Source organism: Fukomys damarensis, unplaced genomic scaffold, assembly GCF_012274545.1.
Source record: "Fukomys damarensis isolate Sample0158 unplaced genomic scaffold, DMR_v1.0_HiC HiC_scaffold_5, whole genome shotgun sequence".
In the NCBI taxonomy this organism is placed as follows: domain Eukaryota; kingdom Metazoa; phylum Chordata; class Mammalia; order Rodentia; family Bathyergidae; genus Fukomys; species Fukomys damarensis.
The window spans coordinates 34,012,062-34,076,816 of record NW_022900917.1 but is presented as its reverse complement, the minus strand read 5'-3'; the positions used below and the strand labels follow the sequence as shown (position 1 = coordinate 34,076,816).

General features: G+C 34.6%; 1 non-coding gene and 1 pseudogene across 1 annotated transcript; both read left to right on the top strand.

The window, feature by feature from the left end:
* The first annotated feature begins 8,806 nt into the window (after positions 1-8,806).
* Positions 8,807-62,008, top strand: LOC104853361 (annotated as a pseudogene).
* Positions 41,556-41,680, top strand: LOC117285067. Its single transcript, XR_004516076.1, has one exon. It is a non-coding gene; the product is annotated as a U6atac minor spliceosomal RNA (small nuclear RNA).
* Positions 62,009-64,755: the final 2,747 nt, after the last annotated feature.

The window sequence follows — 64,755 nt, the reverse complement described above, 5'->3', positions numbered from 1 at the left end:
AAAAAATTATGCAATATAATAATACCTGCCAACTTACCTCCTAGAACTATGAAAACTAAATGAAGCACTTTTTATTAAAATGCTTTAGAATCCACAATGCATCAAAAATATTGCTTGTAATTGCCCACATTAGGCATAAATTATTTTAATTCAATGTTATTGTCCATAACTACTATTTTCAAAATTTGCCCAACTACTACTTCCCAAGAATTTTAGATATAGGGCAAAATCTTTCCTTGGTAGCTAAATGAAGTAAGAAAAAGCACTGTTGTAAATAGATATCAGGTTATCATTTTATAGTATTTCTTATTATTTCCTTCATGGTAATGATTATCAGTATTTATCCTAAAATAGGATAGACAATAAGAATATCTTCCAAATATATGGAAAAAATCTTGACCTAGAACTGTGGAACACGAACAAGTTTGGACACAATTCAAGTTTCATGTCTTCAGAGGATCCCGGATAAAAGCAGGCAATGAGAAATAGGCTACACGGTCCTGATCCTGCTAACTTTGCAAGCATGAACTCTGAGACAGAGTTGCAAGGAGACTATTTTACCAAATATTCTTAAAAAATAGTAGCAAAAATTCTTTCAGGTCACTGAAATTATACACTAATAATGTGCATGAGTAGGCATGAAAATCACACTTTAAAACTGACCTGAGTTGTTTGTTCTAGTTTTCAATAAAGAATTTCCTCCTTTACCTTATTGCAACAAATTTATCTTCCAAGGGTATCACTGGAAAAGAATAGGCAACTTTTCCAACAAGATAAATGAAAACTTTGTAATGAAACCCCTGTATCTCAGGCTTGTAACAATACCTGCTCATTTGTACATGTGACACAAAAACTCATGAAGAAGGACTGCCTGAAGAAAGAACATATTCTCTTGGATAATAAACAAGAAATAGGCCAGTACTCAGGCCGGGGGAAGTCTTCTTGATCAGGAAATAATTTCTTCTGAACTAGCTCCATAAATAATGATAGAATGTAAGTGATTTAGTTATTAGGGAGAACTACATGGTTTTTGATCTAGAATTAGAGTCACATCAAGCATGTGAGAAAAAGTCAGAATAAAAGTGGATAAAGTGAGTAAAGTATTTTTTTTCACTTTTTCATGTGCAAAAGGTTAAGGAATATGTAGCTTCATATTATTATGTGACCCATGCTTAAAAAGAATCTGAAGTTTTTATGTTAACAACTCATATAGTATCAGCTGGATGCTCAGTTTCCAGTAATCCAAGTTCACACTAACTGAATTAAGTTTGAAGGATGTGGAAAGCACCATGGCACTGGAAGAAATCCTTTGCTCCTGACACAAGGTGATCTCCAAATACGTGTTTAAAGAGCAAAAGATTTTTTTTTCTTCTTCCATGCATCATTTCAGGCTGGTAGCTGGCTGCTCTGCACTTAGGTGGTTAATAAGGAGCAGATTCTTTCCTTTCCATCATTTCTAGGGTGTGGGTTTTGTCTGTGTGACTGGACCAGAGACACGGACACGGCTATCTTGCAGCTCTTGTGAATAGAAAGGTGTGAGAGAACACAAACACAGCGGTGTCAGTCCTGGGCCTGAAAATGACACTCATCAATCACTTTGACTAATTTTGTATTGGCAAGAATGCCTTAGGGTGTCTATATTCAAGAGTGATTGTGCCTGGGAAATGCAAAGTTTGGATGGGCATTTATGTCCCAGCTACAAATTTATTATTATGGAAAAATTAGTTTATATTTAGTAGTTTCCTCCATGAAGGGACTATTCATTTGCTTTCAAGACATGCATGGCAGAAATACTCAGCACATCCATTTGTTGGAACATAATCATATGGCCCTAGCTACTTACAAAAGAGACTGGGAAATGCATATTTTATTCCGGGAAGCTGCGTGCCCAGTTAAGGAAAAATACATAATAAAAAAAGAAAAACTGAGTATCTTACATCACATAGTCATGGTAAGTGTACTGAGCAAAAGACAATATAACTCTATCTTAAAGTACAATATGAGAAGAAAATGTTAATAGTATCAAGAGCAAAATGTTTGGAACAAAACAACAAAAGCATTCTTGGAACAAATGAAAATTTCCAAACTCAACCAGTTTAGATACATTTAATAACTGATATAAATTACTTTTATTAACAGTTAATGAATTTCCAATAGTTCAATTTTTTGTTTATCTAAGTTAGTGGGTTTCTCTAGAATATTCATGGATTAACTGGTTCATTTCCATAGGAATAATGACTAGTAGATTTGAGATAATTCTCAAAGCAAGCTTCAATATCAATTAATTTATTCATGTAACATTTATTAAAGAACATAAGAGTTATTTCTCTCATATTTATATTTGAAGTCCATTGTTTTATATTACTTTGTCTTATTGAAAGATTATTCTCATTAATGGAGAAAGAAAAAAGAAATAAATTGAAAATTAGATATAGATAGGTAGATATTTAGATTTTTGTTTCATTACCACCATACTTTATCATCTTTTGACATTTGTAAATATTTGAAAATATAGCTTATGGGAAAGAAGAATGTCATTATTTTTCAAAAATTTAAAAATGGTTTATTTCTATTGGAAGTTAAGTGTGTGCGTTAAGTTGTACTCTCTAAAAATTAATTTTCACAACACTGGGAGTTGTGCTTTAGAAGTGACAGCCATGAAGTCCACACTATGTTCTATTTTCCTGTCAAAACACATAGGTGTCTGATCATGGTACATTGGAAGATCTAGAGACCAAAATAGAACAGACCAGAATCAACTAAATAACCAAGGCAAGTTGGAAAACGTCATTTTCCTTTGGAAAGGCAAGAATTCAATTTAATTTACTAAGAGGGGTAATTTAGAAATAATACTACAGCTCCTATATTCATGTGGATATAAGCAAACAAACAAACATATGCATGTTTAACATATTTCTAAAAGAAAAATTAGGACAGTAGAAGGCATTATCAAACACAGTAAAATTAGACCAACAATACTTAATAGCCAAGAGGAAGTTGTGATAGATAAAAGATAAGGGCAAATATAAATATGATGCTGTAGACCAAGAACTTTTTTTTCTCTAATGTACAGCAATAGTCCAGAGGTTAGAGAATTATTCAAACCCCTGACCTAAGGTGACAGCAGTTCCAGAGCAAACTAAAGCCAGCTAGCTGGATTTAAGTGTACAGTACACACCAAATGCCACTGAATCTTTGAATGCACACACACACACACACACACACACACACTGCTTCTGCTTCTGCTCAACTGCTCTCATTAGGTAGGATAAAGAGGTTTGGGCGCATTTAATGTAATTGCTAGTAAATATGGTAACTATTTTCTTCCACTAAGGTTACAAAAATTCTTTGAATTTTATATCAGGGACTAAACTTGTAATGGAAAATGATGTTTGATGGTGCTTAAATGCAGGGTATGTCACTTTATTAAGCATAGGTCTCTTTTAAGTTATTTTTTTTAACTTCTTGACATGTGTCACAATTTGGAATTCTACTCTCATGGGATAAATGCCAGATTACATGGTGTAGCATTTTTATCCTCTGTACTTTTGCTGTAGAAGCATACAACATCAAAGGAGAGAGAGATCACTCACATCAGCAGAAAATGGAATAGGACTATAATATGCTGGCTTTGATCTCGCCTTCTAGTAATTATCTGGGCTACATGCATGCATTGAGAGTAAGATTTGAATTAATAAGGCCAAGAAATCCTAGAAAATGTAAGAGGTATTCCTGAATATAAACTTCACCTACCCTCAACATAATAGTTTGCAATTGTGTTTACAGTGTTGTGAGTTGTTTATTCAAAGCTATAATCCTGAAATGTTATTTTCTCTTTAACTTGTCACTGTATTTAGGACTATACTCTTGGCAATTAAGACATTATCACTCTAATATCCATCTCACCTCTAGCTCAGAGCAGTTCGCTAACATTTGTCTGATTTCATGTGGGTTTTACAATAAGAGAATCTAAGGTAAATATCATTACATTTCTTTTTTAAAAAATTCATCATCATGCCTCAGTCCACTATCAGTATAAACTAATGTAACATCTAGTGCTCCTTAGGAAAGATTTTTTTTTGATATGGAAAGTAAATCACATTGTCCACGTCTACATAGGATTTATATAAAAGTATGAGAATATTACATTCCAACTCAAGCCTTTCATTGTTCCATTTTTTTTTTACCAGTATTTACTGTTATGTTGGTTTAAGAGGATCCTATTTTTCCCCCATGTAAGTACCCTTAGGAAAGATTTTTTTTTGATATGGAAAGTAAATCACATTGTCCACGTCTACATAGAATTTATATAAAAGTATGAGAATATTACATTCCAACTCAAGCCTTTCATTGTTCCATTTTTTTTACCAGTATTTACTGTTATGTTGGTTTAAGAGGATCCTATTTTTCCCCCATGTAAGTAAAATTTACCATATCTATTGAAAGTAATAAGGTGGCCAAATTGCAGAAATATCAAAGACTAGTAAGGTCTAGAAATTAGAAAACTTTCAGTAGCCAAATATTTCTGAAATATTTGAGGACTTAATTCACTTTATAACTGATTAGCTACCACATGTTAGAGGTACAACATAAAGTTGACAAGAAAAAATAAATGTCTTCATTGTAAAACTGTTTCATGGGACATGGTATATTCTCCTAGTTGAGAACTGCTTCATCTATAGCAATATCAGGATTTCTATCGTCAACTTGTTAACTAATCGATACTAAATAAATTAGGGCCAATGTATTCAATTTTTACCTTTCAAATGCAAGCCAAAAACCCATGAATAAAACCATCAGATAGAAAAATGGGAAAGCAAGTCACTATTTCCTTCAAAATCATACAAAAAGAGACTTGAAATTTTACCAAGAAACAATAGAGGTTATTTCTGTGTTGCAATCCAACAAGCAAACAAAAAGTTGAAAAAACATTCTCTCTTACGGCAGAAAAGAACTCTTGATTCTTTCTAATGATCGAAACTCATTTCATAATAAGTGAAAGTTGAGAAATGAAATATTATCTTACGAGACAACTGCACCCACAGCTTTTATATGTTTTGAAGTGTTTAATTTTACTTTGTGGCACAAGCAATAGTGGAAATAAGTACCTATCCTACTTCCCAAAAGTGATTTTCAGTTTTACCTAATGATTTGTTGAAAGAGTTGAATATAGAGGATTTTTTAATGATGTTTATATACCTTCTGCTAGTATCATTGAGAAGAATGAGAATTCCAGTATTGTGAAAGGGAGTGATACACATCTTTTTCTCTTATCTTAAACTTCCCATCTCCCACAGTGCTCTAGATCATTACACAGATTCACCTCTCCTAAGTGGGATAGAAGTCAAACAAGAACTAGAGTTCAGTCAGAAGTGAAATTTTTCCCTGGGTCTCAGTTCCTGAAGTGCTGACAAGCAAGAAACCAGCCATTCTCCTAAGTATGTGATAGATTCTTGTAGTGGTTTTCTTTTTCTCTGTGGGTAAAATGAGCAATGTTGGAAATCTGCAGACCAACAATTAGCTAACCAAAAGTAAGCATTCAGTGTTTAGCAATATGAAAGCATCTAAAAGAGGTGAATTTTGCCACTCTTGAAGTGAAATGCGTTAGGGAAGTGTTAATTTCCGAAGGTAGAAAAAAATCATGTGAACAGATGCATACACTGTGATGAAAAATATTTTTGAAGCAGCAAATGTATGACTAAGTGGGTAATCTATGCTGAAAGAAGTCAGCCTCGATCATCAGAGCTGGACTTTTTCAGCAGCATTCACATAGTCCAAGCAGCTTACAGCCTCGCCAACCAAAATTCTAAAAACTTCATTTTTTTTTTTTTGACTCGCTCATCACCACGTTCCTTATAGTCTTAAATGTTGGAAAAAAGGTCACTGGAGTTAAAGCAGTGGCTGAAAGAACGTCCCATATAAGCAAAGCTCATTGCCAGTGGCTGTTACAGATTCCTTTTTCCAGCTCAATGAAATCCAGCAGGGGCAGACATGGATTTAGGCTCACATCAACCCTGTCCTTACAGCAGAGCCTGGGATATTAAAGTAGGGGTGATTTAGGGGGCAATGTGTGTCGGCTCTCATCAGCCTAGGAACTGCAAACAGGCTGCTCAGATCTGGGAAGTCATTCAGCTTGGCTCTGTGTTCTTACCACTGCCAAACAGTATTTAAACACAACATATCTGGCCTAGTGCAGTGAATGATTGTGGCACACACTTTGAACAGAGAGAAATATAAGACACCCAGAGTGGGTTAGGAACACCAAAAGCTTCCTTCTCTGTTTTTTACTTGAAACATGAAATATATTTCGAATGCCTAACTTTACTTTATACGAGAAATGTACAGATTTTATTATCAGCGCCAGAAATAAAAGTAAATTATTTGAGTCATAGAACACTGTGGTGTGAAAAACCCTAAACAAACAGTATCTCCTTAGTGATGTCTAAGCCTATCAATTATGTTTTATTATTTCCCTGAATTGTGGCTTCAGAAATATTTTAGTGTTAGGTTGTTTATTCGACTTGCATATTTCTTCAGAATGACTAAAACAAAGAGATGTCCCTGCAAATGACAGACTGTAATTTTCATATTTCTACAAATCTCTTTAATTACCTAAATACACAACAGAAACTTCTTTATGAGGTCTCTGTGACCTGATGACTCAGTCAGTAATTTAAAGCCCTAGTGTCGATTGTAAGCAACACTGTGAAGGCCTATGGATTTAAGGGTACACTGGAGGGAACAGCCATTTTGGAACAAAGGGTCAGTCTCCAATCGAAAGCTGCACAGGCTGTTTGAGTCTTTTATGGTAATGATTTGAGGAGAAACTGAACTTAGAAGAAGTCCTATACTTATTCTTTTGATTTTACCCATCAACTTTACTTAAAATATAGACACCAGGAACGTTCTATTTTGGGATTTCTAGGGATAAAGACGTGACATTGTTTTCTTGTGGCTGACAACCACATGGTATAATTTCATAGATATAACTATTACCTCCATCTTGGGCTTTACTGCTAAATTAAATGTTTCAGATTTTCTTTCCCACACCAGCTAAAATAACTTTTTCTTTTTTTATATAAGTTCACAAATAAGGCAGTAAATGAAAATATTAGATATGCAATTAAGAAATTAGCATTTAAAATTTTTTGATTCCTTATCTGAAGTGAATAATTTTGAAAAATACTGTGAATAGTTAACTCTTTAACCTTCAGGTTCTATCAACAAGTGATACATAATAATAAAGACTGAATTATAAAAATAAGTTATAAAGTAAAACCAATATTAAAAACAAGAAATTTATGATTTAAAATAAGGTCTAATACAAAATGAACAGATTTGGGAAACAGTTCAATATAAAGGCCTTGTATTCCACTCCCAACTCCCCCCAAAAAAATAGATAGAAAATTTGAGATCAGAAATATATGTGTCTGAAGGACTACATAGAAGTATTTTAAGTTCACTAAAAGAATATAGGAAAGGGAAGATTAAATAAAAAACAACTATGAAGGGATACAAATCTGGGAATATTTAAAATTAAAATTTTAAGGACCTTTTCTCAGTATAATATAATAGAAATCCTTATGAATTTTGCTTCTTTCTGTGTATTCTGACAATTATTTGCATATTCAAATTGCTTTACTTAACCTATAACCTTGAGTTCTGGGTTGCTGTCACTTTGATTCTACTGTGTTTTAATAAATACCATAGAACTTGAACACTTAACAAGAAAAGAGCTTTGGTGCCTATTAACAGCTCTGTACACCTAAATATATATTTCTGTTCAAGATAGCTCTGTTTAGCTTCTAACAATTTTATGACCACACAGTCAATATTCACAGATTCCTTTGACAGATGGTGCATTGACCCACAGAGAAGTCCTCTCCTTTTCTTCTCTGGCTCTGACTTTGAGCCTAGTACAGTTCAAACTTGATAAGCAAATTATATAATTGAGAGGAACATGAGGAAATTGTTTTGTACAGGATGAAAACTGACGTTCAGTTGAACAAGTCCTTTCCAATAGATGTAAGCCCGATGGTGTCAAGTAACACAGTGGAGGAGTCGAAAAAACCAGAGCACAATTATTATCTGTCTTATCTCTCAGTGTATGAAATAGTTAGAATGACTAGTTTATGATGGTTAAAAATATTTCCAAATATTTCCATTCCCTTCCTCTGAATTCTCATGCATCCTGTATTTACCTGAAGCACAGTTGGTCCTCTAAAGACCCTGAGAGCTCTCTCTTCAAAACTTTTCAGGATAACATTGTGGACACAAATGCTCTCTTATTCTTTTCTCTGGAAGAAGCCCTTCAGGTAATTTCTGAAGAATTAGGAACTTTGATAACGTTTACCTTTATGTTCTAATGCTTTTTGTTTTTAAGGGTTATTTTAGGGGGTAATGTGAAGATTGTTTAATGATTTTAATTTCCTTACATCACACATCATACCTGATTTTCTTTGCAAAATAAATCATATGCTCCTATGAATCCTTCCTAACCCCCATCTCTAATCTCCACATGCTCTTAGATCTATGACTAGTTGAAATACATAGACTCATGCTGTTCAGTTCATAAAAATTTTATGCTGCGATTCTTGTGCTTGAACTCCAAAAAGAATCCGTGAAGAAGATGGATTTTTTTGTCCTTATAGTGCTTAGTACCTAGTGGGAAACACAAAGAAATAAACAGATCATTAAAATATTCTGACAAAGGCTATGTTAGCATCAATGTTGGATATTATGGGAGTCTGTAACCTAACCTAAATTTGGAGGTTCAAATATATCTTCTTAGAGGAAGTACTTGACTATGACAACTGAAAGATCAGATGAAACCCAAGGTAAGTACGAAAGTGTCACGGATCACAGAAAAGTGGTCCAGCTGGGTAACAGGGTGAAGGGGTGGGTGATTGATAGGGGTCGTTGTAGGTAAATGATTTAGCACATGCAAAGGTTGTAAAGCGAAAGGAACTATGTGCAAAGGCCAGTGTATTACGAGATAAGGCATCTAGAATCATTTAACAATTTAGAGTCTTGAAAGACAAATTGGAATATATTTAGACCTCTGTCTAAGGGAAGTAGGGACTGTTGCAGAGGATTTTAGAAGAATCATGACAGAGTAAGTGGTGTTTCAGGAGGATCGCTTTGACAGGGTTGTGTGCATAGAACAAACAGGAAACAAAAGCTACAGAAGTACAATGAAATATCCATAGGCCTGCTGAAAACTGAAGAGTGGGAAAGCAGGGAGGCTCAGTTAACACCAGAAGTGGGTTAGCCTCCTTTTAGTACTTGTAAGGCAGAGATGATATTGTCAGCCCGGTATTGGAGTTCCTCCATTTTCTCACCAAAAAGCTCTTGTACTACGCTAATGCAGTTAAGTATTAAATAGAGTTAAAATATTGGGCAGGAAATTTTAAAATGTGAGTTGGTAGGAGTAGAACTATTGGAGGTTGTAGTATTTTCCCCTGAAAATTCACTTATAGCTATGTAAAAATGAAAAGGACAACTGGGCACTTGGTTTGGAATAGTGCTTTACGGGGGGCACAGCTAAAAATATGCTGCCAAGTCTGAAATAAATGAATGGATGGTTTATAAGACCAACTTGGGCAAGGAAAAATTCAAACACATGTTGGGACCAAAAACAATGATGGTGTGGTATGCCTTCATGGTGGTTAAGGATAAACTCTGTTTAGTTATATACCCTTTCGTAGATTTTGAAAAATTCAGAGGCTGTATAATACCTGGAATCCCAAGCAATGCAGTCTAAACTTGGCAGAGATCTGAGCGTGAGAGTGTGCTACTAAGTGGAGCATGTTGTGTGGAAAAAGACATAGGTAAAATCAAAGGGCAATTAAGGTCATGCAAAGTACCAGGTAAGAAAGACAGTGAAAAATTTAGAGGAATTAAGTAGTTTGGGACTGTGGAATGAATTATATCCCAAGCAATTTGATTTTATGGTATGTGTAGCTGACACATGGAATATTGGCACAGGATTGGATATTTAACTGGGAGTAGGATTGAGATGGGAAGTTATCAGGAGGATTAGGAATTAAAAACCATAAATGTGGGCCACTGCATGGACTACTTGCAAAGAAAACACTGGAGAAGGGTTGTGGAAATCCTTATCTATGTTACAGTTCCCAGGAAATGAAAGACAACAGCTATGCGTGGAGGCCATGTGAAAGCTGGTACCTCAAATAAGATGGCAGTTGAGAAGTGAGAGAATGGGCGGTTATTTCGTACCATTAAATCCTACAAATAAGTAGTTAAAGATGGTGATAAAAGTGCATTGTAAAATATTCCTTAAGAAGATCTGAGTGCAAGAAAACCAGAAGCAAAAGGTAGCAATGTAGATTGGGAGAGAAAACGGGTCGGGGCATAACTGGAGTGCATAGCAGCTTAGGTGATGATCAAAGATTACAAAATAGAATCATAATGTAATTAAAATAAATGCAACTAGAAACTAATGCAGAAGTTAGTCAAACAATAGCATCCAGGAATTTTTTCCAAAACAACAGCTCCACTTGGTAATCAAAGGTTCTTGTCTCGTGTGAATGTGCCAAAAAATCTTAAAGACTACTCTCAAAATACACCTAGATCCTGATATTAATTTCACAGGACTGAAAAAAAGAATTATCAGTTGTACTGGATCCATCAATTAGGAAAGAACTCATACTGGTATAATAAAAAAACAATTCTGATTTTCCCCATTTACCCCTGCCTTTTTGTTTGTTTGTTTGTTTTTGCATAGAGAAAACAGAGAAATATTGAAGAATGCTGAGATTTGGGAAAAGTAATGAAGTACTGCAGTTCTGGTCACACATTCAGCTTTATTTCGGCTTCCTCCCATTCATGCTTCTTTTTTGCTCTAAATGAGGAGGATCAAGGCCAAAATAAATTTTATCAGTGAGTAAAATTGTCATCTTTTTCTCTCTCTTCTCCTTGTTCAATAATTCTGAACTAGGAAAAAACAAAAATTATCTCTCTCTCTCTCTCTCCTCTCTCTCTCTCTCTCTCTCTCTCTCTCTCTCTCTCTCTCTCTCTCTCTCTCTCTCTGTTCTGGCTTCTGTAGCTATGAGAATGACAAGACTAGAAGTAAATAATAGATAAATTGTTATGGTTGTAGCTATGGGCAAGAGCTCTTTCCTGGCACACAGCGCTGAATGAGAGCATAGTAAACAGACTTTAGATCCAAACAAGCACAGCGCTGCTGGCTGGAAAGATGTGACAGGGCAATTGCAAATTCATCATATTTTGCTTGTTGATCTTAAGAAGTGTAACTTTTACCAAGAGCATTTATTTATTTTGGTGTTAGTTTTTGTAGATTAGTAAAGCACACTTCCGGGTGTGTCTGGGTGGATGATGGGGACATTACTTTTGATACTATATTCATTCTGTCTTACTTAAATTACATACAATTAAAGAGAAAAGAAAATCTTAAACAGAATGGAATGGTATGCATGGATAAGAAATTCAGATATATTTCTATTTTGTCTCTCTTCATCAAATAGTTGGCCCTGCTATTTAGTTCTAAATAAGATAGACATATAAGATGAATAGACTGTCTATAATTATTCATAGCTGGTATTGTTTTCATATATAGATCCAGTGAAGAGAACCTTTAAGGTTTATTTTATTATCACATATTATATAAAGTAGATTAAATAATTTTACATATAAATAATGTATAAAATCATAAATTCATTGATGTTTGACTGAAATTTAACTAAACAAATAATAGATGTTTTCTTTTTTTGGGGGTGGACACAGGGTCTCCCCTTGTAGTTCAGGCTAACTCTGAACTTATTAGGTAGTCTAGCCTGGCCTCGAACTCACTGTAATTCTCCTGCCTAGCCTCCCAAGTGCTAGGATTACAGGTGTGCACCACCAAGCCAAGCTCTGTTCATATGTTTTAAGAGAAAAATAGACACCAAATAGCAGATTCTTAATTTCCTATACTATCAGGGTCTGATATGCGACAGAGTGAATCACAATTTTAAAATGCGAAGAAAAAATAATCATTCCAAAAACTTTGCTTCCATTTTTTCATTTTCTCATTTTTTCTTTTCCCTTAAAAAATTAAAAAAACAATCACTAATGTACTCTATTATACAATCAAATGTGTAGATAATGTTTAAGGCATAATTTCAGTAATAAAAACCTACAACAATTCGAATTGAGTGGCAGAGTGGTCAGGTGGTAGCTATAGTCTGTCATATTTTACAATTCTCCTTATAAAATAGAATGGTACCGTAGGCTGAGAGCACTGGCTACTCTTGCGGGTGTCTGGAGGGAATAGGAGAAAGTTGAATGAGAAAAAGATTGAGGAACAGGTAATTCTATCTTTTGTTTTTCCACTTGTTCTTTCTCTCCCCTACTAGCCACTTACTTCATCTTAAAGTTGGGCAATCAGAAAACTGCAGCCAAAAAACCACAATTATTTATTTGGCATACTAACACTAAAATTAGTGTTTGTTTATATAACTGTATTATATCTGTGAGCTTGTAACTTACAAACTGGAAAAAATGTGGGAAAATTACTACTACAAATCCCTTGTTAATATTTCTCAAAGGAGGAAGATATGAGTAGGGTCAATGTATAAGTTCATATAATCAGTTTAATGAATTATGAACATCTCTCTAAGCAGTTGACAGATATATTCCCAGTGACTAACCTTTTGTCATTAAACAAGCTACAGAGTTTTTTAATCCAAATTTCTTAATCTATAAAATTAGAGTAATCATCATTCCTAAGTTGTTTTGAAGAGCGTTATGTGGTTTTACAAATTTATGAATCTAAATCAATAGTGGTATGCAGAATGAACTGAATAAGCACTAGCTATTGCTATCATAATCTATTTAAGACCCACATTCATGCTAATAAGGATATTTAAGGTTAATGTGTAACAAAGTATCTATGATAGTTATGGTGCAATAATTTAAGCAGGCTCATGCTTTCTCAGTCAGTCAAATATTTTCTGATTTGAAACTTCACCTCACTGTTTTAATTTCTACTTTAGATTTTTCTTTCACAGAGAGATTTGTTCTTGTTCCTTATCTGTCTCTGTCCATTTCAGCAAACAATTACCATTTTAGAAGCATGATGTTTGGGTTGATAGCTAATGTTCTTAGCTATTTGGAATTTCTGTATTATTACAACCAATCAAAGTTTTTGAGTTGTCGATAGCAATAACACAACTTGTATTTAGGTCTAGCTTTGAACATAACCTCAGAATGAACTGACTTTATCTGGTCTTGATGATCAATAAAATGATCTCGTCTTTCAATGAAGAAATCTGAGTTCACACATGAGAAGGTTTATTAGAGAAAAAATAAAATGTGAGCTTCATTTCTTCCAATCGGTCTTCCTTTCACCATTGCCTGCCATAACTCTAGTCACCCAGTTCTTCTTCCTCCAAGTGCTTATAAAAAAGCTGCTCTCATACAGTGTAGTGTGACTGATGCATCCCAAGTATAATAGAAGCTAAGGCACATTTAACATGAACTGCCTAATGGGAAAGATATTTGCTGTTCATCTACTATATACTGCCAATCATGTCTTCTAGATTCCAGTAACATCTAATTCCAAAGACATGAATAATATAGCATGAACTCCTAATAGATAACCAGATTATACTAATTTCTTAACAACTGTGAATGGAACTGAATACAGACAATCTTCATTGCCTATACAGACATTTTCTAACTCTGAATGGAATCTTCTCCTGTGTGCTGGGTATTCTGCCCAATGCCATTCTTTGTTTATTAGTTAATTAATGTATTTGTTATGTTTTATTTTGTTGTTCCCTTTGAAATTGAAAATGTGTAACAGCATGATGTATCTGGTCTGCTCTGGTTAAAGTTAAATACTGCCTTTTTAATTTTCACTTCTAAAGAAGATATGTGACAAATGACATAGTAATTTTCCTATTTCTTCATGTTCATAAAACATTGATAATATGATTTTTACCTTCCCTTTGTTCTCAATTAAATGAAATGCTCCAATACAATTAACATGCTCTTGCAATTTAGGTTTTCTTTAGAGGTTTCTCTCGTCTCTGATTAACAGCATTTTCCATCCATTCTGAGAACCCCCAACTGCTATTCAGAATGTTCCATTATGCCTGCCAGCTATAAATACAATTGTGAACCAATATCATTTTAATTGTTTCACTAATAACTTGTTTTAAATGATTCAACAGTCATCAGGAAAGATAAGTGCTCTTGTACCCTGCAGGCTTATGGGCATGATGGCATGAGGCTATGTGGAGCGCTGTATCAGAATAATGAAACCGTATGCAGAAGATAATGACAGAGCACTCACATTGCTGTAAAGGTAAATGAAAACAGTAGATCTTCTTTGCTCAGTAATATAACATCCATTTCTAGCTCCCATTTCAATCATTAGGCCTTCCAAATAGATTAATGCACAAATACACATAAGCAACATGGCCCGTCCTAACAGCCATATGCTCCCATTTTTCCAGGAGGGCTGTGAATGATGGAGTTAACGAGCTTTACAAATGCTCTTGTTAATTAACAAAAATTGTTACTTTCTCATTTGATGGGGGGTTTATAAATTAGACTTAATTACACCAGATAATTGCAACTGGCAGCCACTGAGCAACTCCTTCTCATTCTGCTCTTTCAGTGGCAAATCAACAATTGCAACCCTTGCCTATTTGTGTGGATGAATTTAATAAGCAAACAGCCCTTTTATGTTAATGGTTTACTGGCATTCATGGGCCTGGCAGGAGAAATGTGCTGGGGGAGGGTTTGCTAATGGCAGCACATAATCACATTAATTAAAATATAACTGCCATTTAAAGATTTGTAGTGTGGAATTACAGCATGTTGGGAACCGAGAAAATCAAGCTAGAGTGCATATTAGCACCATTACTCTGTGCTCCCTGCCCAGCAGTCAGCAACCTCATGTGTCATAAATGTAATTTATGAGTACTATTTGCTTTGAAATATATGTTTTTAGTTCACTCATTAGAATGTAAAAATTTGTCTGCTTCAGGAGGTTTAAAATAAATTCACTAAAAGCTGAGACCCATGATCTGCTTTTAACAAATCCCTCAACAATGTTTTTTTTTTAATTATGACTTTTATAATTTCTCATGGTAAAACCAACTGTCTCTTTTTCTGAAGACAAATTTAAGACATGGTGCTATAAATTATGGACTTTTAGTTATGCTTATATAATTTCTTCTGATTTTTATTGGGTCTTTAATAAATAGGATCCTCAGTATTGTCTCTTTGTTCTTAAGAAGGTTGGTGGAAACTGATAAATGCTTTAAAGTTGGGCGCATGCAGAGAAGAGAGTTGAGCAAATGTCTTGTAAAGCTTTTCATTAGCCTGTCTCTGGGATCCACTCATTAGTTTTAAAGCTGTCCTTGATCTAAATCAGTCCCATTTGTATTTCACCTACAAAGAGGCTATGAATGTACCCAGGATAAATTGCCAAGAGACCACGACAACAGAACAGTGCTTAATTGATTCTTAACAATGTCAAAAGATTCTAGCTTCAGTAACCAGCTGACTGTGACCAAATTTCCCATTACTCACAATCTTATATCTTTAATAGTATAAAAATTCACAGTGAATTTTTGTTTTGCTTTGTTCAAGCCATCCATGAGATTCCCCCAATTGTAGAATCACAATTTTAGCCTTAGTAGGTAAAGTTGACATAAAGTACTATTTACAAATCATGTGCTGGGACAGCTTTTCAAAACCAGTAATTTGAGAATGTTACAGCTAAAGAGATGAGCATTTTATCCAGTCTCAGTATACATTGGCCCAGCCACCCTATTGAGAGAGATTTTCATGTGAAGTAGAGTCATTGTCAGCAGTATTTCTCAAGCTGACCTTTGTATTGTTTATGAAACAGTGCTTCTTGAAGCAAAGGATGCTGTCCCTTATATTTTTAGCCTCATGCGGTTTCAATAAGCTCCTTGGAAATCAAGATAGGGTATAGAATTTTCTGGCAACTTCACTCATAGATTAAAGAAGATGTTAAAATGCAGAGGCTATGATACTGTCCCCATGTTAGTAGTTATATGTTGCAAATTTGCATCTACATTTTCTGCTAGCTAATGGCATGTGATTTTATAGTAGATCTTTATGACAAGGGGATGTTTCTACCTACAATACAGAACTTTTGCTAGGTTTTGCTTTTATGGTAGCACAAATCTTCTCAATTCAAATATGTGGCCTCTCAAAGGAATATGGCAAGTGAAACATTATTTCCGGTGTTCAATGTAGTTATTGTGATAACCATAGGATTTTATTCCTTGAGTGAATCCATGGATGATGCAATACAATCATTTAATCAATTATAAAATTGAGGCCTGAACCAAACCATATGTGATTAGTCTGAGGTTATGGAGAAAATAAGCTCAATAATGTGGAAAGCTTGGGAAAAGTTCTTAGGTTTTTGATTTCTCATCAGTTTTTCTTCTAAGTTGTTCTCTTGGTTGTTCTTCCAGAAAAACTAAGATTATCTCCGTTTGAGGTTTTGTTTTGGTGTGGTAGTGGTGGTTGGTTTCTATGTTTTGCTGTCATTTTGCTTTAATTTGATTTACTAAAAATGCATTGTTATGCCCTTGACTATGAATTGAAGGATCACATTTGTGAAACACAGGGCCCTATACTAAAATTGTATAGTTTGTCAGGAAAAAAATATAAACACAAAATCAATTTAAGGTAAGATTTTTGCATTAGCCCTTTTCCCATAACTGAGGCAAAATACCAGCACCCACAACATAAATGAAGCCAGGTTGGTGGCTCACAGTGTAAGTGGACTCAGTCTACATGTGGTTCACTGGCTATAAGGCAGAATGGGAAGGCATGGTGGAGGAAAGCTGATCAATCAGGAAGCAGTGAGAAAAAGAAGGGAGGAGCTGTGGGCAAGAATACATCCTTCCAAGTAATGGCCCAGTGATCCAGATCCAGCCAAATCCCACCCCTAATAACACATTCAGTTATGCACTAAATAGTGGATTAATCCACTGAAAAGTATAGCACCCCCATGATCTAGTCACCCAATTTGAACATATGAGACTTGTAAGACATTTTAGCTTGAAACCATAACAGATTTATTTGGCATTTTCAGAGATTTCAATCACTTCACTGTTCCAGGTACATGGTAAAGTAGAATATCACGTCAGATAGGATGTGGTGGAGAAAAGTGGTTCACCTCACACTGAACAGAAGGTGGGAAGAGGAGGTAGGAGTAAAACACACTTCTAGGCATGCCCTCTGTGATGTGATAAACTTCCTCCAACTAGGTCCCACCTTCTAAAGTTTCTCTCACTTCCCAATTATACCATTATCTGGGGTCCAAGCCTTCAACACATACGTCTTTGGGAAACAATACAGCTCCAAGTTATAACAACTAAGCAAATGATAAGCTAAAGGAGTGTGCTTGGTGTATCCGAAATATAGAGATAGGGCCGGGGATTTAGCTCAGTGGTTCGGTGGCCTGCCTCCCAAGAGCAAGGACCCGAATTCGATCCCCAGGACCAAAAAAAAAAAGAAATATAGAGATAATCTTCAAATCCAAAGAGGAAGAAATAAAGCATATGTATAGAACAAAAATATATGAAGGAGAATGGTGTATGCCATGAAATATGTGTGTCTTTGGGCTGGGGATTTAGCTCAGTGATTCTACCGCCTGCCTCGCAAGGGCAGGGTCCTGAGTTTGATCCCTGGTACCAAACTTTTTTTTAAATAATTAAAAAATATGTGTGTCTTTGTACCATTGGATATTTCAGGAGACCAAAAGCATGGCAGGAACAGGTATAAGGGCTAAATCCCATGACATATATAAGGCATTGGATCAGATGATGGAAAATCATCAGAATGTTATCCATATGAGGGTGACTTGGTCAAATGCGTATATTACATTGATTTTATGTGATAATTCAACAGATTTAATGCTATAAAACTTTAAGCAGAAAAATGTCAGGAAGATGTTGAGAGGAAAGCAATAACATGAACACATAGGAAGAAACATACTTGGAAAATGTACAAAGAAAAATTTTCAGGACTTGAATACATGCTTACTTGTAAGGAATCAGGGGTGAATAACATATCTCTAATGCATTTCCTGATGCTTCTGATGTAGATGGTGTCTCCATTGGCTCTAGTCCTATTTTCTTTGATTTCTGCTCTGATTTGAAGATGAAACAACTTCAGGTTTGATGTAGTGTTTGAATACAGTATAGTCTGAAATTAAAACAGGCAAGTTTGGAGTAAAACAAACCTGAATTGAGGTGCTCTATCATTTTTCTTACTAATTGTATTATACTTTATAAACTGGCTATTCTATTTTGAAAATATGAGCTTTTAGATTCTGTTTCTAAATCTGTAAAATTATGGACTGGGGGGAGCTAATAATGAAATCAAGAAACCAATTTTGTAAAGTACTTAGGATGGTGCCTGGAAAGCAAGTGATCAAAAGTAGTGTCTATTATAATCGTTGCTTCTTAAGAAGTGGAACTAAGGGAAACTCACAAGGCAGCTGAAAATTTCTGTTTAGGCATCTCTACTTTCAAGATCATGAATACTTTTTTTTTTGGCACCCTTAGCAAATGGCAAGTATTTGATTGATAAACAGCAAGTACTTAAATATTTATCCAATGCATGCACAAATGGATGAATGTCAATATCCATCCTCCAGCAGATAAAGAGGACTCCAACTTACTGTTACCATCATGTATTTAAACTGAAAGAAACTTTCACCTGCAACACTCCACGCTCCACTAAATGTTAAATGACAAGGCAGAGTTTCCAGTAATGAGATTGGGGAATGCCATCACTCCACAGGCACTGAAGCCAGGTTCATTGCAATTCAGCAGCATAGCATAGGGACATGGCAGGCTTAATTTAGTGCTATCATTATTGTTTTTATATGAAAAGGGAGTTAGAATTGGAAATAGCCACTCACGAGCTTTCCTGGAGTGCCCTTATTCCAGGAATGGGTAAGTGGTTTCTTTGGGCCCTTCCTGACATCTAGGTCCCATGTACCAATTTTCTGCGTTACAGGAACCTGGCAACAGATTATGCTTGTCAGGCTGGTAAAGGTGAGGAGTATTTCCCAATTCTGTGTGTAAAGGTGAAGCTGAGTCCCTATGAAAGTCTGCCTTCTGCTTAGAAAATGAATTTTGAAACTTAAAATAGAAAGTTTCTAGGGATCGTGTTTTGGCCTCACATCCACCTTCACATTATTCTAAAGTGTTTTCAAGTAAGTATTAGATTTCTTTTATAAAATGTCTCATTGTGCATTAATTAGGTAGTCCTTCTTTGCATAACATAGCACGGTCAGAAGCACCTATTAGATACGGCATCACCTGTGCTATCATACTAAGAGCAACGGAAGCACAATAGAGTAACAAAGCATCAGCTGAAAAATAGAAATAACCTAGAAATTGTTCAGAATACTGGGAAGTGATTAAAATATAGGGACTTACAATTATAAACCCTGTGGTTCTTTACCAAACAGACTAAACGACAATGCCTTGAATGACTACCTGGGAATACAAAGTGGCAAATCGCAGCAGATTTCGCTGCCATGGCTAAAACAGACTCTCTGACGGGTCCAAGTTTTGACACCTCCCAAACTTGGCAGTTCTTCCAGAATTCTAATTCAACTAGAAATAGCATAATCTAAGTGAACACTTGACTCAAGACCATTTGTCAAGAGTGAAAAGTAATGTCTGCGAAGGCACTGTGCCTAATGCTCCTCTACCTACTGCTCACTCACAAAGACAGGTGTGTGCCTTTTAGTGTCCCCTGTGCTATGATTGCATTTTTATTTTTTGCTAAGTTTGTCTTAGTGAAGTGTTTTTAGATATATGCATACCTATCTATCTACCTGTCCTTCTATGCTAGTCTGTTACGTCCCTGAACATTAGAACATTGAAGGAATTCTTAAAACATAATACGTTCTCTATGAATAGTACAGAATTGTAGATGGAGGGGATTTATCTATAGGTTTAAATGTTTTGATTTACAGAAATAGAACAACAATAAAAAATGTTTTATTTTATGATTTTCCAAAATAAAATAGCTGGCAAAAAAATTCTATGAACAATAAAACTACTGAAGAAATTTTATTTATCCATCTTGCTTGCTTAACATACCTCTTCTAAAACCTTTGATATGATTAACACACCAATTTTTCGAAATATTAACTGCAGAAAAACAACAGAATTATCTCTGAGATGATCAAAACTCAAGATGAAAATTCCCACTAGATACATGAAAGAAAAGAATAGGTTTAAACTTCTGACAAGTATAACAGAGTATTCAAACCAATTTCTTTTTGGCCCAGTTTCAAGTACAGAATAAAACAAAGAGGTTCATAGAAGTAGAAGCATTGAAATGCTTGGAGAGGTATTGCAAAAGCAGTGGCAACAGCAGCATTCCTGAAATAGAGAAGGGCATAACTCTTCTTGCTGTTCTGCTTTCAAGCTGTAGTCTGAATCAACCTAAGTTTTAAATAGAAGGTGAGCCTCTGAGAAAAGATATGGGATGAAGGAGGACAGCCTTGGCAGCAGTGGCCCTTGTACCAACAACAAGGGATGCAGTAATTCCAGCACCAGCAGGATCCAAGCCAAATTGACTGGGCTGCACTGGCTCAAGCTTGGATTGCCCAGAGAGAAGCTTCAGGACAGCACAGCATAGTAGAACAACCACCAGAAATATGCCAAACAGACAAGGTAATCTACAATGGAATCTGGGTTTAACAATCATGGGAATTTTCAAGGAGATTCAAGCTTTAACAGAATGTTGGCAACCAGAATGGGGAATGCATCAGCAACCCCCACACCCACCTCCAGATCGGCCATGGATGACACCAACACCAGGCTCAGTGGACATTGTTTCTCCTTCCGAAGACAGCAAGTCAGGACAGTGGGAAATTTGCCCCTGACAACAGGCATATATTTAACCAGAACTATCAGAACTTTGGTAGACCGCCTGACAATTTTGCAGTGGGCCCAGTGAACCACTTTGATTATCAGCATGGGGCTGCTTTTGGTCCACCACAAGGTGCATTTCATCCTCTTTATTGGAAACCAGGACCTCCAGGACCTCCAGCACCTCCCAGAATTGAAGAGAAATGCCGTCATCAATCAGGGATTGGCAGCGGTCACCTATTGCTCTTCCTGTGCAGCAGAAGCCTCCTCAAATCAGTTCAGTAAAACACAGTAACCTTCCAACGTGTATTTGTGAAGGTCATAAAAAAAGGAACATGAAAAGCAAAAGAAATTAGAGAAAGGTAGGATGGAACAACAACATTCACAATTGTCCAAAAAAGAAAAGAAGGCCACAGAAGTTTCTAAAGAAGATGATGGCCCTCATTTACCTCAGAGAAATAAATTTGATAGTGATGAAGAAGATGAAGATCCTGAAAACACCGAGGCTGCGAGCAGTGAAAAAGTCACCAGAAGTCCATCTCCAGTTCCTCAAGAAGAGCAGAATTAACCAGAGATGACTCAAGTAGGGAAAGAGTATCAAATGATATTGCTAACAAAAATGCTTCTGACTAAAATTCTTCTGGATGTCACAGATGAAGAAATTTATTACATAGCCAAAGATACACATAGGAAAGCAAAGAAATCTCTTCCAAAGCAGCTGGCACAGTCCAGTGCACTCTGTTCCCTCACTGCACTCGGTGGATTGGTTGGTTACGGATCAGGAGACAGTAAAGATGAGCAGAGTGCCAGAGGCTCTGAGTCATCTGACACTGATGATGAAGAATTATGGCACCGAATCTGGCAAAACAAGGAGCTTTTTGGAGAAAATAAAAAGAACAGAAGCTGTACATGATAAACAGATTGAAGATGAAAAGCAACAGTCAGGAAGGATTGCAAAAGAGATGAATGAATTGATCCACAAAGAGCAAAATAGTTTATTGCTTCTAGAAGCAAGAGACGCAGATGGTGATGTGGTTAATGAAAAGAAAAGAACTCCAATTGAAACAACATCCATTTTAGAACCAAAAAAATGACCATAAAGATAAAGAGAAACAAGGAAGGAGTAGACCAGGAAGTTCTAGTAGTAGTTCCAGTAGCAATAGCAGGAAGAGTAGTAGCAGTATTGTCTCTAGTTCTAGCTCAGGTAGTAGGCACACTTCTCCATCCTCTCCCAAAAGAAAAGAGCCATAGTAGGAGTAGATCGCCAACAAGTAAAGCTAGACATAGCAGAAGTAGAAGCTACTCTTGCAGAATTAAAATAGAAGTAGGGCTAGGGTGAAGATTAGAAACAGGAGGAAATCTAATAGAAACAGCATTGAAAAAGAAAGAGGATGAAATCAGAGTTCTTCCCGAGAGAAACATAGAAGTAGAAGTCAGTCAAGGGACAGATGAAACAATTGTTCCAGTCGCAGTAGGAGTAAAGATAGTCATAAAATTGAAGATCAACGTGGAAATCTTAATGGGAGCAGTCATAAGCATAAAGGTGAGGCTAAAAAACAAGAAGGGAAAAAGGAGAGGAGTCACAGTATAGGTAAAGATAGGAAAAAGAAAGACAAAGAAAGGGAGCATGAACAGGATAAAAGAAAAGAGAAAAAAGGGAAAAAAAGATTTTAAGTTCAGTAGTTGAGATGATAGATTAAAGAGGAAAAGACAAAGTGAAAGAATATTCTCTAGGAGAGGTTCTATATCTGTTAAGATCATAAGACATGATTCTATACAAGATAGTAAGAAAAGTACTACCAAAGATAGTAAAAAGCAGGGGATCCCAAGTTGATCCCTGAACCAAGAAAAAAAAAAAAAAAAACAGAGAGAGAGAGAGTAAAAAGCACTCAAGCTCTGATCCTAGGGGAAGGAGCAGTTCTGAATCTCCAGGAAGTAGCAAAGAAAGAGTTAAGAAGGCTAAGCACAGTCTGTCGCATTCCATGGAGAAATCCCAAAGGTCTGGTAAGGCAAGCCGGAAACACGCAATTCTTAAATCCCAGTCAAGATCAACAACCCCTCCCCGTGGTAAGCACTGAGGAATGATGTGGCAAGAATGCCACGATGTTTTTAAAAAGCCCATGAGTTTTAAGGGCTTGTCTCATTGATGCACATTGTGGTTGTGTAGGTGAAACCAGAATCTTTATTTTTTTTAATCTGTAAATAAGTGTACTTTTTGCAAATGTTGCTCAAGTTAATAGGATTTCTTTGTATTACATTTTTTTTCAAAAAATAGTGCATAAGACTGTAAACATCCCATTTTCTTTCAGCTGTAATGTTCTTAAACTTATTCTTGAATGTGCTATGATACCAATAAAACTCTTTAGTTCATTTTTGTTAAACTCTTGCACCTTAGTTTTATAATTTTAATCTAAGGAACATACTTTTCTAAAAAAAAAGAATACAAGGAAGAAAATAAGGTAATTATCAACAATACTTAACTTCTCACGTTCAAAGTGCAGTGTAGGTTCTTACATGAAGTATACACTAAGTGATTATAAAGGGTGTTCTGCCACCTGTTGCTTCTCACTCATCTGCAGTCAGACTTGACGGTAGGGCCCCTAGACAGGAAATCTTTAGAGGTACTGATCAGTGTCCTTTGTGAGAAAATCAAGAATTCTAGAAGCAAAACACAGCATATAATGGTTACCCCTAAAGCACGTAGAAAGTTTGGATTTATGATCCCTGGAATTTTGAAAGTGTGGACAGGTGTTTGAATTTTATGGTTGAATTCCATTAGCATTTTATTGACCTGAGCTGGTAGAAAAAAGAGAAAGAAGGCAATTGAGAGAAAGCTACCTCTACTGGTGACATGTTTTCCAGGGGACTAGAGGTGGACCCACGTGAGAGAGTCTGTCTAGACTCCAGAAACTTCCTCAGAAAAACATTAAAAAGGAAGATGTATCACTCACTAAGTAGGCATATGTTGACTGAGAAAGAGAAAAATCTTTTAAATGATCATATGGAAGAGATTATTCAAAAGCATAGGAACTGCAGATGAAGACCTCTAGTGAAGCTTCAAATATAGGCAAGGAAAGGAAGAGCCATACTGAAATTAGGTTATACTCAAAAGGCTCCCATTGCTAGATCACAGTCTAATCACCTTGTAAGACCTGAGACACTACTTCCTTGTGACTCTCTTTCCCCGGACTTTTACTTGGTAGGACCTGAAACATATATATGACAAATGAATTAGAAGGAAGAAGCTGGTGGACCTTTCTGAAACTCTATCTGAATTAATCAACCCAAAGATTTGAATGGGAAGCCAATGGGAGAACTTATTAGTTTCTACAGCCACCTCATTCTATGAATGAGTCATATGTTTCCAAAAGTTGCCAAAAGAGAACTTGCCTCAAAGCAGTGCTATCTAGATACCATGAATAGCTCAGAGACAACCTGAGTGCATAGGCACTACTGTTCTGCAGGCACAAAAAATAGTGTGTGTGCATTTCCACACACTTGTGCACAAACACACAAGTGTGTCAACAGGTCTGATAAGGAAATATATATGGGAGAAAGGAAAAACTCATGCCCAAATATTACCATCTAGTTATTTCCCCTCTGTTGAAGAATGGAGGAAAGGAAATTTCTTCATGCTATCTTCTCCATTCTCACAGTAAACAAGCCCAACTATTCCTCAGGAAAGAACATCATATTTGTCATCATTGCAATTTTGTGTTAAAAGAGCATACTGAAAGGCGTACAAACCCCACCTCTATTCTTTAGAAGTATTTCCATTGATGAATTCTTAATTTTAATTTTATGAATTTATTATATTAAACAATGAGTACTTAGAAAAAAATATCAAAAAATAATTGAATTTTAATATTTATTGAGTTTATTTAAAAAGAATAAAAAATTTCAACATTGACTGTTTTTGGTTTACAAATTCTAAAAATAATGACAGAAAAATTCCTCTATACATGATGATAAAAATACCAATAGAACTCTACAAGAAAATAATCTTTACTTCAATTATCATGCCCAAGGCAATCTTTGCTTATGTAAGCAGTATGTTTCATATACACCTATTGTTTAAGCTGACAGCACATGTGCTTGACTTTCCTGTCTTTTTTTATGATATTCTTGACATCGCATTGGTCTTGCTATTTTTTCAGGAGGCTGTCATATTACACAATGTGTACTTAACAGGAATATAAAATGTCAATAAAATAAAGTATTGAATTCTTAATATGTTACTGGTTTAAAATAAATGCCCAATTTTCACATCATCTGTGTATCTGCTAACAAAACCTAAGAAATGGCATCAGAAATGAATTTCTGTATAAACTACAATGAAAATGCTAATAGATACTACAACAAAAGCAGTCTTTGTTTCAATTGTAACACCCAACACAATCTTTACACATAAAAACTGCATGTTCCTTGCACACACATCTCCCTTACACTGACAGCACATGTGCTTAGCTTTCGCCTTTTTGAAGGATATACTTGACATTTTGCTAGTCTTGCTGTTTTGTCAGGAGCTTTTTACTATATTGTACAATCTACATTAGCAAAAACTATGATAACAATAAAGTAAAATATCAAATATGTGTTGAGGGCTTAAATTAGCCATCAACATTTTCACATTAGCTGTGTGCCTGCTTTCAAAACTTAATACATACCATCAGAAATAAATACATATGTGAACTATAATGTAAATACAAGTAAAAACCTACCACACAAATAATCTGTTCTTCAAGTATCGCACCGAAGGCAGTCTTCACACTTGAAAAATTGCACGCTCCATTCACAAGTATCACTTACACTGATAGCATGTATATTTTGTTTACTTGTCCTTTTTTGTAGTGCATAGGTGATGTATTTTTATTTTCCTGGTGTCATAATAGGTCTTTGTCATGTTTCACCTGTCTGTTCAACTGTGAGCTTACAGTGTGCTCCACAGTTGTTTCGCATAATTCTCTGGGCAGAAACATTTTGTTCTTCTTCTTTTGTAGATGATTTCTTTTGTAAATGATTTCTTTTGAGTTCCAGTCAAAATCCTCTAAGAAAATTTCTCCATGCTATTTTGCACTTGTTATTTTCTTTGTAAACTATCAAACTATTCATGTCACACACATTTAGAATGGAGTAAAACACAACCATTGGCCAGTGTTTTGTTTTAAGTGACATCATAGTTGCTGCATAATTCATATAAATATGTACTTCACCTTTAGTTTTGTTGTAAAAAACTTACCATTTTCTGAGTTTGATCCCCAGTAGAAAAAAAAAAGTTATCATTTTAGGCTTCAATTTTGCCAAGTTTTCTCTGTCAGTTTTTCCAGCATGTTGACAGCAGCAGTATCAGTTTGTTTTTCTTTGCCATATGCAATGCCAATATTATATCTTTTTGAAATTCAAAGAGTGTATTATACAATTTTCTATTTTGAAATTGAAACATTTCATTGAGAATTTCTGCTTTACTGTTGCATATAATTCCTATGCTGGTCAATTTGTACTCTGTTATTAGTCTGAAACTGGTAAACCAAGTGTCCTATGTGACATTCTGAGTAGTCTGGGAGATGGGAGCCACAGGTCTGTTCGCAACATCATTTGGTTCATTATTATATGAATAAAAACCTGGTGGCTGAGTTCCAGGATAAATTTCTAAATTTAAGGTATATGTCTTTGCATCTAGCAGGGCATATATTTTTATACCATATTTTGAAGACTTTTTTGGCATATACTGCCTAAAGCTATAGAAACCAGGTTTTTCATGTGCTATTGTACTGCATTGGGCTACTTTTAAAAGAAAAATCAAAATAATACTTTTTAAAAAACAAATCCTAAGCACAAGAAATTCAACAATGGGCATTTCATGTGTAAAACTCACCTGTTGGAGTTCCTGTACACACCTTGCCATTCACCTACCATGTGGGTGAATACACAGATAGGTTTCTGTTTTCTTCAGGCATAGCTACTGTGAGGCACACCCCAATTCCATTATGGAAGATTTGATATTTGCACAATAGAAGAATGGTATTAGTGTATTTTACCACTCACAATGCTCAGGGATACATACATAGTACATGGAGCTTTTTGTGGGTAATAATCTTGAATTGACACATTTGCACAGGTATACACATCTTGCCTTTAATTGTACCAAATAGGTGAACATAAAGATTGCTTTCTGTCTCCCTGAGTTGCAGCTACTGAGATGCATAGCTGGCTACAATTAAGCTAAATTACATGATTTAATTAGAAATGTATATGCTCCAAGGGCTTATAATAATCTCCAAACAGTCTTCCACAGAATCAGGAGATGGTAAAAGATGAACACTGTAGTAAAAATAAAAACATATGAGGAAAGGGTTTGAATATATTCTTTGAGACAATACTATAAAAAAAGGTGCATCATTAGACAATTGATGTATTTTCCACTAGGAAAAAAAAAGAGTGAATAGAAAATAGAACAGATTCTAACATGGGCATATTTATTATTGAGAGATATATGTATTCACTCAAAAATCAATGAATATTATAAAAATGCAATTTTATTTATATTGAATAAAAAAGAAAGAGTAGAAAGAATAAATAGCAGAGCTGTTAAATCCAAAGACAAAATAATTTAGTGGTAAGTTAATTCGAGATTTTCTAGCATAAAAAAGTACATAGAGATAAACAGATTGAATAAAGAAAATATAGATAATTCAAAGGATTGATTCAGAAGATCTACTTTTATTAGACTTAATGTTAGGCTGCTTAGGAATATTCCCCAAATTTCAACGGCCCACCACGTTGAGGTTTTCTGTTGAAAAAGCACACATCTGCTCTAGGTCCAGACTATTCTCCATTGCAGCATCCTTCATGTACCAATCCCCGCTTTCAAATATATGAAGAGGCAACATCATGATAGAACTGCACATCACCTTTTCATCACTGTGAAGTTTCTTATCCAAGCCTATTTTCCAGGAGGAAGGAATATAGTGCTTGCTTGTGTCCTGGAGGAAAGGAATCACCAGAGTCCAGACGGGCAGAAAAGAATATAGACAAGAAGTAATATTCCAAGATATAGTAAGCACTAAACAATAATTATTTTTCATAGATACAGACATCTGTCTTCGTCTGGTGAGGCTTCTCCAATTTTAGTATATGTGCTGCTGAAGTGAGCATTGGAGAGGTTTCTCTAAAATACACATTACGTCCTACTACTGTTCAATTTGACTACCAGATGCCAATAGTGCTGCAATACCAGGTTTCAACAGTGTTTCAATAATAAACCAAAGCACCAAAAAGATGGATACATTGACCTTACTAGACTCAAGTTATTAACAAAGGGAGGAGGGACAAACCTGATGAATCATGAACAAGTTTGACCAAGAAAAAAATAAAGTGTATAAACAGAAAAAAAAAATCTACATTAAAATATAACCATAGGAAAAAAGTTGAAAAAATAAGAAGTTTAAGCAATCTGTTTTATTTCAGATTTTATATTTACACCTATTTTTGTTCACAACTAACTTTGTTAACAGCTATTTTTTTACAGTTTAACTTTAATGTTCTCTTTCTTTTTTCCCAATAGTACATTTCCTATTTTGTATCACTTTTCTACATTATTATTTCCGTCTTTTTTTGTTTACAATTTTATTTACACATCTTTAACTTCAGGAAGTCTTATTTTCATTCTGTTTTCAAACTTATTCAATTATTTAAAGTTTTGTATTTCAAAATAAAACATTAAATGTAATTTTAAATAACGTGGACTGCAGCATGCCTTTTTCCTTTCATTTTTCACTCAGTAATTGTGTTGATAATAATTTCACTGAGCTTTCAGGGGATAGATTTGGTTATATAAGATGATAAAAATGAATGATTTCTTTTTTCATAGTAGTCAAATAATGTAAAATATAATAATTTCATTTTTTTAGACTGAAATGAAGCTGCTTTTGTGTCCTGGAAGAAAAAAGGTTGTGAAAGAAATGTAGATGATGAAAATAAATTTTCTCAGACTACTGCATACAAAATTATATACTTTAAAAGCATTAACTCAACCCAAACTGCAGCTCACAATTTTGTCTAGTTGAATTGTTAGAACCTAAAGAATTAACTTCCAATACACAATTTACAAAAAATTCTGCTTCCCTAATAGATACTATATGTTACATAAAATAGTCACTATTTTCTTTAGTATCTGCATCCTATTAACATAAGTTTTTAATTTACTTTTATTTAATTCATTTTATCTTGGGTTTCATAATTTTAGACACATTTTTACATTTGCACAGGTGTAGATGTTTTCATCAAAATGTAGAAATATTTAAATTTCTCTCAAACAGACAAAAGTGGAAGAATTATGAGGATACATATTCATTTAAATGTTAAATGAGAACAGTTTAGAATGAGGTAAAATTCAGTATTAAATTTACAGCAATACTTATATGCTTACATAAAAGAGAAAGCAATTTTCAAAAGCTACAAAATACAATATCAAATGAAATATTTTGTAATAAAGATTGACTAAGGCAAATACTTTTTTTCTCACAAGATAACATTTCACTAAATTGTCATTCAGAGTCAGTGTTCCCTGTCATCAAAATTAATTGCTATCTATTCTGATAAAAGTTATTGAAGAGGTACAAGAAAAAGGAAAGACAACACTTGCTCCTGGGTAGGAAGAGTGAACATAATGAAAATGGCCACACTACCAAAACTGCTGTACAGATTCAATAAAATTCTAATTGAAATTACAATGGTATATTTTGCAGAACTACAGAAAATAATTTTTAAAAAATCATTTGGAACCACAAGGGACCTAGAATAGCAAAAGCCATTCTAGGCAACTGAGACATGACAGAGTGTATCACAATCCCCAACTTGGAACTCTACTATAAAGCCACTGTGATAAAAGCCATGTGGTACTGGCAAAGAAACAAAGCTAAGGATCAGTGGAATAGATTGGAAGGTACAGAAACAACTCCAGATGTACTCAGCTACCTCATCTTTGACAAAGGAGTCAAACATCCTCAGTGGAGGAAAGATAGCCTCTTTAATAAATTGTGTTGGAAAAACTGGATTTCAACCTGCCAAAGATTAAACAAGAACCTTATTTTTCACCATGCACTAAACTAAAATCCAAGTGGATTAAAGATCTAAATATTAAAACAGACACACCAAACTTACTGGAAGATAAGTTAGGTAGAACTCTCAAAGACATTGGCATAGGAAAAGATTTTATGAACAAATCCTCAGCATCATGGGAACTTGCACAGAGAGTCAACAACTAGGATATTATTGTATTAAAAAATGTTTGCAGTGAAAGGGAAACCACCAACACAGCTAAGAGACAACTTACAATGTGAGAAAAAAAATTTACCAGCTGCTCCTCATACAAAGGACTACTATATAGAATATATAAAGAACTCAGCCCCCCTCTAAATATAAAGACCCAATTCAAAATTGGACATCTGAAATGAACAGACATCTCTCAGACAAACAAGTAAAAACAGTAAATAAATATATTATAAAATTCATCAATATCACTGGTCATTCAAGAGATGCAGATGAAAACAACACTGAGATTCCACCTCACCCCAGAAAGAATGGCTGCTATCAAGAAATCAACGCTTAACAAATGCTGGCAGGGTTCTGGGGAGAAAGGGGCTCTTCTCCATTGTTGTTGTGAGTGCAGACTAGTGCATCCACTGTGGAAATCAATATGGAGATACCTCAAAAAAACTTGTATTAGAGGTCCCATTTGACCCTGCTAACCCTCTGCTGGGTATCTTTCCAAAAGAATTAGAATCATACCACAGTGATATATGTACACCCATGTTTATATTGGCACAGTTTGTAATAGCTAAAACTTGGAAGCAATCCAATTGCCCATCAACTAGAGACTAGATAAAGAAGATGTGTTTTTTCTATAGAATGGAGTACTACTCAGCCATAAATAATGATAAACTAGATAATTTATAGGTAAATAGATGCAAATTGAGGCCATACTTTTAAGTGAAATAAATAGGATGCACATATGTAAATACAAAATAATTTATCTGGTGTGAAAAACTAAAATTGTAAATAAGGTTCAAATTGTATAATGGGTCATGTGATAGGAAGAAAGGGGCTAAAGGAGTAGGAGAAGTGGTAAGGGTAGGGGAAAGGAAATAAGGAAACAAAAAATCTGAGAAAAGGAAAAATGGAAACAAAGTCTTTGTAAATAAGGAAGGGTGGGTGGTGAAGGGAGAGTAGGGGTATGGGGAAAAATAAGAATCAAGATACATGTAAAGGTACAAGATCCCAAGGATGAACGTATCGGTACTGTATACCTAAAAGTCCCAATAGACAATGAAAAAATTAATTGCTAACTGCAAATGTTTATCTATTAATGATATTATAAGCTTTTACCTATTTCATCTTTCAGTATGAAATACATGCATGTAACCTTTAACACAGCATTGCTTAAAACACTAGTTTAACTCCATTATTTTGATTTGCAATCAGAAGGCACCCAGGAAAGGTGATGTGATCATTGTAGACCAGCTGTAGCAAATACTCACTGCCTCTGCCAATCCACTAATGAATGAGTGTGCCATGTCCTAATAGCTTTATGTATGGAAGTAGAAATATCTGATTACCACTATTTTTAGCATTTTGCTTTTCTAATAATTTAGCCTGTAAAAGGTTATAGCTTATGAGCAGTGTAAAAATAGGAAACGGGCTCTATTTGGCCTGTGAACTTCAAGTTGCTGACCACTGATTTGGAGCCCAAGGAGTTTTCAATGAATGCCTACTTTTTCAATTTTCATGCCCTCTTTATTACCTTTCTAATGAATTTCTGCTTCTCTAATTTTCACTTCTAATACCACTTGTGAAATTCTTCTTTTTCCTCATCAAATTACCTTTTCTCTTTATAAACAATTCTTTCTTAATTTCTTATTTTTACTTCTTCATGTTACATATGTTTTTCTATATAACCATACTCTTATTTTTCTTCATAGAATTATTTGGCATCAGTTTCTACCCAGAACTGCCCCATTAACTCAATGCTATATCCTAATTCAAATTACCGAAAGGGGACTTGATTGATCATATCCATTATCTTATCACATTGATGTGATATATAAATCAGAATTTTCCCAGTATTTGATTTTTCCTTGAGTTCGGAGTACACCTTCCATCTAACCAGATGCGTGAATATCCTCTGGACCTAATTGTATCCATTGCCTCCATAGAGACAGTGTGGCAGGTATGTCTGCTTTGAAGGAACCTCCAAGTGAGACTGGATTTTAAGGCTCAGTTTGCATGTTAAATGTAAGTATTTCTTATTCCACCTTTTTATGTAATATTACCTTTTTTTAGTATTGCCTGAATTATTGGACTAAGTCTTTGACCATTCCGTAATATATTTTTAACATAAAGGGGTTCAGTTTGTCAATTGTTAAGGCATAGATAGATAGATAGATAGAACCCACAGTCAATTTTTAACATTTAACTCAAGCCAGTTTCCTATGAGCATATGTCAAGATTTTTTTTCTTTAAGTTTATTGGTATGTTTGAGGTATACAATATAATGACATTCATCATTGGGAATTTGCACTTCTACATAATCCATCTGGGTTCTTATTTTTGTCCCATTCCCTTATCCTCCTTTCAACCCTTCCACCTCTCCCTATTTACAAAAACTTTATTTCCTTTTTTCATTTTCTTATATCATTTCCATTCCTTCTTTCCTTCCCCACTTGTTTTGCTTCATTTATGGTACTGAGGATTGAACCCAAGGCCTCACATTAGGTAAGCACAATAACAATGAACTATATCTACTAACCTTCCATTTTTGTTGCGGTTTTGAAACCAGCCTGTGTAACATAGCTCTTGCCTATCTCTTAATAGTTTGGCAAAAATCTCCTGAAATACTGACCAGGCTCATTTAAGCTGTGTATTTTCCAAGCTGTACTATTTGGCCATAACGCCTAAGTTTTCTTGTGGAAAGATCTCTCATTATTCCATAGTTTCTCTGAGATCTACACTTAAGAAAATGTAACATCTTTTCAGGGAAAATTAATTTAAATTATCTAATCATCTTTATAATTTAAAAATTGATGACAAACAATGATAAAATCTTGCTCTTGATTCTGTGTTGGACTGGAGGTTGCAAGCAACCTCCATGCAAGATGCTTTATAATGAGCATAGGACACTTTGTCCTTGACTAACCAACTCACCCCCTGTCCCTGCACACAATCTTTTTAAAAATGTATAATTTAATATCACACACAAACACCATGTTGGGCTGGATTCAGATGCTTCACTCACAATTATTTTCCTATGTCTGATATTGATATGAACTTCACTCTTTTTGTCCATTTTGAGACTCTAACACTCTACAATTTCTACATATATAGTAAAAAAGCTTTGCTAAACATTTCTGCTGTGACTTAAAGATTGTGTGGCAGGAAAAAAAGAAAGGGATCTAGGAATAGATATTAAAGCCTTTATGAACAAGGGAACCAGACTCCAGAAAGATTATGCCAGAAATTTCACATTGAAAAAAATCCAGCTGCTCTGATTTTTCACACAGGAAGACATACAATAATCTGGTGTGATAGGAAAAAAATAAATTTAAAACAAAATTATTACGGAAAAATACATATTGCCATTAATCCCCCTGAAAATGCCCTTTCCTCTTTGAACATACATATAAGACATTCAGGAAAGAGGACTTCCAGAACTGATTCAAAAAGTGACAAAAAATTATTAGATGAATGTGTTTGAAATGAGAGGGAAATATTTGGAGGGGATTAATACAAATGTGTCTTTAACTATAAAACTTGTTTAAATGTTCAATGTATATGTCCCTCATAGAACTATCTGCTATTTGATAAAAAAAACATTGTTATTAATGAAGCTACAAATTTTAGCATATGTTTCCATCAAGACAACACTATTATATAAAATTATCATCTCTACTAATATGCATATTATATAGCTCTGTTTAATTGCTTAAATGATGTGACTAGTTTGTTATATTTAATATGGAGATTTTTGTTCATTTTTTAGAACAAATTTCAATTTTGTTATGTTAAAACAAAGTTGTTTGACTATTTTTACATTTTATTTAAACCAGTTTCAAAATACAGTTAACAAAGTAGGAGGATAAACACAGTTATTATGTTCATTAAAGGTGCTTTTTAAATGCCAAATGTGAAGAAATTTAAATTTATATTCATTCTAGAAAATGTGCTAGCTACTTAAAACTTATACTTGAAGGGCATTTAAAATCCTACTGCACATTTACAGAAAGAATAATAAAAATGATATTAAAAATTTCATTCTATTAAAAGAAAATGTTAAATAAGCATCTATGTTCAATACCTAATTTTAAAATTAAAATTTGTAAAATATTTCTGTATTTATTTGCCTAAAATATTATTTTATAGTTATTTTCATCTCACTCTAAGTGAAAGTTTGTTTTAGAGCTCTTTTTCTTCATATTTATAGCCTTTACTTTTCTTTGGAAAAATCCCAGATCTTTTCTGACACTTAATGTAAGGCTTCCTCCCCAATTCATAGTAACTTTTTATAGTCCCAATCCACTCTTGCAATTAATATCATAAGTTTATACTGATACTTCTCTCATATCATTGAAGAACAGAGTTGGCTCTAAATGTTTATATTTACTGTATAAATATAAAAGGAAGGGAAACAGATGGGATCCTGGGGGTAAAAAATAATTAAAATATGCTTATATCCACACAATGAATTATTTTTTTGTCAAAATAAAAGTTTAGGGTTTTTCACATTCATATATTCATTTGTGAACAAAACGAAAGACTAGTCATACCTACTTATTCTGAATGTTTATAATTTTATGTTGCCTTACTATCCATTTTGAAAAATAGTTGGAGTTTTCCCTACAGAAACATAGTTCAGTCACCTTCACCCACCTGCCTTATCACACTGCCTTCTGGTGCTCATCTGTCTATGCGATGTGTAGATTTAGCTTATTTGACTAGTCCTGCCTCTCCTCATATTCTTCATGCACTGTGAACTGCTGGAACTCGTGCCTTTTCTTAAAATCCACCAATATAAAATTCCTTACAGAAAAAAACCTATTTAGAAAACTTCCTGGGCCTAACAGCACTAACCTGTGGATCGTCTGTTCTTTTTCCTCTGCCTGAATTCCTTGCCATTGTGTGTGTGGCCTATAAGAAGGCTATGTAACCACCACCCAGAATCTGTAAGTATTAAAGACTATTAAACTCTCAACATGGCTGTGTCTGTGTGTAGTTCAATCCCCAATATCAAGGCCAACCGAAGGAACCTGTGCAGGTATATCTTCCTCAGCTACTCCTACATAAGCTTTGAGTAGCCACTTGGGACAGTAGATCCCAGCCAGGTTGACAGAGAAATTCAGAGTTTCATACTAACACTGCAGTAGCAGGTTTAATCACAGTGAAGTTGAGTATTTAGCACTGAAGGAAGATGGTAACATAGAGTGCACAGAGACAATAATTACTGTGACTAAAATGTGCTTATGTGTTAATATTTATATCTGCATGGTGGACTGTGAATATTAATAAGGAAATAGAAAACTGACAAATTATTTTTTCAGTATTAGGAAATTGTTTTCATGAGTGATTATGAGGAAAAATCACTAAATATTATACTGTTAAGTGAGAGAAAATAATATAGTCATCAAGAAAGCAGAGAAAATATAAAAGCCATCAATTCATACTGCCCCAAGTCAGTGACAGGAATATGGAAGAGTTATAATAGCCAATCTCTCCCTTCTCTTTTTACATGAATATTTTATTCGAAATATATGCAAAGAATGAAAGAAAACAAAATATAGCCATTTAAGATTATGGATAAAACACAGAGAAGTGACCTTTCTCCCATGGACAGGTATTAAATATGTATGAGACCAACAAAGATTCTCAGGTCCAAAAATTTTTCTTATGATCAATTTTCTTTTAAAAATAGACATATCTAATTTGTGTAATTAGGAAGTCATCACTTTGAATTTCTACAAGCGGGATGATAAATTCTTAACTTCTGATTTGTTATAACAATGTTTATTAAATCCATTTCACAGTAGAAATCAATCATTGAAATAAAAAATGTTTTAGGCAAAATACTGACTTAAATCATGAGAGATCCAATTATTTTTTAAAGTAATGGGATTTTAGGAAAACAATAGCAAAGAAGATCCCTGGTGACTACTTTGGAAATCACTTGAATGAAAAGTTTCTATGTATCCTCAGACCATTTCTAATATCGAACTTTTACCTTTTTGTTCAGGTTTGCCATCCTTCTTAGTGCTCCAAATATTTGCAATCTTTCTGTATATAAAAGATAAACTTTTAAAATGTTAAGTAAATAAGTGATAAAATTATGGAAACCCTGTTTCCAAAATTTAATTTAATATTCACATGCAAGAAGTACAAAGAACAAAAGTTCATAGAGTTATAGATAAGGGAGAAGGAAGGACATGAACCTAAAATAAATAAAAATTTAATACATGGAAGTGCAGCTCTTAAAATGTTTCCAGAAGAAAATAGAATACAATGGCACATTTGAAAATAAAAACGTGTACATACCCCCACCTTCCAGCAACTCCCCTTCTTTGGATCCTGCCTTGCAGTCTCTGTCAGAGGCCTCCCCACAATCGCTGTCTTTCGGGAGCTCATTTATGCCCCTAAGAGGATAATGACAGCCTGGAGCAATCGCTCCGCAGGAATGAAGTTTGAGGCCCTTCCACTGCAGCCAGCTGGAGAGTGTGACGGCTCTGATCTTGGTCCTGGAAACAAAAAGCCAACTAGTGGGTTTGGGAAGGTCTGAGCTCATTCTCAGAAAGAACACAATCTGAATAAGCAAATAAAAAAACAAAACAAAACAACAACACACAAAAAACGATGAGTTGACTGATCCCTAATTGTCCAAACAATTTGCGTATTCATCATCAAATAGACTCAGAGGTCATGGCCATTGCTACAGCCTCTTTCATAAGGAAAATAAGTCACCATGTGATAAACTTTTACAGTTTCAAGCACATTCACATAGGTCATAGTTATTAGTGCTCCCCAAAACTCTCACTGTAGTTCAGTCTTAGCCAGTGAAACTAATAGCAGTTAAGATAATGCATGCTTAAGCAATGGAGGCTCTGTTGTACCCATGTGGTTAGATTTGTTACCTGCTTATCATATCACTGTTCTATGACACAGGCAAGAAATTTAGTCAGATAAAACATGTCCCCTATCCTTGAAATGTTTACAGTCCACCAGGAAAAAAAGACTGCATGGTATTTTGAATACTATGTTATATGAAACTTGCCCTGACACACAGTACTTCCTTAGTCACTGTCCTAGGATATTCATTGCTCACACAGTACTTCCTTAGTCACTGTCCTAGGATATGCATTGCTCACCGGTGCGTGTGTGTGTGTGTGTGTGTGTGTGTGTGTGTGTATCTTTGGGCAAGGGCTTTCATAGAGTGTGATGCCGGAGTTGAGTATTTAAAAATAATTAAAAATAGGTGAATAAAGAAGAGAGAGACAGGACATGCAGTTGACAATCTTATTCAAAAATAAATATAATAAATGCAAAATTATGTGCAGGTATGGAGGGGAAAAGCATACTTTTTTTTTAACTAGAAAAGCATAAAGGAACAGAGGTTCAGAATGAAACTGGAGAAGATGGAAGAGGTAGGATCACCAGTGGTGTCATCATTTTATCAGGGATGGCAGATCTTGTTCAACACAAACAGACTGTTTATCATAGATGGCCTCCTCACAATTTAAAAGGAGAATGTATTTCGGTGAAGAAAGACTCTTCACAAACCCATAGAAAAATTTCTTATTAAAAGTACTGCAGGAGATAGGAAAGAACTCCCAGGTCTCAAAAATATATATTTGACAAAAAATAATTTAATTACATGTATTTTCACAGGTAAAAAACAGCCCAGTTACAACAAAGTACAACATGAATTGTTTATCAGTTATTGCCTGCTTTTAAGCTTTGTCTGAAATCTTTAAAGCTAGTTTCATAGAGGAGTTCAGATAGGAGAGGCTGCTAGGTTGTCCTTGAGGAAAGGAGGATGAAAAATGCTTCAGGAAGCAGAATGGAATGTACATGTGGAGTGCAAAAATAGAAAATAGACTATTGTTTGAGAAAACAAGAAAGTCAGTACAGCTGGAAAGATGGGCAGCAGATAATTGCCAACTGTGTTATGTTGTTAATGCAAACAGTACCCTGTCTTTTCATTAATAAAAACAAGATTGTTAGCCTTTCTGTGAGATCGTCATTGGTTTCTTCAAGGTCTCATGCAAATACTATGAAAGATATTTTTAGCAGTGATCCTTGGAGCTGAAATTACTTGCACTTGGAAACAGAGAGAGATAAGGAGAGAAATTTAAAAGTAACAATAAAGGCAATCCCAGAGTTAATTGATAGTAAACTCTAAGACAGTTGAAGATTGTCTCAAAACATTGGAAATAGGAATAGGCAAATGTTAGACAAATATATTTCTTCAAATTCCCTTGTCTCAAACTGACAGTTTCTCCACTGTGAAGACAACGTTTACACGCAAAGCCAGAGGTCATCCTGAAGATCTGTGCCTTGAACTATGCCTATTCAACTTGATATATGCATTCTCACTTAGGGTGTACATTAGGATCAGTATCAATAGCTGAATGGAGGAACTGAAATGACCCTGACTCTGACTGAAAGGTTTGAGTTTAGTTTCTCTTGAGGAATTGTTTTGCTAGAAGTCTGTTTTTCTGGCATTTCACTTAAGGTAGCATGGTGATCATCAGAGAATTATCAGATATGAATACTGGCTAAAAAGTTTTCTATGTAAATAATGTGATTTAACTGTTTATGGCATATAAAAACTAGTTTATTTGGAGGGAAGATTCATGAAAGAATAAACACATAATTTTCTCTTTCTCTTAGCTTCCTGCTTAGATCAATGCATAAAAGAATGTAGTTTTAATATCTGTTCGGTACCTTAGTATATTTGATATCTGTATGTTTGGAAGCAAGTGTTGTAAGCCTTTGGGACTTTAAAAATGAAAAGAAAAAATATTAAATTATAAGTAACATATCCAGCAATATAATTATTATTGCTAGTGATAATAACAGTAAGAGATGATACAATAACAAATGAATATATATATTTTTTCAATTTATACATCGATAAAGTCACTTGAGTGAATTAAAACCTGGTATTCTCTACAGAACAGTGCATTATCCTCTACACACACATAATTATAAAATAAGTCATTGTCAGAAATTATAAAATGTAGTATTCTACCTTCTATGATGCAATGAAACATTAAAAGGCAACTTAGGGAGTAGATAATATTTTAAGTCACTGAGTCATAAATAATTTGTAAATCAGTCCTTTTGATGAACATATTTCCTGATCAGAGAAATGCTGTATAAATTTTGATCATTGTATATTTTTTCCATCTGTACTTCTTTCAAGTTCAAGTCTGGAGATCTTGAGCTTGTTGCTTTTCCCCCATTAAATTGCATGAGCCCTATCTCAAAGTCTGAACCATGCTTATGTTATATAACACCCAAGGGGAAACTTGTTTCCTGCAGGGATTCAGTTTAAAAGATGCCTTTTCCACATAAAGATCTTTAATATTTCTGAATATGCACTTTTTTTCTGAATGCTAAAATGTGCTTTTCATTACTGTGTAATGGTACAGTTTTTGCTTGGGCATCTGTAATCCGAAGCTTTCCCCAGCAGGATCACTTCACAGTCTTTCAAAGGAAGCTGAAAGAGCAACACTTAGGAGGCACCGTGCACCGAGCTCAAGTTCAACTGAGGCAGGAACAGGGATGTGGGCTCAGATCAGAATCACATCCATCAACACAGGACCACTGACTGGGCTGGGTGCTTATTAGTTAAATGTTTTGTATTAAGTCCACATTGCCAAAGACAACAAAGTGAAACGTATATTTTCAGGACGTTAAAAGGAAAAACAGAAAATAGCAAATACTTTTAATGTTTACACTCAACTATTTGCAAAATTTTCATCTAAATTACAAAATGTTGTCCCTGTTTTCTTTGATATTATTCTTTTCTGAAGTCCAGAATACCTAGCTGGTTTGGAGAACTAGCTACCCATAGAGGTTCTCCAGGTTTGAATGGTTGGCACCTTAACTTCCTATGGTGACAGTTGAAGGTTGAGACCCCAAGGTTTCAGGGTTGACATTTTCTAATGGCTGATCAATTGGGCTCCCACATCCAAGGGAGACTTGAGGCTCCGTCGCACAGAGAGATGGAACCCCTTCCTCTTGGGTAACTTTAGCAGTTTGTAGTACTGATAGGGCCACTGAGAAGGAGAATATTTAAACTCATTAGTATGCTGCTATGAGCTTTGTTACTAGGCAATTATAATTAAAATGAACAAATCTGTGGCCTTGTGAACACTGTGTTTAATGAAGCTTGCAAGTAGAAATTTCTTTCTTCTATTTACTTCCAAATATCAAAACTAGACCTTCTTAAATAAGGCAGTAACTTTAGTCCAAAGAAAATGTGTCATAATACAGTCATGTATACAAAAAGATTAAACATGTACAAAAATCAGAAAGACAATACTGGTTTGATTCTAGCAGGAATGGATTTCTACTCTTCTACAATCTTTCTTTTACCAAAAATATGTCATTATGCAAAGGATACATTCACAAGTTTTAATTTTAGTACCTCTTCATCATTAAGTGGAAAGGTGATTAAATATTTAGCACTCACAGTTCTCTATGGAGTAGTTATTATCATCCCCATTATAAGATGAGGAAAAAACGCTAAGAAGGATTAAATAAATTGCCTAAGGAAACACAGCCAGAAGTGGCACAAATAGGATTCAAATTTATCTGGACTTAAAACATATTCTTTTTTTTCTTCTCTGTTTTCTCTCAATAAATAATTTTAAGATTGTTCTTATATGATAGATACTGCAAATAAATATTTATAGGCCACAAATAAAAATATGGTGCATTATTCTATGGATTAATTGACATGGCAAATTTACTGATACAATATATAAATAGGCAGTATGTACATCTAGAAAAGGAACTGACTAATAAGACCACTACTTTCCAGGAAAAATCTTCAAATGATTCTTAGAAAGTCATGGACTAGAAACTCCTGGCTGGAAAGACAGCATACTTCAAACTGAAGTAGGAAGGAAGGCTGTTACATTAAAATTCTTTGAATCATCATAGGCACATAAGACAAGACCTTACACCGGTCTTCTCTTGGATAATAATTGTTGCATTAATAAGCATGAAGAACAATTACCAAAATAATTCTTCTAAATGAATCTTATGTATGAAAACAGTAAAATAAAATTGAGCCAATATTCAATCCCCAGTACCCCCCTCAAAAAAAAATTGAGCTGAAAAATAGTCAAGATCTTGCAGAGTGATTCAACTGCATGACTTGTAGGGCTTGCACTTTAACCTGTACAAAACAAGGAAGGCTACGTAAGTTAGATTAAATAAGGCCCAGCAATGCAGAGAAGGTGAGAGAACCTTAGGAACTTGGGCATGAGATAATGAGCATTTGGTCTGATGGTACTGAGAATTAAAGTGAATATCTTTGCTCAAGGAGCATAGGAAATTTACTTCAAGAGTGAGTATAGTGTGTTTTATGAAAAGAGAGAAGGTTAGCACTCCCCTTGACAAGGATGGAGGAGGCCCTTGAGCCTGACAACAAGTGTTGCTTTTAGATCTATAGGACATAAGTGTGTACATACTGAATGGTTTCTCTAGTGTGAGAAACTGAAAATGTAAATAAGGACTAAAAGGTATAATGGATAATGTGAAATAGGAGGAAAAGGGGCAAAGGGGAAGGGAAAATGGTAAGGATAGGGAAAAGGAAAGAAGGGAATGGAATTAATATGAGAAAGTGAAAAAATGGACGCAAAGTCTTTGCCAATGGGGAGGGATGGAAGGGTTGAAGGGAGGGTAGGGGAATGGGGAAAAAATAAGAACCAAGATGGATTATGTAAAGATGAAAATTTCCAACAATGAATGTCATTATATTGTATAACTTAAATGTACCAAGAACAATTTTGAGTATAGCAATTATATTTGAATACAATGAAAATATTCCTGTTAGCAAATTTCTCTCACAATTAAAGATATGGAAACTAATATTAAAAAGGAATTTATTTAAATTTAAGAAATAAATGCTAAAGCAGTTTTTTTTACAAAAGACATTTATCATCATCAACACCCTATTTCTTTTCACATGTACACTATCATGTGCGTGATCTGCTTATGAAAACCTACAGTTTATATGAAAGTGTTTTCAGTCATTTAGCACAACATTTATTTAACCTATTTGAATCACAAATAAACATGGTAAATAAAATCTTAGGGAAAAAAGATAATTTCCTAACAGCATAAAATGAAAGGTTAAAAAAATAAATAATGACATCTTTTGGCTCTCTCTGATCTCTTTATACTGTCAAAAATAAACATGAGAAAAGTTTAGAATTATAAAATCAATTGTTATTTAGACTGAATGAAATTTAGACCTTTAAGTATTTGTTTTAATCTTGTCCTCTTACTATAATCACAATAAGGTAAACTGATTATATGCCCCAAGACAAGTCTAACAAAAGTACAAGTGCCTGGTAACTCTCCTCAGGCCTCTGACAGGACAGCCAGGGTAAAGAAACACCCAAAAGTCATCCACAGTTGCCCTTCAAAATCACGTGCAGCTATTTGTTACTTCATCTCCACAACAATGCATGTGTGACACAGGTCCAAGTCTCTTTGTAATCAACCAGGTGGCTGAGTCAAGTTGCAGGAAAACTAGGGTTTCAGGGCTTTGTTCAGCAGCTCAATTTTCATTTATCTGTTTATTAAACCAAAGTATGTAATAAGACTAACAATTATGTATTCAAAACCTATGATCATAAAAGATAGATGTCTTGTCTGCAATAAAATTTTAAACCAAAAAATAATTAAAAAGATGTTTCATACAGATGTAGAGTTTGAGTTTGTAGACTACTTCTTGTCAGCACAGTAACAGTCTCAGCATTAAGAGTTTATGTTTCTGAAAACAGAAAGGCTCAGAATATTCACGAATACACTGCAGCATATGGAATATAAATACTCTACTTACTACTTTGTTCAGATTTTATTTTAAACTTATTTTTCAATCCACAAAGGAAGCCAAGAGAAGCATTTATATGGGAACAGCACAAAAGCACAGGTAACAAATGCAAAAATAAAGACTGGCATAAGAATCAGCCCCAAACTAAAGGGAAATAAATTGTTGTCAAAAAAATAAGGAAAAAGTCTGGATTTTTCTACGTTTTTTACACTCATTCAGTTTATTGGTACATTTTAGATATATAATATGATTGCATTCATCATTGAGAATTTATACTTTTACATTGTTTTTATTTTCCCCATTCCCCTGTCCTCTCTTCAACACCTGTACCCATCCCTATTTACAAAGATTTTGTTGACATTTTTTCCTTTTCTCATATTTATTCATTTCTCTTCTTTCCCCTACCCCTCCCACTTCCACTCCCCCTACCCCTTTGGACCTTTTCTTCCTATTTCACGTTACCTATTATATATTTTATTTTTTATTATACATTGTGATCCTCATTTACACTTTCAATTTCTCACAGCAGAGAAACTATTCAGTATTTACACGTGTCCTATTTATTTCACTTAAGAGTATGGGCTCAGTGTGCATCCAGTGTGAAAAGAAAACAGCATTCATCTTTTCTCTTGCAATACCTCTCACCAGACACGTCAAATTTTAGTTTTGATACTAAATATCTGCCAATGTAGTAGGGCTAATGAGATCTATCTTTCTACCCATATATGTACTTATCTCCATAAATATTTAGTTTGAAATTCATAATATGCTATCATTCTTTGTGGTCACTTCTTAAGATGCCAGTGTTTCATTTTAAAAGTATAGAGACAGTGAGAAATTAAGGGAATAAAAAGAAGGGTCAGGAAAAATGTAACACAATAATAGTGACACAAAGGACACCAGGGAGCCATATAGAATTTTATGTATCTGGGAAAAGCCTGCAGTTTAGTTATTTAAGATAGATACATGCCTCTGCTCTCTCTGCACACATAGACAAGAAAGCAATACAATCAAGTCCTTAATGTTATTTAATAAGACTATACATGTTGCATAGCTACAAGACATTTCTGCAACTCATTTCAGTCATATGGAAAATCAATTTTATTGTACTATAATCCCTTTAGTTTCTTTTATCTCTAAAAGTCAAGAAATACAGACTAAAATTAAAGAGAATTTATTTTTTAATTGAATGCAGCAACTTTTATCTTAATTAATAAATACATTTTTCCAGAAAAAGAAGTATGTTTTCAATGTCAACTGTACTGTTCATCCATGTGTAAGAAACAAAGTATTTCTAAGGACACAAATACAAGTGTATGTCTGGTATGCCTTTGTATGTATGGTATTATTCCAAAATTATGTGCATATGCAAGTGCAAACTAAAGAGATAGCATATGAATATTATATGAATAGAAAAACCTATGCTTTCCCATAAATATTCAACAACCTTCATTCTGTGCAATATTTTACTGGGTTTGTAAAACATAAAAGACATAAATCCTGGAGGTCATTTACTTGCCTGCAACTAGCTGGAAGTTGGTTAAAATCACACATGAAAAATTGGCCTGGTCTTACTTTGCAATAGATGGGTTCGATAAAAAACATTAGGCTTATAGAATAATTTTATGGTAATATTTATTGACAATAATGCATTGTTAAAGTTGACTATTCATGACTTGCTATGTGTTGAGTTTAGAGTAGCAAAACATACGGGGAAATACCCCATTATCTATTGTGAGTTACACAGAGCTGCAGAATCTTGAACCAGGTGGCAGTCACAATAATTTCAGAATTTAATACTTGGGTTTGAAATTCCAGCAATTTCATTAATCAGGAATGAGATACTTACAGGTCCTCTGGACCACCACAGCACTGTAGGTGATACATTTAAAGATGTAAAGGGAAACATCCTGGAACAGCTTGCCTTGATTAGAACTCTATATAGGATATTTTCTCACTAAAAAATAGAACAAGCTACTTACTCTCTCTCTCTACCTTAATACTGCCATATTTGAAAAGGGAGTGACAGTATTCTTCACCTCATGGAGTAGAAGCCACTGTGTGCTTAGAAAAGTGGCTAACACAGAGCAAGCGTGTGATATACATCTGATGTCTGTATTTCCATTTACTGTCCAGCATCATGCTCTACGGAGTCCTGAGAGCTCTTGTTTTTAGTTTCCTTTTTGGAATCTTTATCTATTCGCTATGTCTTCTTACTCTATAGCTTTCTGTGATGCAGTAACACTTGACAATATTTCTACACCTGTATTTTTCACTTGTAATGAAAAAATTAATTCATTCAACAAATAGGTATTGATTAAATATTACGTGCCTCATAGTATTCTAGACACTGAGGACACATGAACGCAGTATTAAATGAAGATTCACACAATGGAAAAAGTAATAATATAGAACTATGAATGGTCAGTTATTCAGTAAATTGACAGTTGAGCAGAAACCTATAGAAGAAAGCCAGTAATGCAGGATGATGAATTTTTAGAGGAAAATAGCAGAAAGTAAAAATGCCCTTTAGCAGAATTTTGTTGTGTGTTTAGAACATCGCAGAATCCATAATGCCCCACTGATCATGCCCAAAGCAGGCTGTAAGCGGTGCAGACTGTAACGGAAGAGACAAAGCATTCTTATTTTGGGTTGGGAACAGAATTTGGATGAGTAATTCTGACCCTGGCTGTGTGTTATCTCATATTAAGCCCATAGCTTCACAGGTCATTTCTCTGGTCTCTTCCATGGCTATGGGGCGGGGTTGCGGATAGTGGCCCCAAGCCACAATTCTCCTATGAGTCTCATAAGCTTTGGTTGGACTCACTTCTTAGGACATGGCAATTGTGGGGTTACTCTTATATTGTAGCCTGCATTGCTCCCAGTCTGCTTTGGGGATAATCAATGGGGTGGTTTTTCCCCCAATGATGAGGCTACAGGAGATGGCATCATACTGAGTTTTCAAAGATATATGACTTGAAAGTCAAGGCAGTGTAAAGCTATTGAAGCATTTGTGAAAAGGAGAGGAATGATTAAATATGGTAATGCAAAACAATAAAACTTTCACCACATTACACATAGATTATAGGAGGGCACATGCTAAGGCAGTTAGAAGGTTATTGAAGTTACTTTGATAAGAAGTGATGGTATTTTGGACATGGAAAGCAATGATGAAGATGGAAAAATAATTTGTATTCTTCATTTAAAACATTTGAGAACAGAACCAACAGGGTCAGGGTGAATAAGGGTTCACAGATTAGATGTAAGAAAGGCATGTTAATAACTTCAATGACTTTAATATCTGAAGGGATATTATTTATTTTTAATGAGATTGGGAAATTTTAAGTTATACAGAGTTTGAGAAATCAGGGATAATCAGTAGAATGTGAATGTGAACTTGTTTAGATTTCAAATGACATACTTATGCGTCAAAATCAAATGGGTTTAAGGGTAGGATGTTTAGATATAGTTACTATGGGGTGGGCTTGTACATATTTTGGGTGAGACCCTTACTTTTTTTCATGGACTCCATATTTCTAGTCACTTCTCATTACATCTCTGCAATTACTATGATGAATAATAAGAATGCTTTCTTTTCCATCCCATCCAAAAAGGTACTACTAGTAGAGATATAAGTGTCTATCTCTGTAACCAAGATACACAGATACATGGCATGAATCTAAGAAATTGTCTGACCAATTTCTTTCTGCTTTTTTTTTTGTTTTTGTTATTTGGCACCCTTCTGCATTTAGTCATTATTTGACTTACATAATATGTCTAGATCCACACCTCACTGAACTTCAATCTCATGCACAGCAAGATGTATGGGGTGATTATTGACTCTAAACAGAAGAAAACAAATGAAACAAAATGATTGACTAGTCTTTGACTATCCAGTTTAGTCAGAATAGTAATCCTGCAGATAAAAGTAAGCATGTTAAATCATGTTCATTCCATCAGCCTCAGTGGAAGTGCCTTCTCCTTCCCTTCATTTTCTCTCTGACCTGCCCAACTTTCATGTCTTTCTGGTGAGTTCTAACTCTCTCTCTCTCTCTCTCTCTATCTATCTATCTATATATATATATATATATAACAACAGGAAAATGGAATTGCATTTACTCTTGAGGATTCTGATGAGTCATTAGCTGGGATGATTTTCAAGGCTGCATTAATGTGTTTGTTATGATACACTATAAGATAAAAGGGTTTTTTATTTAAATGTTTCATATATGTGTGTGTGTGTGTTATAAGGATTAGAATTGTTTCACTTTGTATTTAATATCTTATTAAAGCATGTTATCATGTTCATTCCATCAGCCTCAGTGGGAGTGCCTTCTCCTTCCCTTCATTTTCTCTCTGACCTGCCCAACTTTCCTGTCTTTCTCGTTCTTTCTAACTCTCTCTCTCTCTCTCTCTCTCTCTCTCTCTCTCTCTATCTATATATATATATATATAACAACAGGAAAATGGAATTGCATTTACTCTTGAGGATTCTGATGAGTCATTAGCTGGGATGATTTTCAAGGCTGCATTAATGTGTTTGTTATGATACACTATAAGATAAAAGGGTTTTTTATTTAAATGTTTCATATATGTGTGTGTGTGTGTTATAAGGATTAGAATTGTTTCACTTTGTATTTAATATCTTATTATTGTATTTGTTCTTACTCTCATTACTTTCTAATATTAATTTTAATTAACATAGTCATTTGTCAACAGAGTTCCTACTCATACTCTATAATGTTGCCTCTAAACTCTTAAAATGTTCAAAATCCAATACAATCACCAATACAATGAAAAATATCCTTTGGAATGTCTCAGACACAAAGCATGTTCTGTGCACCAAATCAAAATATGCATGCTAGTGTCCTTGAATTTCTAAAGCTGTTTCTGATTACTGATTGAAAATTCCCCTGTTCTTCATTAAAGGCTGAGATTCTTTTAAAATGCTTATTTACGGCTGCATGGTCCTCAGGGGCAAACTGTGGATTTAATCGCCTACAGGACCAAGTCTCTTTTAACATTTGGCCAACTCAACATTGGATAACTTGTTGGCTAAAGGGTAACACATTTCTACTCAATGTATGGAAAAGGTAGCTACAATCTGATATGCTTCATTTACTTCCAAGTATTAACGCTAATGAACATTATATTCACATACCAAGAAACGATGCAGAATAGAGTCACCGCTTCTTGGGCTTCATTTAAATGTGGTATTAGACAAGACTGATTTTAGAATGTTCTTTCGAGATAGATAAAAACAAATATCTGTAATTTATTAAAAAAATTGTTTCCATCTTTAATAGGTACCATGTATTCAGATAAAACTGAGTGCAAAAAAGACACTTCCTGAGGATGGTAGGAGAAGATAATTAGTATTCCATAACAAAATGATTCATTAAATTTCATTGAATTTTATTTCTACTGATATAATTGAAATAGGCAAGTGTTCATGTTAATTTAGTATCTGCTTTTATGAATATAATCTATAAGTTTCTCATTCAAATTTTGTGACATGATTAATGTCATGTTATTTATTGTGTGTTTATGAGCTCTTAGCTGTGTTTCTGCAATAAGAAATTAAAAGTCTTTCTTCTTAGATATGTGTTTGTTATATTTATTTTGTGTGTGTGTGCTTTAACTCTGGAGTAGATATTTAAGGTCACTCCTGAAATGATAACCTTCATGAATCAAGGGAATTTAAGAACAGCTCCAGATTAGTCTGGCTTCAGTGAGGTTAGAGACAGCAACAGAATTCCCACACAGAGAAATGATAAGCAGTTATAATACATATCACTCAACACAGTACCAAATATAAATCAAAACTAACAAACACCCTCCCCCACACATCCTCTCAAGTTAAGTTCCTTGAATTTAATTATTATAGCAAATGGTAATATAACAAGGGTGTCTACTGTCAGGGAAAAATGTTTAAAACAGATGTGAACCACACAAAGCATATGTAAAACACATGTGATCCACAGCAAGGTCACGGGACCCATTGAAAGAGCACATGTGGAGTTCGTGAACCACATGTGGACACATGTTGCAAAAATCACGTGTTTCTGTTCACTGCCAAGACTCAGATCATATTCTAAAGAACTCAGGGGCTCTTAAATAAACTTTGTACTTCTTAAGGTAAGTGGATACCTTTTTGTTTAAAATCTCTTAGTGCAAGGAGACAAGGGTCCTCAAATCTAACTCTGTGCTTAAAAATACTCAAATCCTTGTTTCACTCCTGTTTTCCTATTCCAGGATAATTCAGTTGATTATTTCAAGGGAGTAAAGATTTCTTTCTCACCCATAGCTAATTCTTTGAGGATGCCATGGCTTATAAAGAAACCTAAGTAAACAAGGACTAAGTGTGAGAATTAGGAGAAAGTATGGCTTGAATTGGGCTTTTTCTTTTTTAAAACAATGAAACTATCCAGGCACCTATGGCTTATCTTCTATATTTTGAATAAAAGTAAGCACTTCATTCATAGGAAACAGCAAAACTGAAAAAAATCAAAGTAAATTAATTTCCAAATTAATTTATAATTTGGAAATAAGATATGTATATACTTTTAAATGAATAGTAAGAAGATATTTATTTCACAGACATAGGCAGAAATACATTAAATGTCTGTATTATACATTAAATGCCTGTCTGTATAATAAATATTTTTCTACAAAATAAATAATAACAGCGCCTCATGCACATACATTGATTTATTTAGAATTTATATATATTGTGTCATTTATCCCTCCCACAAAATTATAATATATGTGGTAAAACCAGAAATAGGTATGACAGCTACATGTTATTGTACAAAGAACTTAGTAGATCAAAACAAAGAGAGGAGTTATAGTTTGGCTCCTTTGGCTTTAGACAGTGCTACAGGGAATCTATGGGCTTTATTTCTGTCTCAGTTTTTATGAAAACAAAATGTGGACTATATAACTGTTTAATATGCTTGATGTTTCATGAAATATTATGTGAAAAATCATATATTAAATAGCAATAGTCTTTATCTATATCTATGTATATCTAATTGTTTTCACTCGTGATTTACATATGAAAGACCCAGAGATTCTGAAAAATAAACCATTATCAGATGAACAGTAATTAGTTAGATGAAGGTAAAATATAGGTATTTTTTCTTAAAGTTTTCTTATTCTTTTTTATAAAACAATGTTGAACAGAACAGTTCTTATTACCAAGGCTTTCAATTATACTTAATTAGACAGACATTTACTGACATCATGGAACATCATGAAAATAATGTCATATTCCCATTCAGAGTATTTTACAATATTTTGAGACGGGATCTCACTATGTAATTCAGGTTGGCCTTGAACTCACCAGGTAACTCAAGCTGGCCTGGAACTCATGACAATCATCCTGACTCAGCCTCTCTATTGCTGAGATTACAGGTGTGGGCCACCACACTTAGCTTTGTATTATACAAGTTATAAATGGAAGAAGATTCACAGAGTATTTGCATTTTTCCACTTAATGTATATAGCAGATAAGCAGAAAGTATTGTCCTCTTTCTATAGATTAGTATTCCATATTGTGAGAACATAATAGGTTACTAAAATAAAACAAGAATTAAAAATACAAACTAGAAATAAAATTCAGAATATGAAATTCAAAGTCTACTTATGATTTTCCACTAAGCAATATATTGAAATATAAGAATGGCAGACTTTCAGTGTTGTATATCTGCATAATTGTTTGCAAAATATTTTTTCTGATGATGGTGTTATTAACGATGGTTTGGTGGGGCTAACGGCAAACAAGTACAGAAAATAATTTGGCACCAAATGGACACAAAATCTTTCTTTTTTAGAGTTTCTGGCAAAAAAATTTGACTAACATTTGCTGAAAAGATAAACAGACAATTCAAGTTGTTCACTGCACTTCTGATTATCAGTTAGTGTCTATTATTTGTTTTGCTTTTGAAAGTTTTATTCTATTCCATCAAAAGATTACAAATTCATTCTCAGATATACACATTTGGACTATAATGTCTTTTTTAGCATGAGTTTCTCTTGTAAATCTGACTCACTGATATTTACTCTTCAGGATAAAGCACTGATGTCACGTTAGTGAATTCTTTCTGGAATATTCTACACAGTTGTTTCCATCTGTCCATGGAATTTGTCTTATTTTACTACCATTCATCTATTTTCCTGTCTAGATTTTATCTCTACTTGTCTAAAAATTCCTCAATGGCAGAGTCATTTTATTAATTTTGTGTCCACACAGTTACCTAAAAAGACCAATTAAGAGAAATATAATGAATAGTTTATATGGAATAAATATATTAATGAATAATAATGAATAAATGAATTGCTGCTTTTCCTTCCTGGTATCAACTGATTTAAAAGTTCCTATACTCAATTCCAGTACAATTTAGTAACAAGTCATATTTGCTACTAAACTATCTTCTATGTAATAGAAAATAATTCAAGTTACTAGGCTCCTGATTTGGTTCATTTTTGTTAAGTTTCTTAGCTTATGAAATATCCTGCTAAATGAATCCTGTTAATTTCTCAGATAACTTGTCTGTCATTTCTTTTAGCTGATAGCATGCTGCACCTATCATTTTTATCAGGAAACTCATAACTCAACTCCATGAAACTGGAAGGAATATTTGTATCAGCCTAACAAATTGAATTGTTGACTGGCATCAGGATGGCGAAGTGATCTAAGGTTCCAAAATTGTAGACAGTATCACTACATTGAATCTACATTTATTTCTCTGGATTTTGAAGACTAGATTACCATATGTACACACTTTCACTATCTTCTGTATCTCCTTTGGAAGTAAGTAAAAGAGTAAGATTTTGTCACTCTAATTTGCCAAAACCCATTGATATTTCTATGTTAGAGATTTGGAATTGGAATGTGAGTCTCACTCATTTTTATCTCATTTTAATGAGCCATGAGGAATCAGACACACACCATATTTTGCCTATATGTGTTTTACCATGTCCAAGGCAGACACAGCATTACTGAACCTTCCAAAACTTCTGTCGATCTTACATGCTTTCACATTTGATCGATGCAAGTCTGATAGTCTGTTTAGTTTCTTCTAAGGTTGGGTCTTCTATATTAAAACAGGAATAAAGTTTCCAACTCTATCAGAATTTGGCCTAGCCTTCTTTTCCTATCTAAGATTATCTCCATCTCCATAATTATAATCAATGTCTTAAAACCTTATACCGGGCACCAGGTGAGGTACAATCTGCTTTGTACACATGTGGGGTTTATTCAAATTAAAATCGATTTATGTAACCACTGTTACCTTTAACCATTTTTTTCTGTCTTTGCTTGTTCTTCTTTATGGTCTAGCTATATAAGGGTCTTGTGGCAGCTCCTACTACCATCCCTGCCTGTAAGAATAAAGAAGATGTGGTTTTTCTATAAAATGGAATACTACTCAGCCATAATGATTGAGAAAGTAGATTCATTCATAGGTAAATGGGTACATTTTGAGGATATACTCCTAAGTGAAATAAATAAATCACACATATACAAACATTGAATAGTTTCTCTGGTGTGAAAAACAAAAATAGCACTCAAGATCCTAACGAGACAATTTGCAATGTGAAATAGGAAGAAAAGGACCAAAGGTATAGGTACAGTGAGAAGGATAGGGAAAGGGGAACAAGGGAAAAGGAAAAAATATGAGAAAATGTAAAAATTGAATTAGAGTGTTTGAAGGTGGGGAAGGGAGGAGGGGGTGAAGGGAGGAGAGAACCAAGACCTGGCATGTAAAGGTACAAGATCCCAGTAATGAATGTAGCTATACTGTCTAGCTAGAATGTACCAATAAATTCAATTTAAATAAGAAAAAAGAATCACTATATCTTGGTGATCAACTGAAATATCTACTTTATGAATCTTCTCAATGCTTTTGGAGCATTTTTCACTATTTTCATGGAAGAATTCGACACAATGAAATAACATTATTTACATATCCATCCTTCTTTGTGCTAGATTGAAGAATTTAGCAATAAAAGCAATTATATTTTATTCATATTCTATATACCCGTGTACTACCAGTGATATAAAAGGAGAAAGCAGCTAATAGTATACTAGTAGGAGCACTTACTACACATCTCAGAATGTGATTTAGAGTATATTTAAAATTTTCTCATTCTTAAACTATAGAGATTCATCTTCCAATGAGAATACTTCTGAAGTTAAAGTAAATCCTTTAGATTCTGAACATGTTTCCATGTCTATGCAACATTGAAGGCACTTTGCAAACACAGAACATTTCTTAGCTTTTGTTTAAGTCATAACATCAGATTCCAATATTGGATCAACTATGAAAAGTAAGTATAGTTGCATTTAGTTTTTTTTCTTTGTGTACACTATGACCAAAACTGATTTATCACTTAATTTTTTATTATGAAATCAACCATGAGTGTGACCTTTTTGAGTTTATCTTGAGACTACTTTAGCCAAACAAAACATGACTTGTTAGAATATCAAGTTCTTAATTAAACACTGCCTTCTTGCAATATGCAAGGTGTCCTTGTTTAAAAAAAAATAACTCCATTGTGAGATCCTATTAGTAGGTGTAACTGTTAATTCTTATATCTCAAATTCATTAGGTTAGGAAATGTTTAGCAGATAAAGTATGCACGTGGGTGTGTCTTTGTGGGTCATGGAGGCATGATCTTGGGCAATATATGTGATTCCTCACCTGGTCTTTACTGGCAGTGTTCCTGTACGTTCTTCCCCAGCTATCATGAACTAAGCAGTGTGGTTCCACCTTTCCTTTTTGCTATGATTTTCCTATCTTGGCACCGGTTCATAACAGATTACAAACATGAGGCAATTAAATCTTTCCTCCTTTAGTTGTGTCAGCTATTTTGTCCAACAAGAGGAATGTTTACTAATATAGAAAATGAGTGCCACAAAATTGAGATTGTTACTGTGACTGTACTTGACATGTGACTTGGGAGCCTTTGGGTCTGTTTTGCAGCAGGACTTTGGGAAGGTTTAGAGATGTGGCCTAGAATGCCCTAGAATTTTATACAAAGAGCTTGATGGATGCTTCTTGCCAAAGCCCAAAATAACTGCTGATAGGAATGTGGACAGAAAAGGCCAGGCTCAGAAGTTTTCAACTAGGAACAAGGACTTTATTGGCATTTGTATTAGAGGCAATCTGTGTTACACTCTGGCAGAAAATTTGTCTGCATTTTATTTATGTCCTGAGCTATTGCAGGAGACTGAAATTAAGTGCAGTGAAGTAGTGAATATGACAATGGAAATTACAAGACATCCCAACATTTAGTCTTTGGCATAGATACTGATGGCTACTTTTAGACAGATTTATAATGACAAACAGAGGTAAAAGGAACGGCAGAAATAGATATAAAGTTATCTTGAGGGCTTTTCAGAAATCAGTAAGGATCCAGCTATCACCAGTTCAAAGCTGCAAAAGCATATATATATTTTTCATTTGAAAAAAAAGTCCCTTAGTCTGCTGTTTAAGAAGGTTGCTCTGGGGAACTGGTTCCCTGTAATTCATTTCACTTTGCTTAGCCACCAGAAATTCAAAGAATGTTGCATCCACAGTCCAAGGGTACCTGGCTACTCCTTCCATTGACAGCAGTCTGGTGTCATTCGTGTGATACTCATTTTACTGGCATCAGAATGCAAGATATGGACCATAGAGACTTCTACCCACATTTCAAAAGAAGCCAGACAAGGAGCTCCTGGCGAGGTAAATTGCAAAACTATAAGAATGAAACCAAAGATACAGTCCCAGCACTTGGGAGGCTGAGGCAGGAGGATCGCTGTGAGTTTGAGACCAGCCTAGGCTACATAGTGAGTTCCAGGTCTCTCAACTACATAATGAAACCCTGTCTCAAAAACAACAACAACAAAAAAGATACGGTGGAGAACCAGGAATTTGGAGATAATAAAAATGTGAATAGTTTTCTGAGGAAAGCTTCAGACTTGAATGAAGCCAGCCCAAGAGAGAGGATAGATGAGTTGTAACCAGGAAGGCCATAGGGGTGGGGTGCTGGGGTCTCCTTCTAGAGGAGGGGACTCAGGGAGACAACTGGGGACTCAATGAATGACCAAAAGCTGATGGCTAATGGCAAAGTTTATTTCTTACCTAGCGTCTTTATAGCAGTTCCAAGGTCACACATAAAAGCATGATCACAGCGGTTTGATGATTGACAACAGTCATGAGGAGGCATGAGTAAGATAAACGGCAATCACAAGAAGCTAGGAACAGATACACCCGTTTAAACTAGGGACACAACATCTAGATAAAACAACATCTATTTATAAATAAAAGGGAGTGTAAACCTGGAACAAGAACAAAGAAGGGATTAGGGAGTGGTTCTGAGGTCCGAGGACTTGGCTACAGCACGTCTCCTTCGGGACACCTGTGTCCCGGTGAGAACCAGCATTCTGGGACTCAGAGTCAGCGCTTCGGCCCTCCGTCCTCTCGTGCCCCAACAGTGGGACCTTTGAGAACTCATAGAGCTATCACCACAAGTCCCAGATGGCAGCTATAGAACTGTAAGACTTAGTGATCTGCTGGGTCTTAGCCTTGCATTGGTCCAGCTCATTCCCCCAACCCTCCCATTTAGAATGGGAATGTTTAATCTGTATCATTGCACTTTGGGTTTTTATGACTTGATTTTTATTTTTTCAGAGGTTTGCATCTATGTGTTTACCTTGAGTGTTAGAAGAGACTTGGACTTGAACTTCTGAAAAATTCTGGAACTGTTGAGATTTAGGGGAATGTATTCATGTTTCTAGCTGTCCATGAGACAGTTGTATTATGTTAGTAAAATTATGAATTTCCTGTTGTCTTTATTTGGAGATTAAATATGGTTTAAGGAGATGTATTTAGGTATAATGAAGGATTAATTTTGCGTTTAATTCTATATGTCCAGTATATTTGATTAAGAAATGACTAGATTAATAGGCCATGCCCCCTAACCAGGTGGGTCATGTGGTGGGGCCTTGGGTGCTCACACATTCCTCCCTGTTACTGTTCTTCTCATTTTCAGCCTGGCATTCATTACCTAAGCAGTTTTGTTCTCCCACACCTTTCCATCATGGTAATCCTGCCTTGGGGGCCAATTGACTAGGGACTGAATCCACCAAAACTGTGAAATAAATTAAATCTTTTCTCCTGAAAGTTATGAGTGTCAGGTATTGTATACAGCAATGGGAATCCTGACTAATACGCCAGGTAGGACACACTTGACTTGCCTGGATTGCTCTAAATAAAGAGGAATTGTACTGGGCCATATATAAAATATACAATATCATGAATGTATATAAGTAACAACTTTTTCTTTTTTATATTTTAGTATAATCCATGGATGTTCAATCAACAGCCAGAAGGTGAACATTCCTGTAACCTAGTAGGTAAAAAGATGTCCAGAAGAATATTTATAGATAACTCTTTTCTTACAGTTTCTGACGTAGATGCTGAGTTGTATAAATGTAAAGGAAAAGATTGTCCTCCTAAATAGACAAAATAGTGTGAGGTCTTCATAATGTGTGTTATTCCTCAAGGGACTCTTCACTGTATCTTCCCAAAATAGCCTGCATCATTCCCCCTCCCTCCCTTCCTCTCTCTCCCTCTCCCTCTCCCCTCCCTCCCTCTTTCTCTCCCCCCCGTCCCTCCCCCCTGAATAGTTACTTTATTTCTGAGGTTCATATTAAAGGTTTTTTAAATCAAGTATAGTATATACTAAGTGCATTGTATGGGAGAACTGACTTTTAATCTGGGGAAGTTTAAAAGGATTTATATTCCAGAGAATATTTGCTGGGGATCAGTGAAAAGAGACTGCGTGATATAAACAGGAGGGACAGAGAACAGTGACCCAAAAACCCTTCACCTTTGTTTGGGATTTGCCGTTTGTGAAGCTTTACTCCTCTCCCTCTAGAACTGTCAACGCTGACAATTAATAGGACCGTGAACAATAACCAATCTAAAGCCTTTTTCTCCAAATCCTCCCAGCAGGAGGCTGTGGAAAACAGTTTTAGCATTGGACCTACAGGAACCAGGATGGTTGATTCTATCAGTCTGTGTGCCTTTCTCCTATGTCTACTAACTTCTTTTCTGGACAAACAAAAATGATTTTATGGTTCTTTGATTTCTAACATTTTGGGATTTTATTCCAAAATTATTTTAAAAATCTGCTAATATTTATATGTGGAGGTCCATTGTTTATCCCAGTACAGTGGAATTTTCATTTTTATGTCAAGTAAGATGTGTTGACAAGTGGCAAAAGATGTACTTTTCATGATGTCATAGAAAGTAATTTATTATAAATTATCAGACAGTAAGATAAAGGGATAATTATTTATTAAAGAAAATATGTTTGATTTAAATTTTTATGTTAATTGACTTTTTTGATGAGGCACTTTACTGATGGAGATCTAAATGTTTATGTTAAAATTTTCATTTACTATCATTCCAATACTGAAAGTAGTATTATTCTTATTCACTTATTCACACAATATATTTTATGATAAGTGACCATGGGAATGAATTGTTTTAAAGCAATTTGTGACAGAAATCTTTGTTTTAATATTGTTCAATAAGTATGGTCCATTTTCTCTGTCTCTTTCACTTGTTTGAAGTATATATAAAATGTGTTCAGGAATTCCGTTGTGTTGAAGTTTTGTAATTTTATTTAAAAGTCATCTATAAAAATCTTCAAGTATTTTAATTTTAATTGAATTTTTTAAAAAACATATCAGAGATTCCTTACAAGTCCAAACTATCCTCTCCCCATCACACACATGTGCGCACACACACACACACACACACACACACATACTCACATGCACAAAAGATTGATAATATAAACACTTTGAATTTAAAATTTAATCTGTTATAAAAAAGCAAAATGCAGTGAATTGTACAATGAAATTTACATGTGTTCTTGATTATACCTGAAATCTGAGACTTGCTTTTTCCCAAAGCCTGCTGCATTATACTGTGAAATATATAAAAAAATATTTAAATCATTTATATCATATCTGGCTTTATATCTGTGATTGCAAATAATATTTTAACACACATTCAAAAACCAGGAAAGTTTTTAGTTTGTGAAGACACTGGTTATTGTAATCATCACTAATGAGGAGCCTCTGCAGTCTTCTAAAGTTTTACCTTGGGCCGGAAATTAAGGTTTCCACTCTTGAAATACACTGGAGTGTTCCTGATGCTAGTATACATATCAGAACCCTTGTATTGTTAAGATGATTCCCACATAAGCAAAAGGAGGAAGGTTTATCTTAATATCATTTGATGCTGCCATGGCTTGTTAGAAAGCATTCTTATAAAAGGATTTGAAAAAACTATTTGCAGGACAGTGTATGAGAATAAGGAACATAATTCTGACTACAACAATGGGAGTGGTGGATTTAATTCTGTGCACACATCCTTATTAACTCAAAGCATTATTTCCAAGCTGTGAGATTTCAAACTCCTGGTTCCAGAAGCAATGCTGTTTGCCAGTATCACATAAAGCTTTATTTCCCCCAAGGTTTCCGCAATATAACACTTTTGGATGATGTTCACTTTCTTCTTACCTTTCCCTGTGTATGCTCATTTCGTGTTTTTATTGTTCTCTTAATTATCTGCACATCGATATTAATTCAAGAATGTACAAAGAATCTCCACTGTGATTTCTCCACCACACTTTATATGATAACATCACTTATGAATGCTAGTTACAAGTTTCCAGGCAGACATGTGGTTGATTTAAATTTGTGGAACAACAGCATTCAGATATCTGCTTTCAATTTGTGTGCACATTTTCCTGTGTTATTTTCCCTCTTTTTATGGCTGTATTAATTGTAACCAGAAGTCTCTATGAAATGACTGAGCAACTCAACAATGGTATGTAGCAGATTAGAAATTACTGTTTCACCCCATCTGAGAAACCGTCATTGCAGCCTAATCCTGATGGCTTGGGGACATTCATGAAATGCTGCACCACTTGATTCTCCACATGTAGGCAATAGCTGACCAACGAGACATGAACTGTCCAAATGCTGATGTTTGCATTGACCAATTTGACACTGATGATACTTGCAGAAATGATGAAGAGAAAGCTAGAAAGCTCACCCATCACTACAGGAAGCAGGACATATGGGAATTGGTATGTTTCAGCTCATTAAGCCTTAAAGAACTAAGGTTAAGGATTAATCCAAAGTCTATAGCTGGCATCAAAGCCATATACTAGCAGCATGCCACAATGACTTAGCAACAGAATAGCAAGCAAAGGGCTTTATGGCCTAATCCCTAAGCATCAATCTACTCTGTGGAGAGGTTTGTTTTGTATGTGGTTTTGATACAATGTAGTATTTTCTTTCATTACAAAATTAACAGTAATAGTATAAATAACATTACTCATCACTTGAGGTTATAATTTTAAATGAAATTTATAAAAACTACAACTGGCAATATATGCCACTTGCATGGATCTAGAATGGAAGGCCCTAGCAAAGGTACAATAGGGTAAATGTCAAGGTAGGTGATGCAGTTAATTAAACAGTATAGCTTGGATACTTAGATTGAGAGGAAGGTATAATTTGATTTAGTTAATCAAGAAACAACATGATAGTGGGGTACCTCAGAGCCCTCCCTAGTGTAATGTAATTTCTATTGTCACCTCAGCAAACAGTTCAAGAGGACACAATTATCTATTATTTTAAAAAAGAAGTAATAAAGTTTTCTTCCTCCCTCTCTCACTGTGTATGTGTGCGTGCGTGTGTGTGTGTGTGTGTGTGTGTGTGTGTGTGTGTGTGTGTGTGTGTGTGACTAGCAATTGTTTTAAATTCTGGTTACATTTTAGAAACATCAGTATTCCTTTCACAAATATTAATGTCTTTACTACACCCAAACCAATTAACCCTTAGGTATTATAACCTCATTGGGTGGAACCCAACATTTTTAAAAACACCCTAAGTAAAATAAATGAACTTCCAACACAGAAAACATTTTTTAGGTACTAATCAACAGCTTGATGGGTGTGAAGAGCAGCTTGCAATTAGTGTAGTCCATGTATCTAAGAACAATTCTTGGAGTAGACTGCCAGCTCCCAACTACCATTGTGTTCCATGATCATCTACAACAGCTGATGTCACCTATGTAGTAATAACACTATACTTGACTATACTTGACTGAAATTTGGGGGCTGGTTTTCCCTTTCTCTTTTGTTTGTTTGTTTGTTTGTTTGTTTTTCGCCATTACAGAGAACAAATGCTCCTGTCTTTAAAAATCTTTCTTCACTGACAATCCTAATGTGCAAATTTATTTGAAAAGACATTGTTTCTCCATTGTGTTTCTAGATAACAAATAGATATAAGGCATTGGACAGACTCTTTTTGTCCTTTCATGAGATACAATTCTCAAAATGCAGCTAGAGTCAACTGTTATTTTCACTCATTCTTAAAATTGAGTCCAATCTTTCCATCTACATTGCTGGCAGGGTTTCATTCTATTTATAGCTGAAAAGAACTCTATTGTATATATGTACTAAATTTTCTTTAACCATTCATCTGTTCTTGGACACTTATGTTGGCTTTTGTGAACCAGCTTGCCATAAACATGGGTACTAATGTCTTCTTGACATGTACTTATTTCCTTTCCTTTGGATACAGACACAATACTGGGGTCCCTGGATCAAATACCATAGCTCTATATTTAGTATTTTGAGAAACCTTTAGATTGTTTTCCATAATAGCTAAACTAATTTTATTCTTTCCTCTGTCCAGTGCAGGATATGATAATATGGTGTGGTAGTCTGGAGGTATATGTATTCTTATAATTCATACACTGAAATCCTTACTCCCAAGCAGACAATACTATAGAAGGTATGTCTTTGAGATGATTTATCTCATGAGTCCAGATCCCTTAAGGATGACATTAGTGCCCTTTGAAGATTGATCCAAGAACACTAATTTCTCTCATTTGCTGTTGAAGATATATCAAAAAGTTGCCATCTATGAGAGAACTTTATCTCACAAGACTAGAATCTGCCACTGCCCTGATCTTGGCTTCTCAACTTTCATAAATGTGAGAAATAATTTGCTATTTTCTTATAAGCCACTCAGTTAAAGATATTTTGTTTTGCAAGCCCTGCTGGATAAAAACATGGGATAAGTAGCAATAAAAGTTTGTAGCTAGTTTTGGTCTTCATATGCATTTCAACAAATGCTCATGTAAGAAATGTTTCCTGAATGTAATTGTGTGCATGAGAGAAGAACAATCTGGGGTGTTTTAAGAAGTCCCATGAAGTTTACACTGAGTTACTTTGGATGCATTAAGAAGTATATGACAAGCCAAGGTTAGATTTCCAAGAGATATTTTAGGGCAAGGAGCAGAGGAAAGTATGGCAAACATCCAGAAAACAAGGTTTATGAAGGAAGACAACAATAAAGAGAAACAGAAAAAAGGATTGCATTTTGCAGCATAAAAAAGTTCTCTCTTTCCAACTTTGAATTGTAATCAAATCTAGCAGTGAGAGATAAGAAAGTAGCCTTTCAGTTTATCACAAGAAAATATAAGCAAACAGCTCAGTAGCAACACATAATTTCTAATGGCCAAGGCATATCTGCTAGTCAAATATTGTTACCAAATGTGGAAAAAAATAAGATCAAGATATAATATAAAATTACAAATTTCCAATGATGAATGCCATTATATTGTATATCTAAAATGTACCAAAAAAGTAATTTAAAGCTGTCACTACCAAGATTTTCAATAAGCTATTCAGAAAGCTCTGAATTTGAGAAACAAGAAAATATTTCATGCAACCTTGTTTCTCACTTTTACCTCAGAAAATGAAATCATTCTACATTCACTCTCAAGGAAGGAGTGACAAAGGAAACATATCCTTAATGCCACAGCAGTTGAGAATCCAGATGGGCAGCAAGTGGGGCCTTTACTCCTCTAAGCCAACTATCTAAGAGGAATATTTTCATATCTCCCTTCTGTCCCATTTCTACACGCACGTCTGAGTAACTTGTACTCAGATTACTTTTTCCAAAACCAATGAAAGGAGCTCAGAAGGTGCCACGCAGAACAAAACAGAACAGAACAGAACACTGACGTATAGATTGTCAGGGGTACTTTGTGGGAAGTCAAATCTAGATGACTACATTGCAATGCAGAAACAATTATCTGTAGCCAGATATGAGTCTGAGAAAGTCATTGTAGCATTAGCAACATTAACAAATTCTCTTTATGATTCACACAGATATATAGACACACATATATACATTTGCATATATATAAATATACATAGTTTTAAGAAATCATTGATAAGCCATATTTGAAACAAGGACATTAATTCATGAAAATTCTGTAAAATATGTGTAAAGGAGTTTATGACACAATAGTGCTTTCAGTACTATAAATACAGCAAATGCTATGTTTGAAAATTTCAGTTATGTAAATGAGAATAGCCAAGCTCAAAAAGAAAAAAAAAAGAGAGAGAGAGACAAATAAAATCAGTTAAAAGTATTATCTCAAACTTTTTAGGTGTCCTGGGATGAATCATGTACAAAGCCAAGATCAGAACAGACCTCTGAATATGGATCAACTTTTATCAAAGCCAACTGTTTGGTCTACGAGTGGAACAAAAGACAGTTTAATAAATGCAGAAATAATGAGGCTTTTAGGTGGCTAACCTAGGCACCAAAAGATACATGCTAGTCTAAAATTTCAAAGCATTGGAATTCACAACTGAAACTTCACCATGGCCACATAGTATTTCTGCATTCCGTTGCCAGGATTTGTGAAAGCCAAGATTTTACTTGCTGCCTTTGCATTTCTGTAATGAGAAGAAAATATATGCTAGATCTAATCTATAAGCAATTTGCAAATATTTCTTTATATTGCATGACCAAGGAAGGGTATTTATTCTGTGGAAAACTAAACTCATTGCTATACTATATATTCTCAAGATACTAAAGTTCAAAATACTGGCAACAGTCACTAAACAACTATATTTCAAAGTTTCAGGCTGAAGCTGTTATTTGATTGATACTAACACTTTACCATGACACATAAACATTCCACAAATAACAAAAATAGAGAAACTTTTCTTTTTTTCACATTTCTTTTTTTTTTTAATGAGATTCCAGTCATTTTAGTCTTTCTTATTTTCTTATTTAGGGTATGAGCTCAGGAATGTAATCTAGATTGTGATTGATTCAGGTCCCTTTGTTATCTAGGTGATTTAAAAAACCTAAAGTTCAGTTCCTACATTTTAAAATAGAGAACACAGTACTGCTATAATTCACCCTGTGATTTTAAAACATGATCATTCAGGGCCGGGGATTTAGCTCAGCAGTTCAGGGGCCTGCCTTGCAAGCGCAGGGACCCGAGTTCAATCCCGGGTACCAAAAAAAAAAAAAAAAAGATCATTCAACTAAACTGCAATGGCTTACTGTACTTTAAAAGTAAACTCAGTATTAATAGCTTTAAATTAAATATGTTTGAAGGAACAAATAATTGTATAGTGACTTCTGCATTAAAATATGCATTTGAATGAATACTCTTATTTTGAAGGTATATATAGGTTGCCAAAATGATTTTTTAGCAAACAAAACTGCAATTGCCAGTCTTATGATGCATAAGACCTTTGAAAGGCAAGTATTTAGAGTTTATGAATATGAATTTTAAATAAACACTACAATTGTATTAACTGTACATGGTTGGTTTTGAGAAGTACTGATATAAAGAATTACAGGATTATTTTCATTAACTACAATCTCTTTTATTCAATTTTAAGTAAATAATACACCTGGATTTGTCAATAAAATGAAGTCAAATCATATAAAGTATTTGTTTTTGTTGATACAGGATTGGAAAGACCAGAACCTTGCCTATCTGGCCTCCCCTCCTTCCACTGAGGAACTACAGGACTTCAGGATGCTGCTGGAAATCACTCACACTGTGGAAAGCACTATAGGCTGGGGAAAAAAAAAAGATCTGAGTCAGAGATTGTAGGCCAAATCTCTGCACTTCTGTTTTGCTTGACTCACACTGTTTTTTTTTTATTTGTTACCAATAATTTAAAATGAAAATATTTTACATATGAAAATATATATATAAAGTGTTTGTCTCACTAGCATAGTCCCTCATAGCCTTGAACTCCCTACATAGCATAGACTGGCCTTTAGCTCAGAATCTTTCTGCCTTGCCCTCCTGAGTGCTGGGATTTCAGGTGTGCACCATAACAATTGGCTTTCATTGTTCTTAAAACATGAATACATCTGGAAGTGAATAATTTTGACATATTTTCTAATTTCAGAGCTCATCATTTTGATTTTTGTCACTCTTTTTACTTTTGTATTTTCCACCATTAATTTTTAATCAGTGTGTTTAAAACAATATATTTACTTTGAAGAATTTTGCTTCATTTTCTTGGCCTTTTGATCACCACACACAGGGATCAGTATTTTTAATAATTTACTAGTATATTATATAGTTAAAAGATAAGATTTTAACTTGACATCTTGAAGCTGAATGAATACATTTTGGTACAAAAAATTTTGCATTTAAATGAAAAATAATCTCACAATAAATTTAAAGTAAAATATTAAATTAAATGTCTTGTTATTTTATTCTATACTTATAGGACACTGTCTCTGAATTTGCATTGTCTTTCTGTTTTTGTATGTTTGGTTTGCTATGGTTGTGTGTGTGT